General features: G+C 55.5%; 3 protein-coding genes and 1 pseudogene across 3 annotated transcripts; 1 reads left to right on the top strand and 3 right to left on the bottom strand.

Annotated features, from left to right (window-relative positions):
• Positions 1 to 274: 274 nt before the first annotated feature.
• LOC149521073 (olfactory receptor 10A4-like) lies at positions 275 to 1237 on the bottom strand. The gene has a single exon (XM_089774206.1). It carries the CDS (start codon positions 1235 to 1237, stop codon positions 275 to 277), a length of 963 nt encoding a protein of 320 aa, XP_089630332.1.
• A 13527-nt stretch (positions 1238 to 14764) lies between these two features.
• Positions 14765 to 28545, top strand: LOC149521072 (olfactory receptor 10A7-like). Its single transcript, XM_089774205.1, has 5 exons — positions 14765 to 15577; positions 18846 to 18854; positions 19314 to 19404; positions 25979 to 26260; positions 28373 to 28545. The coding sequence occupies exons 1-5, from the start codon at positions 14765 to 14767 to the stop codon at positions 28543 to 28545; spliced, it is 1368 nt and encodes a 455-aa protein (XP_089630331.1).
• Positions 28546 to 29055: 510 nt separating this feature from the next.
• On the bottom strand, positions 29056 to 29988 carry LOC149521071 (olfactory receptor 10D3-like). Its single transcript, XM_089774117.1, has one exon. The coding sequence runs from the start codon at positions 29986 to 29988 to the stop codon at positions 29056 to 29058; it is 933 nt and encodes a 310-aa protein (XP_089630243.1).
• A 20936-nt stretch (positions 29989 to 50924) lies between these two features.
• On the bottom strand, positions 50925 to 51445 carry LOC149521070 (thyroxine 5-deiodinase-like; annotated as a pseudogene).
• Positions 51446 to 69665: the final 18220 nt, after the last annotated feature.

Here is a 69665-nt window from a genome sequence, read left to right as displayed (position 1 = left end):
GAGCTCAATCTTTCCAGATCTTTTCATTTTGTGTAGCCACCACTTCATGCCCCTGCAGCCTGTTGGTACGTCCCTGGGGCCATCAGCCACTGGTCCTAAATATCACGGAGCGAGGGTTTTGAAAAGGTCCCTGCACCCCCATTGCTCCCAGGGCTGTGACTCTGCAAGCACAGGGCAGGAAGGTCAGAGACACAAGTGGAAATAGAACCTTCTATTTTGTAGGCTTTGACTCTAGCCCTACCCTGGCCCATGCTGCAGCTATTCCATTGTCACCTTAGTAAGCCAAAGAGTATCTTTGAACTCTTAATTTCCTGCACATTTTGCACAGGGCGTCCTGAACCTCCCTGTTTCTCAGGGCGTAGATGAGTGGATTGACCAGGGGTGTCAGGACGGTGTAGGAGACAGAGAGAACTTTCTTGAAGTCGCTCAGGAGGTCGGTGGTCGGGAACATGTAGGCAGCCAGGAGAGTTCCATAGTAAATGCTCACCACAATGAGGTGGGAGGAGCAGGTGGAAAAGGCCTTTTGCCTCCCGGTGCTGGAAGGGATTCTGAGGATGGTGCTGATGATGCAGATGTAGGACGCCAAGATGAGCAGGAAGGGGACCAGTATTAAAATCAAGCAGGCTGCAAATGCCAACGTGTCCATCAGCAGAGGGTCATTGCAGGAGAGTTTTACAAGGGGAATAAAGTCACAAAAGAAATGGTCGATACCATTGGGGCCACAGAAGGTTAACTGGGATATTGACACTGTGGTTATACCAGAAGCAATGAAGCCACTTAGCCAAGATGCCCCAGCAAGCTGGAGGCAAGACCTGCCACTCATCCGGGCTGCATAGTGCAGTGGGTTGCATATGGCAAGATACCGGTCATAGCACATCACTGATAGAAGAAGGCATTCTGTGGCTGCCAGAGCAGCCAAGAAATAATATTGTGAAAGACACCCGGTGAAGGAAATTGTCCAATCTCTAGCCAGGAGCCCGGCCAGCAGCCGGGGTAGGAGGGTGGAGCTGTAGCAGATCTCCAAGCAGGACAAGTTGCCCAGGAAGAAGTACATGGGGGTGTGAAGGTGTTGATCAGCCACAACCAGCACCAAGATAAGGCTATTCCCAGCTATGGTCACCAGGTAGATCATGAGGAATAAGAGGAAGAGAGGAAGCTGCAGGCCAGGAAGATCCCCAAATCCCAGAAGGACAAATTCTGTAACAGATGTTTGGTTTCCTTGTTCCTGGTTTTCCATGGGGTGTGTCTGTGAGACAGAAACAGGGTCACTGCGAGCAACATTCATTACAATATGGCAGCCTTGTCTTCATCGCCTGCCTCTGCCAGCCCCGGCATGGTAGCGGAGTGAGGAATGTAGGGCAGGGAAGGGAATCACCGTCTGTGGGCCCCAGGGACAGGTTGAGTATCTGAGAGAGGGCGGGTGAAACAGACAGTGTCTCTCCACCCCGGGAATGTCTCAAGAGATAGCACTGAGCACTCAAACCCTGCAGAGCTGGGCTTGAATAGGGGGTACAGACACTGGTTCAGACAGTCACTGCCTGGTGGGTAAAAGCCAAGTGAGGGAGGGGCCATTTCACTGGGGAGCTGGGCCAGGAGGGGATATTTGACAGTGGGCTCCAGCAGAGAAACCAACCAAGCAAATGGGCCTGGGACCTGTAAGGGCCGGTGTGAGGGGTTTCTCCTTGGCCTGGCCCCTGGTTCTGCTCCTTTAGGCAGAAAGCAGCAGGGCACAGTCTGAAGAGCAGACACTGAGACTTGTATTGGGCCTTCGTCCAAGCAGGTGGGTTCCCAAGCCCTGTGCACCAGTCAGGCACATTTCTGTGGGCCGATAGAGTTTTCCTCTCCCCCGGCTACCGCGATTCACCCAATAGACCCCTTCCTGTAACCCCCAGCCGCAGACACTGATGGGCTCCCCCGTCCCTCTGCTATGTTTCAAACTCCCATGCTGCAGAGCCCTGCCTGGGTCCCTCTTCCTCATTTCCCTATTCCTGGTGCCCCACCCCCCATTCCCAACCCCTTTCCCACTCCTTCTTCTCCTTATTCACAGGCCCAGAAACACCCACCGTGCACCCCCCAGTCACACCTGCTAGTCGCCATGTTCCATTCGGAGGGGCCATGAGTTAGGATCTGCATCCCACCGTGGGAAGGAGAAGGAGGGAGGCTGAGTGGGTCAGCATTTCTCTGGTCACTGAGTCTTTGAGCTCCCCGCCAACCTTGCCCCTCCCATGTGGCTGCAGGGCCTGAATCTGAGACACAGACGTGGGGCAGTCGGGCAGGGCCATCCCACCGGTCCCTGTCACACTGTGAGCTCTGTCCCAGGTCTGCCTCGTGGGCCCACAGGTTCTGCCTGGTGGTGGGAACGTGGCACCACATCACTTTTCCCTTTGTCCTGCACACGTCTGGGGGGAGGGGGGGATGCGAGTGTCTCAAAAGTTAAACCCCCAAGAATCTCTCAGACTCACAAACTGGCTCAGATGCTAATGGGGGGGGGGGGAGAAACCCCTCCTTGAACTAGGCAGCAAACAGCAACTCCCAGTCCTCCCGCCCTTTGACATTTACAGTCTGTTCTAGGGTGCCGGGTATTGAAGACAGTCTAGTGGAGGACAACCAGAATGATTGAGGGGCTGCAGCTGCCTCCTTCTCCTCCTAGCCCTGGCTCTGGATGGACCCTGCCTTGAGCTAGAGCAGCTTCCATCCCTGCACCTAGCCCACGCTGTTGTACTGCTGTATCTCTGCTTTCACAGGTGGGGTCTCCTCACAGCCCCGTGTTGGCACTGACCTGCCCATCCCCTACCCCCTGTGTCGGCTGGTTCCCCACAAAGGTAAACAATTAAACTGGTTACAAATGGGGAAAAGACATAAAATCAAAGATTAGTCCATAAGATTGCAGGAAATCCTTTCCGCCAGGCTGGCCCCAGCCAACGTCTCCTCCCTGGCCTGAGACAGCAGCGATTCTCAGCTCTGCATTCCCTGCCTCATCCCGCCCCCTCTTCATGGCCCTGCGAGGGCCACCAGGCAGGGAAGGACTGTCACTGTGCCGCAGGGAGGGGAGTGGAAAGCAGGCCCAGTGTTTGCAAGGATGCTTTGCGCGCAGGATATCAGCTGGGAAACTAATACAGGGGGGCACTGACTAGCCAATACGCTCGTGTACTGCACTGAAGACAGCTTTTTATTTCAGAAGGTTGAAAATGCTACTGGGGAAGCTGCTCTAGATTTGATTTTAACAAATAGGGGGGAACTGGTTGAGAATCTGAAAGTGGCTTTGGTAAAAGTGATCATGAAATCATAGAACTCATGAATCTCAGGAATGGTAGAAGGGAAAACAGCAAAATAGGGACAATGAATTTCAGGAGAGCAGATTTTGGTAAGTTCAGAGTAGATAATGTCCCATGGGAAGCAAGACTGAGGTGAAAAACAACTGAAGAGAGTTGGCAGTTTTTCAAATGGACATTATTAACTGCCCAAAAGAAAGCTATTCCACTGCATAAGAAAGATAGAAATTACAGAAGAAGACCACCTTGGCTTAACCAGGAGATCTTCCATGATCTAAAAATTAAAAAGGAGTCACATAAAAAGTGGAATAGAGGAAAAATCAAAGGATGAATATGAGGAAGCAATAGAGCTATGCGGGGGCAAGATTAGAAAGACAAAGGCACAAAATGAGCTCAAATTAGCAACAGACATAAAGGCTACGTCTACACTGGCATGATTTTCCGAAAATGCTTTTAACGGAAAACTTTTCCGTTAAAAGCATTTTCGGAAAAGCACGTCTAGATTGGCAGGATGCTTTTCTGCACAAGCACTTTTTGCGGAAAAGCGCCCGTGGCCAATCTAGACGTGGTTTTCTGCAAAAAAGCCCCGATTGCCATTTTTGTGATCAGGGCTTTTTTGCGGAAAACAGTACTGTGCTGTCTACACTGGCCCTTTTAAGCAAAAAGTCTTTCATAAAAAGACGTTTGCCTGAACAGGAGCAGCATAGTATTTCCTGAAAAGCACTGACGATCTTACATCAGTGTTTTTCCGGAAATTCAAGTGGCCAGTGTAGACAGCTGGCAAGTTTTTCCGCAAAATCGGATGATTTTGTGGAAAAACTTGCCAGTCTAGACACAGCCAAAGGGAAATAAGAAGACTTTCTATAAATATATAAGAACCAAGAAGAAGACCAAGAACAGGGACGGCCCATTGTTCAGTGAGGAGGGAGAAACAGTAACAAGAAACTTAGAAATGGCAGAGGTGCTTAATGACTTCTTTGTTTTAGTCTTCACAATGACGGAATGCCTGACATAGTGAATATTAGTGGGAATGGGTAGGTTTAGAATAGTGTTTCACAACCAGTGGTATAAGTACCCTCAGGAGTACTTGAGAGAAGTCTGGGGTGTACATCAACACAACTGAAATCTGGAGAAAACCAAATACAAATTAGATGGGGCTACTCTAAGGTGGGTGCATAACTGTCTGGAAAACTGTTCTCAGAGAGTAGTTATTAATGGTTTACAATCCTGCTGGAAGGGTATAACAAGGAGGGGGGGGTCTGTTTTGGGACTGGTTCTGTTCAATATCTTCATCAACAATTTAGATACTGACATAGAGAGTATGATTATTAAGTTTGCAGATGATACGAAGCTGGGAGGCGTGGCAAGTGCTTTCGAGGATAGGGTCATAATGCTAAATTATCTGCACAACCTGGAGAAATGGTCTGAGGTAAATAGGACAAATGCAAAGTCCTCCTGTGAAGAAGGAACAATCCATTGCACACACACAGAATGGGAAGCGACTGTCCAGGAAGGACTCCTGCAGAAATAGATCTAGGGGTCATAGTGGACCACAAGCCAGTGTTGTCTTCAAATCGTTATTCTCAAGTCCACGTCGAGTCTCAAGTCACAAACAATGAACCCGAGTCGAGTTTCAAGTTGAGTCACCGAGGCAGTTTAAGTCAGACTTGAGTCAACAACTCTGCCACGAGCTAAATATGAGTCAACACTATGACAGTGCTGCAAAAAAAGCAAACATGATTCTGGGTTCATTAACAGGAGTATTGTGAGCAAGATAGGAGAAGTAATTCTTCCACTCTACTCTGTGGTGATTATGCAGTTCTGGGCACCACAGTTCAAGAAAGATGTGGAGAAACTGGAGAAGATCCAGAGAAGAGCAGCAAGAATGATTAAAGGCCTAGAGAACATGACCTATGAGGGAAGACTGAAATAACTGGGCTTGTTTAGTTTGGAAAGGAGAAGACTGAGAGGAGACATGATAGTGGTTTTGAGGTATCTAAATGGGTGTCACAAGGAAGAGGGAAATATTGTTCTCCTTTGCCTTTGAGGATAGGCCAAGAAGCAATGGGCTTAAACTGTCAGGGTGGTTAAACACTGGAATAAATTGCCTAGGGAGGTTGTGGAATCTCCGTATCTGGAGATATTTAAGAGCAGGTTACATAGACATCTATCAGGGATGGTCTAGACAGTACTGGGTCCTGTTGCGAGGGCAGGGGACTGGATTCAATGACCTCTTGAGGCCCCTTCCAGTTCTAGTGTTCTATGATTCAATGATTCCCATCCTGGCTTTGCCCCTAGCTCTCTCTGGGACTCATTGGCCCATTAGAAAGGCTCTGCCACTGCCGGAGAATGGGCTTGTTGGCAGTGTGGGATACTACAGCGTTAGCTGCCCAGACACCTCCAGAGATCAGTCCCTCTGTGTGCGGTACACCCTGCTGCCAAGCTGGGCTGGTGGCAATGCACTGGGGCGGCGGAGGAAAGACACGTTCCAGAGAGTGCGGTGCCCAGATACCAGAGTGACAGAAGCAAGGGAAGTTGTGAGCTGAAAGCTCTTGGCTGATCTGAAATCCTCTCCTTTTGGGTGGGAGGGTTGCTAGAAACCAGCGCCCAGTGCCCCATGAAAACCCCCTCCCCCACTAGTGTCCTACCAAACCCACGTTGCTTCCCAACCCTGAAGCGCCAGGGAGCGGGGAGGAAACGGCTGATTTACCTCCAAGGCAGGTCAGGCAGCAACGGGATCCCGGCTCCCACCTCCGCACGCAGCGTCTCAGGGCCAGAGGCAGGTTCCTCCGCCCATCTCTGCCCGGCGCGTTCCCCTGCGCCCCGGGCCGGGTCACTGGAACGTCAGAGCCCAGAGCAGCGACCGAGGCTCCTTCGCCCTGTCTGGATGACGCGCCCCACGCCTCACCCCTGCGCCAACTGTGGAAAATCTTCTCGGTGCGCTGTATAGCCTGGTGCGGGCAGGGGCCGCCTCCCCAGGTGCCAGTCCCACAGGGAACGTCACCGGCGAGGAAAGTTGGTGTTTGGTCTGTTTCTAGATGACATCAGCAGATGCAAACTTCTAGTCTCAGAGGCAAAATCCCAGAGAGGGGAGAAACTTTGAGCGCTAAAGCAAATCCCTCTGTGGCGGGCAAAGTCTGCGCTGGCTCTCAAGAAATAACACACGGATCCCAGGAACACGCTGTGTGGCTGAGTTTGTCAGAGCTGCCTGAGTGGTTTAGGCACAAAGTTCTCATCCAATTCCCGTAAGCAGGTTTGACAATCTCAGCATTGTTGGCTGAGCTTGCTCCTTCTGGAAACAAACCTCCTGCTGCCCTTGGAAAGGAACAGCCAGGTCCCTGTCCTGTCAGCGTCCGTAACAGGTCAGTTCAGGTGTCATTATAATGAACATCTAAGTGACTGGGGAGCCTGGATCCCATTTTCAAAGGAGCTTCATCGCCAGGGCTGAGCAGTCTCTGCCTCGCTGAAATTCAACCAACTCCTTTCAAGATTCACTGAAGTGTGTGTGAAAATGTCCCCACAGACGCTGATACTGAGCTGGGAAGGGTCAGGAAACTTCGAGGCTACATCACCCGCATTCAGCCACTAAAGGCAGATTAGAACGGGGTATAAATGGTCATTAGAGCCCGTCACCAGAGGTGGCGAATGGAGCCATGTCCGACACAGCAGCGCTTTGACAGGCCGGCTGGTTGCTCGCTAGTGACTGTGCTGCTCTGGGGTCCCTGCACCTCACTGGAGGTCAGTGCTGTGCCCAGGCGGTTTCTGTCCCTGCTCTATGCTCTTGGTTCCAAGACCCCAAGGGGCTGTGACCGGGCAGGACTTGGCTGTGACAGTGTCAGTGTCCATGAGTCACTTTGAAGTCAAGTGGCGACTCGGCAGCTGAATGGTCAATTGTCCCGGGCTGAGGAATGAAACTCGCTTCCCATGATCTGTAGGAAAGGGGAGTTTTTCCTGCCACACCTCAGCACAGCGCCCGAGCGGGGCCTGAGCTCAGGAGCCTGCCTGAGAAGTGAGAAAAGAAACCTGTGGACCTGGCCCTGTTCGCCCAGCTCTGTCAAAGTTTCTTGCGGGGTAGTTGGATCTGCTAGACCGAGTCTGCAGCTCCTGTTCTGTCACCCTGGTATTGGCCACTGGGCTGTACACCGGGGAACTAACTCCCAAAGAACTTTTTGCACTTGAACTAGGGGCCGTCAAATGACATTAATAGGCAGCAGGTTTAAAACAAGCAAAGAGAAGTTTTTCTGCATGCAAGGCACAGTCAACCTGTGGAACTCCTTGCCAGAGGATGGTGTGAAGTTCAGGACTTTAACAGGGTTGAAAAAAAGAGCTACATAAATACATGGAGGATTGGTCCATGATTGGCTCTTATACAGAATAGGCAGGGATGGTGTCTCTAGCCTCTATTGTCAGGGGTTAGACATGGATGACCTCATTCCACGAAGTGTAACAGTTAACTTGAACTAAGTTAATGTTTCACTGCCGTGTGTAATCGTGGGTAGTTAATTCGGACTAGGGGGATTGAAAAATGACGGCCAGACGGGAAGATTCAAACCAAGCCTGGGATATTTAAATTCCGGGCTTCATTTGCAACTTTGAATGCCTACATTAGACTCCCTGTGACGTAGTGGGGGTACTTGCTGGGCTGTGGTGACTTCTGCTGTCTGGAGCAAGACCCAGCAGGGAAAACCTCACTATGCAAAGGTGATGCCAAACTGGTTGAACCAGACACCCCCCATGGAGAGGAACAAAGGAAGGGGGAATGCTGCCCTGGCTGGGGGGGCAGGGCAGGAAGAGAGTTAGTTAGTGGCTGTCTGGAAGCATGGAGGAGACAGCCTAGGGAAAGGGGCTGGAGTTTAGGGGCCCAGTCTCCCCCCATCTCAAGGGGGCCTGAGGCATCCTAGCCCAGCTCTGTGACCAGATTACATCTGTGCTGTGCTGTATCCTGGAGAGGGAATAAACTTCCTCTATTTCACCGGCTGGTGTAGTCTGTTTGTGCCATTTCGGGCTGCAGGAGACGGGGGACCCCCAACGCGCCGTCACACTCCCTAATTCGAACTAGGAGGCTAGTGTAGACATACCCTTGCAGAAGAAAGCTCTGAAAGGCCATTATAGCCATAGGGCTTTCTTGTGCAAGAAAACCCCTGCTGTGCAACCACACTGCCTTCTTGCACAAGAAAACTTACACTTGTAAGAAAAGAGCATAGCTCTTGTGCAAGAGGTCATCTTTTCCTAAGCCGTAGTGTAAATCTTCTTGCACAACAGTGGGTGGGCAGTGTGGACACTCTGCAGAAGAACGGCTCTTCTTTTGAAAGAACCCACCAGTTTAGACATAGCTTAAAGTGTGGGGAGAGAGGGCTTCTTGCGCAAGAGCTACATTCTGTTCTAACAAGTGTAGGAGCTCTTGTACAAGAGGGCTGTGTGGATGCGTGGCAGGGGTTTCTTGCGTGAGAAATCCCTATGGCTAAAATGGCCACGAGAGTTTTCTTGCACAAGTGAGCATCCACACTGCCATGGATGTTCTTCCTCAAAAGCACATGGCAGTGTGGACGTGTTCTTGTGCAAGAACCCACCAGTGTAGACATAGCCTGGGAATGGCTGGGGACAGCTGGCCCAGGGATGGAGCAGCAGAGCCATGGTAGACTCACGCCTGCCCTGGTCCCACAGCCCTCCTCACAGCAGCCGGCAATTACAGCAGTGGCTCCATGGTTTGAGGTGCTGCCCCTGGGCTACAGACACTGATGCCACAGCTCCCTGATATTGATCAATGGGAGCTGCAGGAGCGGAGTCTGCAGGCAAGGACAGCGTGTGGCGACTCCCTGCTCTGCCTCTCAGGGGCTGCAGGGACTTGCCAGCCACGTCCAGGAGCAGCAGTTACTTTTGGTCACGTGCCCATCTTGCCCCCAGAGTGTTGCCTGTAGAGGCTAATGGGGGCCAGGGGCGTGGTTAACAGGGGTCAGGGGCCTGGCTAATGGGGGTCAAAGAGAACATGTAAAACATTCTCTGGGTGCACAGCCTAATGAGATGTGCTGCGCATGCCTGTGACGGGAAGCAGTGGGGCATGTAACAGCAGGGCTGGGTCCTAGAGAGAGCCGAATGCTCTGCCTGCAGCACAGTCTGAGGGAAGGGGGTGGAAGAGCAAGTCAGGCCTAGGGGCACCAGTTTAACAATCCCACCTAGGGCACCATGGATCCTAAGGACGCCCTGAGAGCACACACACGCCATGGATGCTCTTGCACAAAAGCACCTGGCAGTGAGGGTGTGTTTGGAGCAAGTGTAGACACAGCCTGGGAGTGGCTGGGGGGCCCTCACCAGCTGGCCCCTGCTCTAGGAGGCAGGATAAGGGACCCCCTGACGTTATGGAGGGGTGCTGGGCTGTGCAAGGGCTGGAGCATTCACACAGAGAGCACAGGGCCTGGCACTTGATCTTCACCCACGCTGGCCCCACAGTGCTCCTGAGAGCAGCTGCTACGTACTGCAGTGGCCTCACGGTTTGATGTGCTGCCCCTCATCTACAGACAGTTCCCTGGTATTGGTCAGTGGGAGGGGCAGGTGCGGTGTCTGCAGGCAAGGGCGGCATGTGGACACCCCCTGCTCTGCCTCGCAGGGGCTGCAGGGACATGCCAGCCACACCCAGGAGCAGCAGTTACCACGGGGATAATGACTCCCGACATGGCAGGTTCGGCATTTTAGAACTCACTGCTCCAAGAATCACATTTAAACAACCCAGAGAAATGAAAGTGATGTCTGCACAGCCCAGTCAAACCCAAACTAACCCACCTTGCAAGCAGTGAAAGTGGTAACCTCCCCTCCCCCCTCCCCCCAATACATGATGGGACCAGAGACGAGAGGGAAGGGCAGTGTCTGTGTCTGTGTGTGTGTGAGAGAGAGAGAAATGACAGACACACACAGACTGTGAGCGTGGCAGAGATTTGCATTGCCAAGCTCCCTCCATCCCCTTCTCCTGACCCCACACAGAGAGGGGGGAGGAGGGACACCCTGACATCAGCTCCTTTCCTCTTCCCCCTCCCACACCCTGCCCAGCAAGCAGGAGGCTCCCAAGGGAGCGCTCCAAGGCAGAGGGCAGGAGCAGCACGACAGTGGGTGGAAGAGCAATGTTAGTGCCAGCACTTGACAGCTTCCTGGCCAAACCAGTCGGGATCCCCTGCCAGAGGCTCCAGGATCTACTGGTAGATCCCGATGGACTGGTTGGTCAGCACTGATTTAAGGGAACTGTGTTTCTGGCTCCTGGGTACCAGCAAAGTCCTGCAGAAGCTTTTCACTCCCCCGTTTGGACAATCTAAATATCAGACTGACAGTTTGGGGGACTGTCTGCCCCCTTCTTTGCCATTTGCCCCAGCAGAGCAATCCCAGCCTGGCCCACTGGGACCCCACTCAGCGTGTCCTGAAGTCTGTATCCTCTGATGTCTTCACACTTTTCATGACTGCCCAGTGCCAGCTTTTCCCCCGCTGACTGGTTTTGTCTCCAGAGCTTTGGAGCTAACAATGCCCAGTGGGACTTGCACAGAGGCACTTGCCTTCCATGTGCCTTGGCTAATTGTCTCTTTCCCTTCCCCTGATGCAGAAAAATAGTTCAGTTCCTAATTAAACATCGGTTTACATGTTGGGAGAGTCTTGTCCCAGGCTGCTCCATTGTCCTCTCACCAACCCCTTCTTTATAGAACTCTAGCACTGGAAGGGATCTCGAGAGGTCATCTGAGTCCAGTCCCCTGCCCTCACAGCAGGACCCAGTACATTCTAGACAGTCCCTGACACGTGTCTATCTAACCTGCTCTTAAATATCTCCAGAGATGGGGATTCCACAGCCTCCCTAGGCAACTTATTCCAGTGTTTAACCAACCTGACAATTAAGACATTTTTACTAATGTCCAACCTAAACCTTCCTTGGTGCAGTTTAAGCTTATTGCTTCTTCTCCTATCATCACAGGCCAAGGAGAACAGTTTGTCTCAGTGCAGTGTAGAGCGGAAGAATGACTTCTTGTGTCTTGCTCACAACACTCATGTTCATGCATCCCAGAATCATGTTTGCCATGTAACACTGCTGGCTCATATTTGGCTCGTGGTCCATTACTTTTGGGTCATTTCCTGTTCAATATGTGTGAAACTGATTGTTGTTTCTCAAAACAGTAAAATTTGAAGCAATGCATTTCAGGGGTGAAACTGATCTAAGAAGAGTTTTGGAAGGTTTTTTTTTTTTTTTTACTTTTGCTTTCACAAAGGTAATTTTTTTTCAACCTCACGTATGTTTTTCACTTTTAAGGTCACTGAACACCTTCATTCACAACAGGTACCCTGACACACACTCATTTGCTACAACTCCTATAGTTTGTGTGTTTAAGAATGCAATCCATAGAAGTTCTTGCAAAATGGATAACGAATTGGTGACTGTTGAAGGGAAATATTTTCCAGTGTGTTTTCAGAACATCCTTCCAAACTTTGATGGGGGGAAAATAATGAAAAAAAAATCAAAAAGTGAGAAATTTAAAAAATGAATTAATCACTGACGTCTGTTTTAAAATTACAGAGTGGGATTTCCAAAGATTCCTATGGGATTTGAGCATCTGAATTCCATGGGAGGTTTGTACATAATTTCTTTTATTTTTTTTGAAAATGTGATCCTTAAAGAAGATGACCATTTTTCTGTTCAATTTGTTTACATAGCTCAACAAGTCCTAGGAAACTTTCTCCATTTGTAATTTCCCACTGGTATTGGCAGAGCCCAGATGAAACCATCCCACTTTAAAAAACGTATTTATAGAATGGATGCAGGCAAAGTTTATTTCCCATATGGGCAGAGGCAACATAATAGGCAGAGCAACGAAGACTGACAGAGAGTAATTTGGAAAATAAGAGAGGCATTTACTTAATTTGTGATTACAGCATCTGAATCACAGCCAGTCTGAAAAGGTGAGATCTGTATAACTATGCAGACCTATTCCTAGCTTTGATGTTCCATGGCTCACAATTTCATGGACAAGAAGGGACCGTTTTGATCTCTAGGCTGAAATCCTGTGTAACACTTCACTGGAAAAAAAACTCCTACAGCAGAACTTTTAGAAAAAAATCCACTTTTAATTTAAAAGCAGTCTGTTATGAGGAATCTATCACAATCCTCTGTAAAGTGTTAATTATCTTCAATGTTAAAACGTGCATCTTATGTCTAGTGTGAATTTGTCTTGTTTCAACCACCATTCAGTGGGACATTTTTGAATGTCTCTGTTAGAAGAGCCAATTTACTCCTGATGTAGGTGCTACGTACAAGCAACCAAGACATTTCGGAATGGATTGAGTTCCTTGAGTCTGTCACTACAAGGCACACGTAAGTGGCACTTCGGCTGCTGTGTTGATGTTGTTGCTCAATTAAAGAGATATAGAAAAAGAATCTAGCAAGGAATACAGAAAGGCGGAGGAAAAAATGTAGCAGTGAAGTTCAATCCAAACAGATTATTTAAGAACAGGCGGAGAGAAGACTTTGCGGGGAACAGATTTCTGAGAGTTCAAAACTGCTTCATCTAGCAGAAAAAAAATCCCCTGGCTGGAAACTGAAGTTAGACACATTGAAACAAGAGGTAAGGTGCATGTTTTAAAGAGTGAGAGTTGTTAACAATTGAGTTAGGGTTAGGGTTGGATGAGAGAGGTGGTAAATATGCCGTCACATGAACTCTTTACATTGAGTCTGGATGTCTTTCCTGAAGATATCCTCTATTTAAAATCCAAGTTGTGGATTGAGTTGTGAGTGGTATGGTTTATGTGATGCTGAGAGAAGATTCGATCTTTATTTGGCAACTAATTTGGGGGCAGAAAAAATGAAAGGCAATCCGAGAGGGGTAGCTGTAGGGCACTGATATTTTTACACATTGTGTTTTCCTGATACAATGAAAGTACATCTTTTAGAATAAATTTGGAATCATTAAAAGCTTCAGAGTCTCTGAGGTCACACATAGTGGTTGTATTGAACAGGTTTCTTTTTGTCACTGATAAAATATTTTATTCTTTACATCTACCATGGTGGGATTCTCAATATATTTTCATGGAAAGGTTTGCCAGCCTTGAAATGCTGAAAAATATTGTTCCGTGTTGATAGTGAGGGGAGTGAACCATCTGAATAACCCGCCCAGTCCTGTGGGGGATTCTCCTTCTCTGCTGAGATTTAAATCAAGGCTGGACGTGTTTCTGGGACAGAGGTGGGCAAATACTGGCCTGTGGCTGGGTTCGGTCTCTGGGGGATAATCCTTATAGGCTCCGGCCCCACCATATCTACCTGCACCACCTCAGGTACGGGGAGCACAGCATCCCTTGGCCACGGATCGCCGTTTCTGGCCATTGGGAGCTACAATCTGCAGTACCAGGGGCGGTGCAGGTAAATATGGCGGCGGCAGCCCAGCAGGGGCTGACCCTGGTGAAATGGCCCAGTTTTAGTGCCCACCCCTGCAGGAGATGATCATTCATGATTTCACAGACCATCCAGAACTGCACAATTTCGATGTTTTTCTTCTCCCCGCTTTTGAAACTGTTTCCAAGCCCCTCGTGTTTTATTGCCCCCTCGGCACCTTTTCCATACTTAGTGTAGATTTTTTGGGATAGGACAACCACACCCGCTTGCACATTCAAGGTGGAGATGAACATACAATAATTAAGCCTAGTTTGGTTGTACTTCAGCCGTATGCTACCTACAGTACCAGGCAGGAGGTAGGGGTTCCTTTGAATGCTGGGTATGGGGAAGGGCTCCAGTATTTCTAGTTACAGCAAAAGCAAAACCTGTGGGTCATTCCTGCTTCTTCCCTCCCATCATTCTCCTTACTAAACCCAATTTATAGCAAAGCGAGACTTGGTGATTCTAGTCATATCTACCAATCAACTGCATATCGTGTACGATACCTATTATGTCAATATTTAGGATACATTTTGCTGGGCCAAAATATTGCAAAAGTGCTTAATTAATAGTTTTCCGGATGTCTCTGGAATTTTTCTTATAAAAATGGGATGCACTAGGACCAGGTTGTTTCTGGTCCAATTGCCCTGGTCTCGCTGTCCTGTACAAGTTATGCAAGATTGGGCAGCACTCCTGACTCTTCCCCACCCTCTTTGGCCTTATTTTCATGTGTCCATGAGTCCCCCAGAGCTGAGTCACACCTAGGCTTTGCGAGAGATCCAAGGACCGGATGAGGAGGAGAACCGGGGGCCAGGCCAAAGGGAAGCTCCTCACCCGGCTCTTACAAGTCCCAGGCCTGTTTGCTTGGTTGGTTTCTCTGCTGGAGCTCCCTGTCAAATATTCCCTCCTGGCCCAGCTCCCCCTCTCTCCTTCAGCTTTTAGCCACCAGGCAGTGACCGGAGTGACTGTCTGAACCAGCGTCTGTCACATCTGTCAGGGAGTCTGTACCCCCTGTCCAAGTCCAGTGCCACAGGCTGCCATATTGCAATGAATGTTAGTTATTGCTCCCAGTGACCCTGTTTCTGTCCCACAGACACATCCCATGGCAAGGCAGGAACAAGGAAACCAAACGTCTGTCACAGAATTTATCCTCCTGGGATTTGGGGATCTTCCTGGCCTGCAGGTTCCTCTCTTCTTGCTCTTTCTCGTGATCTACCTGGTGACCATGGCTGGAAACATCGTTGTCATAGTGTTGGTTGTGGCCGATCGACACCTCCAAACCCCCATGTACTTCTTCCTGGGCAACTTGTCCTGCTTGGAGATCTGCTACAGCTCCACCCTCCTGCCCCAGCTGCTGGCCGGGCTCCTGGCAGGGGACTGGACAATTTCCTTCACTGGGTGTCTCACACAACTTTACTTCTTTGGTGCTCTGGCAGGCTCAGAATGCCTCCTCCTATCAGTGATGTCCTACGACCGGTATCTAGCAATATGCAACCCCCTGCACTACGCAGCTCGGATGAGTGGCAGGTTTTGCCTCCAGTTTGCCGTGGGATCTTGGATAGGCGGCTTGCTTTCTAGTTGTATAACCACAGTGTCAATAACCCAGTTAACCTTCTGTGGCCCCAACGGTATTGACCATTTCTTTTGTGACTTTATTCCCCTTGTAAAATGCTCCTGCAATGACCCTCTGCTGATGGACACGTTGGCATTCACAGTCTCCTTGATTTTCTTACTAGTCCCCTTCGTACTCACCTTGGGGTCCTACATCTGCATCCTCAGAACCATCCTCAGAATCCGCGCTACGATTGGGAGGCAAAAGGCCTTTTCCACCTGCTCCTCCCACCTCATCGTGGTCAGCATTTACTATGGAGCTCTCATGATTGTCTACATGTTCCCAACCACCGACTGTGACGTAGTGGGGGTACCTGGCTGGTTTCTATGCTGCTGGCTCTGGGGGAACCCCCACTGGCTGCCGTGGGTACCACGACCCAGCAAAACAGGATGAGTCACTATGCAAACCAGTGGCCAGACACCCCCCATGGAGAGGAACAAAGGAAGGTGGAATGCTGCCTTGGCTGGGGGGCAGGGCTGGAAGTTAGTGAGTTGGTTGGTGGCTGTCTGTGAGGATGGATGAGACAGCCTAGGGAGAGGAGCTGGAGTTTTAGGGGCCCAGTCTCCCCCATCTCAAGGGGGCCTGAGGCCTCCTAGCCCAGTTCCTGTAACCAGATTACATCTGTGCTGCGCTGTGCTGGAGGAGCAATAAACCACCCTCAATTCCACTGGCTGGTACAGTCTGTTTGTGCCATTTCGGGGTGCAGGAGACGGGGAACCCCCAACGCGCCGTCACACTGGTGTCAGAAGTGGGATGCACTGCACCCCGTGGATGAAGCTTCCAGCGGCAAGCGACAAGGCGCAGTAGAAGCAAGAGCCCTGGAGCCAGGCGTGCTGGAGACAGAGCGAAGCGGTGCTTGGGAATCGTGGGGCGCTGCAGCACTAGACTGGTGAGTCTGCACCGAGGGGACCAGCGGGCAAATGGCCTACGCCCGACTCTTGAAGGCAGAGCTGGTGGGGCTGTGCAGAGAGAGGGGCTTGCCTGTGCGGAAAGCAACCAAGGCCCAGCTGATTACCCAGCTGGAAGATAATGACCAGCCACAGGGCCAGGATCTTGTCCCCAGGGGAAGCAGCCAGACCCCCCCTGAGAGTGTGTCAGGCTCAGAGAGGGGGAGGAGCGCTGGAACCCACCGGAGAGATGAGACAGCGTCTCCCGGGAGGCCTGCAAGCCATAGCCCATCTAGGGCAGGGGCCAGCCCAGCGGAGCTGCGGCGGCTGGAGATCCAGCTGCGGATCAAGGAATTGGAAGTAGAGGACCGAGAGAAGGACCGCCAGGACCGAGAGAGGGAGCGCCAAGACCGAGAGAAGGAGCGCCAAGATCGAGAGAGGCAGCGGCAGCATGAGCTGGCCATGGCAGAGCGGAGAACCGGCGGGGCACCGGCTGCGCCAAGTGCGGATCGGCCCCAGGGTCCCAGGACTGCCAGATGCTTGGAGAGGCCCGTGGTGGCCCAATTGAAGGACATGGGTGACATAGACGGGTTCCTCAGTGCCTTTGAGAGGGCCTGTGGACTGCAACGGGTTCCCCCAGCTGACTGGCTGCAGGAGCTCATCCCCGCACTGAGCCAGGAGGCGGCCGGAGTGCTCAGTCAGCTGGAGGACCTACAGCCCGGGGATTACAACCGAGTCAAGGAGGCCCTGCTGCACAAGTTCGGGCTGACCCCCGAGATGTACAGGAAGAAGTTCCGGGGGGTACAGAAAGGGCCACGGGAAACCTATGTGGATCTGGTCTCCCGCCTGGCGCAATACTGCCGCAAGTGGGTGTCTGGAGTCGGAGCCCAGACCGCAGAGGAGCTGCTCAAGCTGGTCATGATGGAGCAGTTCTATGAAGTGTGCCCACCCAAACTGAGGCTGTGGCTCAAGGATCGGAGACCAGAGAACCCCCAGGAGGCCGGGAGACTGGCGGATGAGTTCACGGAGAGCCGGTCCGGGTGTGAACGGGAGTCCCGGAGAGAAAGGGAATCGCGCAGAGACCGGATCTCGGCTGAGCGACGGAGGGAGTCAACTACGGGGCGAGACCAAGGAACAGGTCGTCTGCGCCCCAGAGAACCAGCCAGGGCCTGGACAGAGACAGCCCAAAGCCTAACTTGCCATCGCTGTGGGCAAAAAGGCCACAAGAGGGCTCAGTGCACCAGGTCCCAGGACCGGGGACTTTCCAGGGTTAACTGGCTGGGGCGGGAGGAAGGGCAGGCTGCCCCAGAGGCAGGGGCTGGCAGGCAAACCTCAGCTCAGAGAGAGGGGAAGGATGCTCAGTGCACCTCCCCTGGGAGGTCTGATTCTCAGGAGGCGGATTTCTCCGTGTACCGGGTGGGGGCAGGACGGCCCCTGCGGAGCGAGTGCCTCATACCCCTGGAGGTGGATGGTAGGAAGGTGACGGGCTTCTGGGACACGGGGGCAGAGGTGACTCTGGCCCGATCCGACATAGTGGCCCCGGAGCGGATACTACCCCACGCGCAGCTGACCCTGAAGGGCATAGACGGGTCCCCGTTTAAGGTGCCTGTAGCCAGGGTGCATCTGAAATGGGGGGCGAAGGAAGGCCTCAAGGAAGTGGGGGTGCACCCGCACTTGCCCACCGAGGTGCTGATGGGGAATGACCTAGAGGAGTGGCCCCATGAATCCCAGCGGGCTCTAGTCACTACCCGGAGCCAGAGCCAGCGGGGGGCTGACAACGTGGGTCCAGGGAAGGACTCCTGGCAGCGTCCTCAGGGTCCCATCCCAGTGGACACGGGGTCCAGCCAGGCTGGGACTCCGGACCTAGGCAGAGGTGGGGGACAGGTCCCGATCCCTGCCTCAGCAGCTGAATTCCAGGCTGAGGTGCAGGCAGACCCCTCCTTGCAGAGGCTGAGGGACCAGGCTGGCCTCCGTGCAGCTCAGCCCCGGGGGAGAGGTGGCCAGGAGAGATTCCTGCGGGAGCGTGGGCTCCTGTTCCGTGAGTGGCTCCCCCCCAGGAAGGCGAGGGCATGGAGGGTAGAGCGGCAGCTGGTCGTCCCCCGAAAGTATCACCTCAAGCTGCTGTATTTGGCCCACGATGTCCCCGTTGGGGGCCACCGGGGGATCCGGAGCACCCGGCTGAGGCTGCTCCAGCACTTCTATTGGCCGGGAATCTTGACAGCCGTGCAGCGGTACTGCCGGTCCTGTGACTCCTGCCAGAGGGGCGGGAAGGCCCAAGACAGGAGGAAAGCGGCTTGGGGGTCTCTACCCCAGATAGACCCTCTGGGCTTGCTGAGAGAGTTATGGGAGGGGAAGTCCTCCCTGGAGGGAGCATCGGGGGTGGAAGCCGCCCTGGCTGTCCAGAGAAGGCTCACTGGGCTCATGGCCCCGGCCCGAGAGACCCTGGCCAGAGATCAAGGCCAGTGGAAGGGTGGGTGTGACCCCCGAGGACAGGCCTGTGCCAGTCGCCCTGGAGCGGGGCGGCGAGTGGACAGAGGGAAGCCAATTCATGTGGGGCCTCGCCACGGCCGGCCCGAGTCAAGGGGAGCACCCATGTCCCCAGGGCGGGTTCCCACGCAGAGGACCCGAACTTCCCTAGGTCACGAGCGGAGTGACCCTGCTCAGTTCGCTCTCGGAGGGGGGAGAACTGTGACGTAGTGGGGGTACCTGGCTGGTTTCTATGCTGCTGGCTCTGGGGGAACCCCCACTGGCTGCCGTGGGTACCACGACCCAGCAAAACAGGATGAGTCACTATGCAAACCAGTGGCCAGACACCCCCCATGGAGAGGAACAAAGGAAGGTGGAATGCTGCCTTGGCTGGGGGGCAGGGCTGGAAGTTAGTGAGTTGGTTGGTGGCTGTCTGTGAGGATGGATGAGACAGCCTAGGGAGAGGAGCTGGAGTTTTAGGGGCCCAGTCTCCCCCATCTCAAGGGGGCCTGAGGCCTCCTAGCCCAGTTCCTGTAACCAGATTACATCTGTGCTGCGCTGTGCTGGAGGAGCAATAAACCACCCTCAATTCCACTGGCTGGTACAGTCTGTTTGTGCCATTTCGGGGTGCAGGAGACGGGGAACCCCCAACGTGCCGTCACACCGACGTCCTGAGCGACTTCAAGAAAGTTCTCTCTGTCTCCTACACCGTCCTGACGCCCCTGGTCAATCCACTCATCTATGCCCTGAGAAACAGAGAGGTCCAAGAGACCCTGTGCAAAGCTTGCAGAGAATTAAGAACATAAGAGCACACAATTTGGATCCGACCTAATGTCCATCTAGCCAGCCCAGTATCTTGTCTGCAAAAAGTGGCCAGCGCCAGGTGCCCCAGAGGGAGAGTACACAAGATGTAATCATCACTGATCTCTCCCTTCTCACCCATTTCCAGACAAAGAGAGGCTAGGGACACCATTCCTACCCATTCTAGCTAATAGACATTCATGGACCTAACCTCCATGAATCTCGCTAGCTCTTTTTGGAACCCGATTAAAGTCCTAGCCTTCATCACATCCTCTAGCAAGGAGTTCCAGAGCTTGACTGTGTGCTGAAGGAAGAAAAATTTCCTTTTCCTTGTTTTAATCTGCTGCCTATTGATTTCATTTGGTGACCCCTAATTCTTGGGAATAAGTAAATAACTTTTCTTTATTCGCTTTTTCCACAGCAGTCATTATTTTATAGACCTCTATCATATCTCCCCTTAGTCTCCTCTTTTCTAAACTGAAAAATCCAAGTCTTTTTAATCTCTCCTCACATGCGACCCATTCCAAACCCCTCCTCAGTTGTGTTGCCCTTTTCTTTACCTTTCCTAATGCCAATAGATCTTTTTTTAGATGAGGCAACTACATCTGTGCCCAGTACTCAGTTAAGGGTTCTAAGATTCTGGCCCATCGGATTGCGTAGGTGAAAATGGAACAGCTGCAGAACGGGTTGCGTAAGGGAAAGCGGAGGACACCGCCCGCTATTACTGTTCCGCACACAGAGCGACACAGAACCTAGTAGAGATTCTACAAGAACACAGCCTGCACCTCCGCCTTGCGCCGCCTGGGGGCAGCAGTGACCGTGCGGCAGTGTCCTTGCAGCTGAGCGGTTTGCAGCCCGCAGACACCGCCCTGTATCGCTGCGCCGGATACACACAGTGAGAGGGAGCCTAGGAAAGGCTGGACTGAAACTAACCGCGTGGAGAACCGGTCTGGCGTTACCAGCCCCAGGGAGGAGCAGCCGCCAGTCCGGCGTCCCTCTGCCGCAGGAGGTGTTCGCCTCGCCAGGTTGGAGCGGGACCCATAGACTCGAACACTGGAACTGGAAGGGCCCTGCAAAGATCCTCAAGCCCAGTCCTCTGCCCTCACGGCAGGACCAAGCACCGTCTAGATCCGCGGTGTCCAGCGAATTCTGAACTTGCGACCTAGCCACACTCAAGCAGCCAAAGAGAGATTAGTGATGAGCGTGTTGCACACTACGGATCTAGGTAAACTTAAAAGTAGACGCTGTCCCCGAGGCTTTAAACTCACAACTCTCGGCCTATAAGGCCGATACACTGGCCCCTGAGCTGTTGATGTATCTAGGAGTTCCTTTATCATTTCTCCGACAAGTGAGTGGAACGCCATCCCCTGCCCAGAGCTGCAACCATAGGAGTGGCCACGATGGGTCAGACCCGAGGTCCTTCTAGCCCACAGTCCTGTTTGCCGGCAGCGGCCAATGGCAGGTGCTTCGGGAGGAATGAACCCAACAGGGAAGTAGCAAGTGGCCCGCCCCGCTTGCCGGATACTTTGCAATCGCCGGGCAGGGGCACGTCTCTGTGTCCGGGTCGGTGCCCGGGGAACGTTTCCTGCCAAATGTCGGTTCCAGGTGCGCTCGGGCGCCTGCAGAATTCCGGGGGAGCCGAGCCGGGCAGGGAACGGGGGAGGCTCCGTCCCATATCGGGCCTGGCTCCGGGATTGATTCCGCCCCTTGGTCTCTAGGGGGTCAGGGAGGCGGAGAACGCTGGATTTCCCCGAGTGAATTAGGTCTGGAATCTCAAAGGTGCCCGAGGGAGCCAGGCGCTGCCCCGCTGCCCCGTCCCACCACGTCCCCCGCGGAGATTCCAGTCCCAAGGGAGGAGGAACTAGTGATTTCAGGAGCAGAAATGCCACATGGGTTGGAAAACGCTTCTGGCAGCAAAGCGCCGTCAGACACCGCCCTTCCCCCGGCTGATACCGCCCGGCGTGTGAGCCGGGGCCATTGCCCCCAGGGCCTGGCTGAGCAGACACTGACTGGGGGTCGAAGGGGGGGGGGGATCAGGGACAGTCCCAGACTCGCTGACCCCTCACTCCTGAAGACTGATCGCTGATTCCTACCTGCGCCCGGACAAAAACCCGCCTGAGGCTGCGGGGGAGAAATTCTCTGGCAGGGGGCGCTGGTGAGTCGCGGTCCGCACGGGGCAGGCGTTGGGAGCGTCGCAGAGAAGGGGCCGGGGTAGAAATGTGGGTTCCCCAGTGAGGGGGAGTGTGACGGGGACAAAGCAGGTGCCTCGCTGCCGCTGCGCATCCCAGTCCGGGTGAGCGGCCAGAAATGGGCCAGCGGCTTGGGCCACTCACCGCGTCGAACTCACCGAGCGCAGCGGGAAGCGATCGGGGGGGAGTTACAGACACGGTGCGAACTGGGGCTCGCGTGTCCCAAGCGGCGTAAAGGGGGAAGAATCGCACTAAACCGCCCTGAGCCCCCAGGCCTGGAGCTGCAAATCCCGCCGAACCTGACCCGAGAGGGGAAATGTTCGCACCTCCGGGCTCCCAACAAACACGGATCCTCCCCCCCCTCCCCCAATGAGCCGAAACCCACTAACGCCTGGGAAAATATTTCCCTTCCCCACAGCCGATCCCCAGGAACCCCTCGACATTCATGACGAGCTAAGTGACGTCATTTCTCGGTGTCTCCCCAGAGCTGTGAGAGCCCATCGGGACCCCCCGCGCTGTGCCAGGCGCTGCACAAACACACCGGCAGGGGGACGGAGACTCCTGCCGGAGAGTCCATGGCAGTGACTCGGCTCGTTCAGGGAAGGCGTTTGTGTCTCTGATAAGGCGGGGAATATGCAAATAGCGGTGACAGACGCCTGCTTAAAATGGTCTCTCTCTGCCTAGGCTGCACCCGGAGAGACACCCCGCAGCCCCCGGTGTCTGTGCAGTTACCTGCCAGCTCTGCCCCTCAGCAACTGGGAACATGAAATTTTGGGTCTATTTAGTGTTCGTGGTGGCAGCTTTGCCAGGTATTTTCTAGCTAAATACGCTGGAGAGAGGGACGGAGATTTTGTTTTGCATGTTTGATATTAATGCTTCTGTCGCGCCTTTGTTCCCAGGTGCCCGGTCCCAGGTGCAGCTGGTGGAGTCCGGAGGGGATGTGAAGAAGCCCGGAGACTCTCTGCGCCTCTCCTGCAAAGCCTCCGGCTTCACCTTCAGCAGCACCTGGATGAGCTGGATCCGGCAGGCTCCGGGGAAGGGGCCGGAGTGGCTCGCTGATATCAGTGGCAGCGGGGGTACTATAAACTACCTTGATGCCGTGAAAGGCCGATTCACCATCTCCAGGGACAATCCCAACAACCTGCTGCACCTGCAAATGACCGGCCTGAAGCCCGAGGACACCGCCCGCTATTACTGTGCTAGATACACAGCGACACGAAACCTATTGACGCTCCTACAAAAACCCAGGCTGCAGAACCCGCAGCCGCCTCGCAGGGAATTGACTGTAACTTGTCGGGGCTCGGCTGCTGGGTGAAGCAGGCAGTGGGCGTGACAAGGGGAGCTGCTGTGCGCTGGGACATGGCTGAGCTTGTGTAGGTCTGGCCCCACTGTGGGGAGTGCAGCCTGCGGGACCTGACTCCGAGCCGTTCGGGGTACGCGGTTCTAAAGGGGGATCGGTCGCTCCGGGTCTTTTTACCCTTCTAATCCGGCCCTGGCTGTCGGACCCGGTAGGGAAAGTTCCACGCTACGTGCCTGTTCTCATGTCCTTATGTCATACGGTGTGTGACAGACAGACACAGACAGACCCCGCCCTTCAGCGATTTCCCAGCTGCCCATTGGCCGGCGGGCAGAGCAAACAGCAGCGGGACATTTCGTGTCCAGCCGGCCTCGAACTCCCCTGCCAGGAGACAGAACAGCGCAACTCTGCGTCACACCCGGCCTGGATATCCCCGTTCTGTTGGCCTCGCCCCCGGCCCATTGCCTTGCAGCTCATCACAGACCACCTCACTGCTGCACGGCAGGTGACTGTGTGTCCATTGGCTGCGCCCTGCAATGGCTGGGAGGGGATCGAAGGGAAAGACCCCCCCCTCCGCCTCCCCGAGCAAGTGCACTCCCCTCTCCCCCTGAGGCAGGCATTCTCAGCATCAGGAGCCCCGCTCTATCAAATCTCCCCCCTGCAGAGCCAGGCAGGGAGGAAGAATCTTACTTTTAAAAGGGGCTGCTCCTGCCGCCCAGACCAACTGCCTCATCTCGCAGCTGGTAGGGGAGGCATCAGGCTGCCAGCTGTCAGTCTCTGCTGGTCAGGTGGGCCAGAGCAGCACGTGCTCCGCTCCCACCCAGCCCAGCACCCCCCTAGCATGGAGCCCGGTAACGGCCCCCTCCTGCCCCCCCTTCACTAGACTCTGCGGCGCTCCTCAATCCCCTGCCCCCGCCAGACACGGCAGGGAAAAATTGACCCGATGGAGCCCGCAAACACTGAACTGTCTGGAGATGCCAGGGAGACACAAATGCAAGAAAAAAATGGATCCAGCTGTGACCCCCCTGTAAGTTGCTTGCAACCGTGACTCTCAGTTTGGGAAACACTGCCTCAGGGTCTGGCTACACTACAGTGTTATTTCGAAATATTTTATTTCAAAATAGTTAATTTGAAATAAGTTATTTCAAAATAACATGTCTACACACAAAATGCATTTCGAAATAGCACGGCCACACTGAGTGGATGCTGAATTGCATTTAAGGCCAGCCAGAGCCAGGTCCAGCAGGGCATCAGGTCAGGACTTACTTTGTGTGGCTGCCACCTGAGGCTATCTGAGGCCTGTGCTTAAAGGGACCCCCCCCCCCCCGGACAGGCAATTCTCAGGCTTCCCTGCTTGCTTGCCTACCTCAGTGAGGGACAGCAAAGCATTTTGTCTCTTCGTGCTCTGGTTGCCCTCACTCAGGACACCACAGTCTGCAACATGGAGCCAGAACTGCCCCTGGGCTCTCTGATGCTACTCATGGACTTGCTGCTGTGAGCCTGGCTGCACTTTCTGCAGGCTGCCATCTGGGAGGTCCATTGGGAGTCTGTCAGTATCCAGAAAGCCCTGCAGGAGAGCTTCCACCCTGAGGAGCCTCCCTGGTCTGCCCCACTGAGTGCTTGTGCCTCATTCCTCCCTCACGCCCCCTTTCCTGATGTCAAATAAAGTACACATATTTTCATGAACACAAACTCTCTTTATTTAACAAAACTGGGGGGGAGGTGAAATCTGGTGAGACTGGGGTAAGGGGGCAGGAAAGGAGAGAGGGTGGGAGAGGGGAGGGGTAAACCTGGGACAGGGCCAGCTTTAGGAAGTGCAGGGGCCCAATTTGAACAGTTTTGATGGGGCGCTGGCAGACAGGATTTTTTGTTGAGGGAAAAAAAAACACCAAAACACCTCACAGCCCCTTTGAAGCCCACACAAAAAGTCAGAGCCCCTTTGAATCCCCAGCTACAGGGCAGAGTCATTTCCTGCCTTCCTGCCCCCCACCCAGCTCCACCAGGCACCCAAGTGCTGCTATTTTCTCTGAGCTTTGCACAGGTCATGTAAGGAACGGGCAGAACCCCTCCCCCATAAGGGCCAATGAGACTAAATGTCTGAGCTAATAAACAACTGCGCCCCAGCTATACAAAGCTACACACATTGGGCTTTAGGATGTGAGGGTTCAGGAATTTGGGTTGGGGTATGTGAGGGGCTCAGGGCAGGGGGTTCCAGTGTATGATAGGCTCAGATGTAGGTTCTGGGGGAAAGGGGAGAGCAGGAGTGTTAGGATGCTGTGGCCAGATGGGGGCTTGGCCCCAATTAGGGGTTTGTTGTCCAGGCTTCATTTTTAAATAAAATACTATGTCAAACACAAAAAGTTTTCGCATTGTCTTTATTTCTGAGAAGGGCAGGGAACCTGTTTTGAGTCAGGGGTCACTGACCCACAGAAAAGTAATTTGGGGCCACACAAGAGAGATGCCAAAAAAAACCCTCCTCCAACCTCATCCCCCTAAGCTTCACTAACGTGGCCCCAACCTTGTTGGTGGGAGCAGGGGACATGGTACTGGGGAAGAGTGCTAGGGGGTGCTTCGGCAGGGGACAAGGTACCAGTGGGGACAGAGTTCTGTGGCTGGGGACAGGGGCGTGGGAACAGGGTGTCAGGAGGGCAGGGGACAGGGTGTCAGTGGGGACAGGTTTCTGAGGCTGGGGAGTGACGAGAAGGAACTGAGGAATGGGGAGAGGGAACAGGGGGCTGGCAGGGGAGCGGAAACAGGGGGCCACTGGGGGCAGAGAGTCCCCTGCACCCGTCTCCTCCCAGGATTCTCTCCCCTCACCCCCTCACCCCCGCCCCGAGGGAAGCTGGCTCGTGCCTCTTCCACAGCCAAACCCTCCGTACGTGCCTGTCCCGGGGCCAAACCGCCCTCCCGCGGCGCAGCCAAACCCCCGCGTGCGCCTGCCCAGGCAGTGTCAGCGGAAGGCGAGGGGACTGGGAATGCCTGGACGCAGGGACAGAAGTCTCGAGGGGCTGCAAAGCCTCCGGCCTCTCCTTCAGCAGCTACTGCGTGAGCTGTTTTCGCCAAGCTGCGAGGAAGGGGCTGGAGCGGATCCGGGAAACAAACCCAACTTCGGCTTCTGCCAGCTACGCCGAGGCCTTCAAGGGCCGATTCACCATCCCCAGGGAGAACCCCAGCAACCTGCTCTACCTGCAACCGACCGGCCTGCAGCCCGAGGACACCGCCCGCTGTTACTGCGCCGGGCACAGCGAGCAGAAAGCCCGAACACAAACCGAGCTGCAGCGAGAGCCGCTCTGCCAGCGCCCGGCAGGGGGCAGCAGCGACTCGCAGTTCCAGGCTGTTCTGTCCGGTCAGCGCAGGGATCCGTGTGAAAGGGCAGGTCGGTGCCAGAGCAGCGGGTGAATATTTCGGGAACTCTCTGTGTTCTAGGGACTCGAGACAAATATTCCCGCAGGTTTCCCGCAGCCAGTGACACCGCTGAGAGCAGAGTGCAACGTGCAGCCAGAGACTGAGAACTGGGCTGAAAATGTCCCGCTCAGAGCCCGGTTTCGGCAAATTCGTCGATGCTTCCCTGAATAAAAGCCTGAGCCACTGCAGTAGGGGCCCCTGAAATCCTTTGCGTCCTGGAAAATCGGCCCTGACCTGCTACCTCCCCTGAACGATGCGGAATATCCCGGCCCCGGCCTGCTGGGGGGTTTCACAGCATCTCTGAGACAGCTCGTCCGCCCTGAGTATCACTGAGCGCTGGGTCTGAGCGCGCTGCCCCGCCCGTCGGTGAGCTGGGCACATAGGGAAATAGAGGTTTAATCACAGACATTAAGTCCATTGTACAGACTCCTTCTAGCTACACATCCCCGGCCTTAAGACACTGTCCTGACCCGTCAAATCCCCTCCAAAAATCTCCCCAAACACACCCAGCCTGGGCTGTTCGCTGTCTGTGCAGCATCCTATCTGAGAGGCCACGTTGCTCCCTGGGGGTGACCTTTCCACTCACCAGTAGCGTTCCCGGGGGCACATTCACACCCCGAGCCCAGATGCTGTTGGCGCTTAGAATTAATTCAGGGCCAATCGCCTAGGCTCACACCCCTACAGTGGGGCTGGAAGCGGAGCGGGAACGGGTCTAAGAATGCCCATGTGGACAGGAACCGGACGAGGATCCGGAGCGAGAGGAGGGCGGGGTTTGGCAGGGGAGCGGTGCAGGCGTGCGCTGGTGACAAGGGCCCTGGGATGGCAGAAGGGCACGTGAGTGCGAACGGGAACCTCGGCGCGTGTGACAATGAGCCCGGGGACAGGACACAGACCCTGCGCCAGCCTGGAGATGGGGCAGTGTGACGTATTGGGGGTACCTGGCTGGTTTCTATGCTGCTGGCTCTGGGGTAACCCCCATTGGCTGCCACCACGACCCAGCAAAACAGGATGAGTCACTATGCAAACCAGTGGCCAGACACCCCCCATGGAGAGGAACAAAGGAAGGTGGAATGCTGCCCTGGCTGGGGGGCAGGGCTGGAAGAGGGTGAGGGAGTTGGTTGCTGGCTGTCTGGGAGCATGGAGGAGAGCCTAGGGAGAGGAGCTGGAGTTTAGGGGCCCAGTCTCCCCCATCTCAAGGGGGCCTGAGGCATCCTAGCCCAGCTCTGGGACCAGACTACATCTGTGCTGCGCTGTATCCTGGAGAGGCAATAAACTTCCTCTATTCCACCGGCTGGTGCAGTCTGTTTGTGCCATTTCGGGGTGCAGGAGACAGGGGACCCCCAACGCGCCGTCACAGGCTGGAACGCGGGTGTCCGGTGAATTCTCTTGGGGTGGGCGTGTCCGTGGGGACGGAAATATTGTTCCTGTTAGTTTCCATGGTTACTAGGCGGGGGGGGGGGCATTACGTCCTAAAGCCTCACGCCTCCAATCTCAGCCCCCGACCCTAGCCCCGTGCAACCCTGTGACCCACCTCTTCCCCAGGCACTAACCCGATTTCCGCACGGGCAGGGATTCGCTGACAACTCCCCCACGACGGGATAAGTTGGTGACAATCGAGCCCTAAATTCGCAACCGGGGAACTGGGTTCAAACCCCGACAGCTGCGTCTCGCCCCTTTAATCCTGCGCCCCAACTCTGGGATCTGACCCAGCCCTGTCCGAGCCAGAAATTTGCAGGCTGAGGTGTAGGCGCTGGGGTCTGTTACAAGCAGCCGGCGATGCAAATCAGGGTGAGAGTTTCCTGTTAATACCTGTCCCTCCCTGTGCCCAGACTGGGCCCGCAGAGAATCCGCAGCCCCCTGGGTCTCTGCAGTGACCCAGTCCCCGGAGAAATTTCCATGCCATCACCAGGGGCAATGAGACTTTGGGTCACAGCGGGTTTCATTGTAGCGGTTTTGGAAGGTATTTTGAGTCCCTGAAAAAATGGCACAGCCAGTAGAGCAGACAATGATGGCTGGCTTTGTACCGGTTCTTCTAACATCCCTTTATTCGCAGGCGCCCGATCCCGGGTGCAGCTGGTGGAGTCCGAAGGGGATGTGAAGAAACCCGGAGACTCTTTGCGCTTCTCCTGCAAAGCCTCCGGCTTCACCTTCAGTAGCTACCCCATGACCTGGGTCTTCCAGGCTTCCTTGAAAGGGCTGGGGTGGGAAGCTGGCAGGACTCGATGACATCCCAAGGTCTCTTCCAACCCTAGGATTCTATGACTGGGCACAATGAAAGGGATCTCGTGGTTGTGGTGGAGAATTCACTGAACGTGAGCTCCCAGTGGGACGCTGTCGCCAGAGCAGCTAATATGGCCATGGAACGCACAAAGGAAGTTTTTTGACAAGCAGAGAGGTGGTTTCACTTTGCTGTTTGGCACTGCTGCGAGCACTGGTTGAATACTCTGCCCAAGTCTCGTGTGCACAACTCAAGCCAGGGGCTGATTGCTTGGAGTGGATTCGCACAGCAGCCATGAGAAATCTTGCCGTGGAAATCCTGCCTTATAATGATGGACAGAAAGAGTTTGAGCCCTGTAGACCTGTCTTATTAGGCAGAGATTTTCTACAAGACCCAAGTCTGAGTCTCTGATTCCCATAAATTCTGATGCACCACAAAAGCCGCCAAGGGCCCATGCCGATGTACTTGTAGGTGAGTTTCCAAACAGACTCACATGATACTCCTGCATCTGCTGCACATCAGCGTGGGGGCATCTGACCCCCTCTCAGTTTTCTCAGAGCCGCTTTCACCTCCTTGTTGCGCAGCGTGTAGATGGCCGGGTTCACCATGGGCGTGACCAGGTTGCCAAAAATGTCCACCGGGGTCACCAGCACTTTGCTCAGCTGTGGCTGAGTGTAGATCAAAGCGCAGGGCCCGAAGAACATGGTCACCACCACCAGATGGGAGGCACAAGTGGAGGCCGCTTTGCGCCGCCCTTCACCTGAGTTCATTTTCAGGATACAAGACACAATCCTGACATAGGAGGCGAGGATGAGGGCGAAGCAGCTCATGGGCACCACCCCAATGTTGGTGAAGGTCACCATCTCCAAGATGGACGTGTCCGCGCAGGCCAGCTTGGCTACTGGGAAGATGTCGCAGAAGAAATAGTCCACCACGTTGGACCCGCAGTAGGGCAGCGTGAAGGTCAGGCTGGTGACGATGGTGGCGTGAAAGGAGCTGGCGATCCAGCTGCTGGCGGCCAGGAGGGCGCACACCCTGCGGTTCATGATGAGCAGGTAGCGCAGCGGGTGGCAGATGGCCACGTACCGGTCAAAGGCCATGACAGTGCAGAGCAGGCACTCCGTGCTACCCAAGAAGTGGAAGAAGAAGATCTGGGCCATGCACCCGCCCAGTGAGATTGTTTTACTCTTGGCCCAGAGGTTGTCCAGCAATTTGGGGATGCTGATGGAAGAGATGCCAATGTCCAGCACGGCGAGGTTACAGAGGAAGAAGTACATGGGGGTGTGCAGGTGGCGGTCAGCGAGGACGGCTGAGAAGATGAGCAGGTTGCCCACCAGGGTGCAGAGATAGAAGGCTAAGAAGGTGAAGAAGAGGATGGTCTGGAGGCCATCGGTGTTGGGGATCCCTAAGAGGATGAAATGAGTCACCTCGGTGCGGTTCACCAGCCCCATTTGGGTCTCATTCCTGAGGCAAAGGGAGAGAAATACAGCTAGTCATTTACAGGGGGAAAAAAACTGTCATCCTCTGGCTACAATGCTCCCCTTCCATCCACTGTCCCCATGAATCACTTTCCTTGTCCTTGTAATGCCTATTGGGGGCAGGGCCTCACTGCACTGGCTCTGAGCACGGTGAGAGAACATGCCTGTCATGGATATTGGGAAGTCAACACAGTCCGGACAAACTGGATCTTCCAATTCTATTAGAATCTCTTCTGGTCTGCTCTGTGCAAATTTCTTCTCTTCTCTCCTTGTGCAATTACAATTTCTTCAGTCATGTTCTCTCTAAGCCTGTTCACCACAGTATCTTGCAGCCTTCTGTTTGTGGTGAACCTTTGGGGAGCAGTTTTCTCTCTCCCCCAGTTGCTTATCATAGAATCATAGAGCTGGAAGAGACCTCAGGAGGTCACCGAGTCCAGCCCCCTGCCCAAAGCAGGACCAATCCCAATTAGAAGCCCAAGGCACTTTGAAGTGCATCTTCAGACACCCTAAACTCAAAATAAGATATGCAAATAGCTTATTTTGAAATGTGGTGCAACTAGGGAGGCCCAAATTTTGAAATAATGCCCTATTTTGATACATCCCTTAACCCTTGTGGAATTAGGGTTACAGGGAAGGTAAAATAACGTGCCTGTTATTTTGAAAAATATTTCAAAGTAAAAGGGCTCTTGTTAAGACATTGGGTAGCTATTTAGGGATACCTGTGGTTTGGGGGTAAAACTCAACTTTGTCAAATGCATGAAGTACAGTACTAATAAATGATGGTCACATAATCACCAACCTATACCAGAAAACTACTGACCACTTTTCTTATCTACATGTTTGTGGCTTCCAGCTAGGACACATCCCATGATCCATTATCTACAGCCAAGCCCTAAAGTACAACCGCATCTTCTCCAATGCAATCCCTTTAACAGAGATAAACACCCATAGGGGCTCCATGCATTCAATGAAGAGGTTTTTGCCCACAAAAGCTTATTCCCAAATAAATTGGACAGTCTTTCCGGGGCCCCAGGACTCCTCATTTCTGCAGACACAGACCAACAGAGCTGCCCCAGAGGGCTGGCCCTGGTGCACAGCGGACGGTTTGTCTAGGGCAAGGTTCTGTGGGTAGAAGCACACACGCTGTGAGGAGTCGGTGCTAAGGAGGAGGGCTGGCCTTACCGTGAGGTGAACTGAGGCGGCTTCCTTAGGTGCCAGACTGGGGGAGGGCACCATTAGGACCCAGAGTGTAAAACATTGTGTCTATGTATTCTCTCTGCCCTAGAGGCACAGAGAGGGTGCAGTGCTGTGCTGGAGGAAGGAGGGCACAAGAAACACAACATGCAGGCAGGAGAAAAGGGGACATGGGGGCGTCATTTGAGCTCCCTGCCTCAGGTGCCCAAATGATGTGGGCTGGCCCTGCTAAGGATGAGGGGGAGGAGGAGGCAACATGCAAACCGATGAATGTGGGGAACAATTGCCCCAGGGTGGGGGAAGATACGAGTCTTGGCGGCTATTCTGAGGTTAGAGAGAGAAGGAAAAGGGGGCAGCCCCAGCGAGAGGGGCTGGATCCAGGGCTGCTGAGAGAGACGCTAACTTGATGCGGTTCCCATCAAACGCAACGTTCACAGTTTGGTTCAGCATGTCTCAGCCGCGCCCCCTCCCCTCCAACAACCCTCCCCTGCTCCGGCCGCGGCTCCTCATCTGCTCCGCTGTGGTCAGATGGGCAGTGCTGGGCTGTGCAGCTGTCACCCTAGATGGGACTTTTACAGTGAGATTTGAGGGGCGATGGTGAAGTGTCTGGGGGCGTTTGGCGGGGACATTCCCCATGCGGGAGAGCAGGGCTGCAGGGCGGGGTTCTGACATGGCGAGAGATCAGAGACACAGAGACGCAGCCCAGAGGCAGGCGCTGCACAGACGGGCCAGAGGGCTGGGCGGATCGTTCTCTACAGAACACCCCCGGCTGACAGGCTCTGGGGGCGGCGGGGCCAGGCCAGAGACAGGCAGAGACCGAGGGCAGCGCGAGAGGGTCGGTACCAAAGCAGGCGCCTTACACTGGCTGCAGGGGCAGAGGCGGCTCCAGCTGACTGGGATTCTTCCCTTCTGCCCCGGCCGGGACTACCCTGGCCCCATCCTGCGTGCTCCCCGGCCCGGCCCAGCCCAGCCCAGCGCCCGGAAAAGGGGCCCAGCCGGGGAAAGTAGGACACACCTGGCCATCCTAAACCGCTGCCAAGCTGGCCAGAGCTGCCCCTGCATCGCGCCCCGCGCTGCTGCCAAGCTCACAGTTTCCCACCACTTCCCGCAGCCTCCCGGCTCCGCCTGGGCCTTAAATCCCCTCTGGGGCCCCTGGGACCAACCCTGAATCCCCGCCGGGCTCCAGGCTCAGCCCTCGGCAGAGTCACCAATTAACGGAGATTCGGCCTCATTTTGGAGACGCCCAGAGACCCCCGGGGCCAGGCTCTCAGACCGGTAATTACCGGCAGGGCCATGGAGCCGGCAGGGCCCGATCCCCAGCTCCACCGGGCCCGGATTCTGCTCTCGCCCCCCTGGCCTGACACCGAGAGGCTCCGCTGGGTTCACCGGGGCTGTTTTCCCCAGCGCTGCACACGGGGGTGAGGCAGGAGAAACGCCATCGGGACCGAAGGAGCCGGGCAGGTTTCCACCTGAAATCGAAGCCAGGAGATGCCTGTTCCACGGCCTGCGCTGTAAGGGGGGTTGGGACGTTGATGCTCGTCTGGGCTCTGCTGCCCCGTGGCACAAGCCAGAGAATCCCCCCGCGGGGTGAAATAGCAGAGGATGGGGCAGAGGTTGGGCTGGAGGCCTCTGAGTCCAGAACAGCTTTCTCCTGGGTCTGTGTCCCGCTGTTCCCCGGCCCCCCTTTCTGAGCGCACAGGGAGGTGTTCGTGCAGCGGGGTGGGGACGGGTGGGGGGATATTCCCGCTGTGCAGACGGAGGCACCATCCGTCCCGCGCACCACGGCGCAGCCCTTGTGTCAGGACAGCAGAGATCCAACTTAGAGAACTGACTTTGGGCAGGACAGCCCCTCCCCCAACCTCTCCCCAGACCCGGACACTCTTGTTCTGAGCAGACACCGAGCGAGCCAGACCGGCCTTGCAGGGCTTGTGTCTGAGTGGCCCCTCCCGGAGAAGGGTTCTCCGCTCACTGGGAGGGACGTCGCTCTGCATCTTCCTGGGCCTTGGGCGGGTTCTGTTCCCCTCCCCTTTGCACCGCCAGGATCCAGGAGCAAGGGCCCTTAGCAAGGGCTAATTAGACTCAGCCAAAGCTGCTGCCTCCCTAGCCAGAGCAGTGGGACGGGCACAGGCCTCGCCAGACCCCTGAGCCCTGGGGTTGGGGGGGGGTTGGTTCCATGGGGGGATGCCCCGTAATGGAGATAAAACCACAGACGCCACACAGAGGGAGGGGAGCGGGACAGGCTCCTTCATTGGGGGGGGGAGGTTCCAGCAGTGAGCTCATCCATCCATTTGCTGGTGTCCCAGCCCTGCAGGTCTGTGACGTAGCGGGGGTAGTTGCTGGGCTGTGGTGACCCCTGCTGTCTGGAGCAAGACCCAGCAGGGAAAACCTCGCTAGGCAGAGGTAATGCCAAACTTGTTGAACCAGTGGCCAGACACCCCCCATGGAGAGGAACAAAGGAAGGTGGATGCTGCCCTGGCTGGGGGGCAGGGCTGGAAGAGGGTTAGTTAGTTGCTGGCTGTGAGCATGGAGGACACAGCCTAGGGACAGGGGCTGGAGTTTAGGGGCCCAGTCTCCCCCATCTCAAGGGGGCCTGAGGCATCCTAGCCCAGCTCTGTGACCAGACTACATCTGTGCTGTGCTGTATCCTGGAGAGGCAATAAACTTCCTCTAGTCCACCGGCTGGTGCAGTCTGTTTGTGCCATTTCAGGGTGCAGGAGACGGGGAACCCCCAACGCGCCGTCACAAGGTCTAATGAGGCCCCCAAGGATTTCTCTAATTAGTCGTATTTTTTTCCCTTCCCTGGTGGGCACCTCGTTTGGGAGCCAGGATGCGGGGGCAGACGTGATGAATAATCTCTGTCGATGTGTTATCCGCTCAGCACCCCATAGGGTGGAAGGGGCCTTGGGATTAATTAAAATATTGGCATTGCTAACGGTTCCGGGGCTGGAGCCTACTGCGCTGGGTGCCAGGCTCAGACGTGACTGGCAGTTGGCACCAGCTGAGTTTTGTGCGCCATTGCCATGAATGTCAGAGCCAGATTAAACTGGATAATTTGCTTCATTAATGGTTTAGAGACTGGCAGAGAGAGGGCGCTGATAAAGTGCGAGGGCAAGATTAGAAGGGAGTCGCGAGTGCTTTAGCGGAGAGGACTGTACTTCAGCGTGAACAGTGGTCTGAAATACAGAGGATGAAAATCAATAAGGACAAAGGAACGTGCGGCCCTTAGGAGGGAACCGTCCAGCGCACAGAGAAATGTCCCGGGGTTCCCCGTCTCCTGCACCCCGAAATGGCACAAACAGACTGCACCAGCCGGTGGAATAGAGGAAGTTTATTGCCTCTCCAGGATACAGCATAGCACAGATGTAGTCTAGTCACAGAGCTGGGCTAGGATGCCTCAGGCCCCCTTGAGTTGGGGGGAGACTGGGCCCCTAAACTCCAGCTCCTCTCCCTAGGCTGTCTCCTCCATCCTCACAGACAGCCAGCAACCAACTAACTCCCTTCCAGCCCTGCCCCCCCCCAGCCAGGGCAGCATTCACCTTCCTTTGTTCCTCTCCATGGGGGGTGTCTGGCCACTGGTTCAACAAGTTTGGCATTACCTTGGCCTAGTGAGGTTTTCCCTGCTGGGTCTTGCTCCAGACAGCAGAGGTCACCACAGCCCAGCAAGTACCCTCACTACGTCACAGGCCCCTAGTGACTCTTCACTCAAACAGAAGCCAATAGCTTGTCACTGTTACCAACAAAACAAACCTGACTCTGGGCTGCATCGCAGGAGTGTTGCGAGCAAGACAGGAGCAGTCAGTCATTATTCCGCTCTACTCTGCGCTGACCAGCCCTCCCCTGGAGTGTCGTGTCCAGTTCTGGGCACTACGTGTCAGGAACGCTGTGGACAAATAGAAAAAAGTCCAGAAAGAGCAACACGGATTTCTAAAAGTCTAGAAAACAGGACCTATGACACCGCCTGTTCGCACAAGCCCCGGAACTTGCTTCTTCGCCTCATGCCCAGCTGCTCTCTTTTCACCAAGGCAGGGCCAGGCTCTGGTGCCTAACACCAGCCTTCCCCACCCCACGGTCCCAGGAGAGTCTCCGTGGGAGCGACCCCGAATCCGGATTCTGGATTTTAGTTTCTTTGCCCAGTAGATTCTGTAGCTGCCCCCGCTCCAGGGGCGGGTAGGTCCCGTGTTTCAATGGGGTTGGATCCCACCCTGCGGTATGAAGGGACGTGTCTCTCTGCCACCTAACCGGTAGCCTTCCTGGCTAGGGGGATCCCTCCGGTCCCATCCCTACCCCAGCCCAGTGCCCTGTGCTCGGCGCCTGTCCCCTCCCCTCAGCCACCTCGTGTCATTACAGCTGAGCTGAGCTAAGTGTCCGGCCTCTCTGCGGTATAAAGGGAGCAACTGCCCCCAGGGGACATCGCCACGTGCTGAGCGTTCACCCTTATACCCGGCTTGTGGAACCCGAATGCAAATCCCTGCCCGGGGATGCCGGGTGAAATACCAGCCCCTGGTTCTAGGAGCCTCAGTCTCTGCCCAGAAACAGCCCTGCCCGGCCCTGCCCGCTGGGGAGTTTCCCTCAGTGCCTGGGAACGAGAATGGAACTTCTGCGGCTTTTCCTGGCCCTGCTCGCCGCCCCCCGCTGTGAGTGTCCGCTGTAGAGCGGTGGAACTGGGGACGGGTGCAGCGACTCATGCTCTGGCTCATTTCTTCAATTTTCTGGTTTCTCTTCCCCCAGGTGTCCTCTCTCAGGTGCAGCTGGTTGAGTCCGGTCCGGGGGCTGTGAAACCCGGAGATACCCTCACACTGAGCTGCACCATCAGCGGTGACTCTGTCACCAGTAAATGGTGGGAGTGGGTCCGGCAGGCTCCCGGGGAAGGGCTAGAATGGGTGGGACAGATTTACTGGAGCAGTTCCAGCTGGCGCACCTACTACAGCCCGGCTTTCCAGAGCCGCGGAAAGCTCAGCGCGGACTCCGCCAAGAACCAGTTCTCGCTGCAGCTCCGCTCGCTGACAGCTGCGGACACCGCCACCTATTACTGCTCCGGGAGACACAGTGACACAGAGCAACGCAGGGCCCGGCACAAACAGGGGAAGCGGCTTCCGAGCAGCGAGTTCCCATTCGGCCGTGCGCGCTGTACAAATCAATGCGAATCCAAAGCCGAAAACAAGGGCAGGAGAGAAGCTGGATTGACAGACCCAAGCCAAGCGGAGTGCTGTCTGGACAGAGCGCTGCACGGGGCATCAGGCACCTGCGTCCTTTCCTGCCATGACCTGTGGGGAACTGTGGAAAGTCATTTCCGTTCTCTCTCCCCTCCGTCTGTCCAGACTGGGACCTGTGGCTCTGTCTGTACGGGCGGGACGTGTAGACACCACTGTACGGCCAGTCACAGCACCCGGAACACGTGTGGTAAAGTGCCAGGCTAGTGCCAGTGCAAAGTTTCTTTCCTTGCTGAAAACAGTCCCTGTCAAAGGGGAAGGGTCTGGACTCGCTCTCCCGTCGCATCTGTCCCCGGCTGCTGGATCTTGTATGATACAGAGGCGGGTCAGCCACTCAGCGAGTCAAGGGCCCGGCTCATGTCTGAAGGGGGAGGGACTGGGGTGAGGACGGAGAATAAGCAACCTCCCGATCCGCTCTGCCGGGGGGTTCTGCCAGGGAGGGGGAAGCCCCTGCGCCCTAATCGCGCTCTCTGACAGGTGGGGGGAAGCAGGCAGCAGGGATGGGGAGAGGCTGCACTTGCTCGAACCCCTTATTGGAACGCCGGGCTCCCAATGGGACTTACAGCCCCGAATTCACCGCCCGGTCTCTCTCCCCTCCCCAGCCAGAGACGGGGCCGCAGGGGGATCTTGTGCATCCCAGGCGGGTGCCCAGCCCGGGGCTGGGGGAGGGGGGAGGGGTTTCCGGGACAGTCACCTCCATAGACCAAGTCTTGAAGTTGATCCACTATTTTACAGGAAGCAGAAAGAGTCCGGGTGCCTGAGACACGGCCCCTCCCCACGGTCCGTGCGGGGCCAAGTGATCCCCGCCCCAGATCTCCTGACAACACCCAGCCCCTCAGGCCCTGCGTAGGAAACACAGTGACTGCAGGGAGCTGCTTCTTCCTCCAAGCGGCCTAGAGGTGTGAGAGTCCCGGCGCTGCACAGACAACCAGGCCCGGACAGTCCGACTCCTGCACCTGGAGCCCTGGGGCGAGTCAGTCAGATCCCTGGCAAGAGCAGCGTGTGTCTCTTATCAGGCGAGGTATGCAAATGAGGAAGCCAGTGTCCTGCTTAAATCTGTCCCTCCCTCTGCCCAGGCTGCACCCGGAAACGCAATCGGCAGCCCCCGGCTCTGTGCAGTCACCAGCCAGTCCCCTGAGAACTTTCTCCTCCGGCACCAGGAGAATGAGATTCTTACTCCTTGCCAGTTTCGCTCTAGCAGCTTTGGACGGTATTTTTTCTATGAAAATTCACAGAGTTAGAAGGATATTGTGTGATCGCTGCATCTATACGGTATTTATAACCTGACTTTATCCCCAGGTGCCCGGTCCCAGGTGCAGATGGTGTACTCCGGAGGCGATGTGAAGAAGCCCGGAGACTCGTTGCGCCTCTCCTGTAAAGCCTCCGGTTTCACCTTCAGCGATCACTGGATGCACTGGTTCCGGCAGGCACCCGGGAAGGGGCTGGAGTGGGCGGCCGGTATCAGCAGCGGTGCTGGGAGCAGCACGTACTACGCTGATGCGGTCAGAGGCCGATTCACCATCTCCAGGGATAATCCCAACAACCTGCTGCACCTGCAAATGACCGGCCTGAAGCCCGAGGACACCGCCCGCTATTACTGTGCCAGACACACAGTGACACGAACCCTGCGGCTGCTCGTACACAAACCAGAGCTGCGGAACGTCCCGCGTCTGCCGCACGGGGGCAGCAGAGACACGCGCCAAACAGCCCTGCCGGGGGCGCAGGAGAGCACAAGCCGGTCGGGATGGAACACGGCTCCTCTCAGTAAAGCTGAAGATCCCAGGGATTGAGGCCCGGAGCGACTGGCCCCATCTCCCCCTGGCTCAGTCTGGGGCCCCACGCAGGACCCTGATCTTGGTGCCCCAGGGCGGGGCGATGCTTGAGGGATGAGATTGGACAATCTCCAGCCACCCCCTCCCCTCCAGTGAAATGTCTGTAAATCAGGGGCCATCCTCTGGCCCTGCAGACTGGCCTGTTCTGTGCGGGTCTGGCAGGAACGAGTCGCGTGTATCAGTGAACCCAGTCAGGACACTGTGTACCTGGGCCCGGCACGTGCCTTCCGTACTGGCCCTTCCCGCGGAGCTGTTCGGGCCAGTCGCTGCTGCTCCTTCGGGGATGCGCCTTGGGCCGGGCAAGGAGGCGCTGCCCCAAAGTGACAGTCTACTGACCCGCTTCAGCAGCTCCCCAGCCCCTGCCTTCCACTCGCCCGCGCTGCCGCTTGGGCCCTGCTCGCTGGGGTTTGTGTCCAGGCGCTTCCCGCTGGGGAACTTTGGTGGGCTAAGGGCGGGGTTAGTGGCGGGGATAGGGCTAAGGGCGGGGTTAGTGGCCGGGGTGGGGCTAAGGGCGGGGTTAGTGGCCGGGGTGGGGCTAAGGGCGGGGTTAGTGGCAGGCGCAAGGACACGTGTGGGGGGGGGGAGGGGGTTGGGCAGCAGATGGAAACCGGCTCCTGTTTGGATTGGGGAAAGTCGGCAAGATGGAGCCAAAACTGCCGGATGCAGCCCGGGCTTCCCCGGGGAGACCGCCCCAGGGAGCTGTCTGAGGCGGAATCATAAATCCAGGCGCCCATCGCCACGTGGAGTGAAGCGAGTCTCAGAACTGGGGTGTCAGCGCGGAGAGGGAGCAGAGTAACGTGACGTGATTTCACTAGAGAACCCGCATCTGCAGCCCTGCCCCCTGCTCCCAATGTCCCATCTCTAAGTGAGACAGAGAGAGAGAGAGCCGCGCTCAAAGCCTAAACTGGTCCGTTCCCCTGTGGGGATCTGTCCCTGCATCACAGCCCTTGTTCTGACTCAGCCCAGACAACACTGAACAGTCTCGATAAAACTCAGCCCCGCCAGCAGCGCCGGGCACTGGATTAAATGGCGCCTCCAGGCCCCTCCAGTCCTACAATTTTCTGCTTCTTCACTTCACCCCCCATAAAGCCTCGGACAGTCTGCGGGGCGGAAACCAGCATCTCTCACTGCAGCTGCGGTTCCTGCCCCATTTGCCCCTCCCGGGAGAGACTTCCCCTCTGGGCCTCTCCTGGGCACATTCTAGAGGAGCCCGCGGGCCAAGGGTTTCCCGGGGATTTCACCCTCGCACATGGGAGATGTTTGAGTCTCCAGCCCTCCGCCAGCAGCGGGTCCTTCCCCAGGTAGTTCACCTCCGCTGGGTCACACCCCCAGGCAAATCCCGGGCACAGCGGGGTCTCCTGGGTCTTAATGTAGGGCCCGGCCCTTTGCATCCTCCCATCGGCCCTCCCCCAACCCCCTCCTGCCACGTTGCGGGCGCTGACCTGAGCGCAGTGTCTCCCTGGTGTAATGGGGAGACCTGTCCCCGAGGGGATATCGCCACGTGCTGAACGTTCACCCCCTGGCGTCCCTTATACCTGGCCGGGGGAACCCGCATGCAAATCTCTGCTCGGCGGTTCTTGTTGAATACCAGCCCCTGGTTCTAGGAACCTCTGTCTCTGTTCAGACACAGCCCTGCCCGGCCCTGCCCGATCCGGAGTTTCCCTCAGTGCCTGGGAACGAGAATGGAACCTCTGCTGCTTTTCCTTTGCCTGCTCGCCGCTCCCGGCTGAGAGTGTCTGTGTGACACGTCGGGGAATTAGGGAGCCGCACACACATTCAGCGGCTAATTCCTTCCTGGATTTGTTTCCTTTTCCCAGGTGTCCTCGCTCAGGTGCAGCTGGTCCAGTCGGGCACGGGAGCGGTGAAGCCCGGAGAGACCCTCACGCTGAGCTGCGCTGTCTCCGGATTCTCCATCACTACTCAGCACTACAGCTGGAACTGGATCCGGCAGCCCCCGGGGAAAGGGCTGGAGTGGGTTGGGTCTGTGTACCCATATAACAGCGGAGAGACAGGCTATGCTCCGTCTTTCCAAAGCCGAGTCACCATCTCTGGGGACACCGCCAAGAACCAGGTCTCGCTGCAGCTCCGCGCACTGTCAGCTGCAGACACCGCCACCTATTACTGCGCCCGCTACACAGTGACACGGAGCAACGCAGGGCTTGGCACAAAAAGAGGAAGAGGTTTCTAGCTCGCACCGGGAGGCTCCAGCGATAGGTGGGTCCCTCCAGAGAAAGAGACACAGACGCATTGAATTAACTACGAACAAAACACCCGCACGCACATCGGGGGCTTTAAGAAAATCCCAGGCAAAATTTATTGACACGCCCCCCCTTCAGCTGCCACAGAAGTGTCAAGCTCACTGAAAGAACGGAGTCATTTCCTGCCTTCGAATGGCTGTCGGGCGGGGAATTGAGAGCTACAAACAATCGCTCGGGGATTGTTCCTGTGTCTGTCGCAGGAGCGTTATGGGCACTGGGAAGGTCACTCTGCCTTCAGAAGAGAGCGAAGGGCACAGACACACACGGAGCAAGTCCCATTCTCCCCAGTAGGGGACAGCGGCCCTTCACAGACACACTCAGAGCAAATCCCATTTTTTCTGGTAACTGGAGCACGTGCCCCTCCCCCAGCAGGCCCAGCCGGCTTTGTTCTCCCAGCGCCACAAGTCGCCCCGCCCGCCCTGACCAGCTCTCTGCCCTGCACTGAGGCTGCTTCTCACTCTCCGGGGCCGGGAAACCGCCTCTGGCTCCCCGCAGCTGCGGCTCCCTCCCCACCAGACCCTCCCGGGAGAGTCTCGATTCTCCAGACAGCGCCCCCTGGTGTCTGTATTTCCCAGCCGGGCACAGAGCACTGGGCTGGATTAAAAAACCCAGCGAGGGCACGGAGCGATCCTCGGAACATCGATTCCCATTAAAGTGTTGCATCCCACGTGAAGTGACTCTGGGCCACAGGCTGAGACACGCAGAGGGTGTGTTACTCCGAAGCCGACCAGACATCGCTCCGTCCCTTCATATCTCCCGGGGAACCCGCATGCAAACCCCTGCCCCAGGGCTACCTGTTTAAATACAGACCCCTGGTTCTAGGAGACGCAGTCTCTGCCCAGACACAGACCTGCCCGGCCCTGCCCGCGGGGGAGTTTCCCTCAGTGCCTGAGAACGAAAATGGAACCTCTGCTGCTTTTCCTTGCCCTGCTCGCCCCCCCGAAGCCCTGTGTCCCAGCTATCCACAGTCCAGCTCTTCCCCCCAGCGGCCCTGTGCCCACCTTGGTTTTTTCCACTTCCCCACACACCCTCAGACAGCTCTGCCCCATAGCGGTGTGAGCCCCCCTCCTTTCCCTCAGTCATCCCTGCTAATCTCTGTCCCCCACTCCGCTCATTGCCCAGTTCCTTCCCCTCGGGCCCAGCTCCCCGCAGTCCCATGCCTGGCCCAGAACTCGGCCCCCTCCTCCTCTTCCCATCCGGCTTCCCTCATCCCCCTCACTCCCATGGTTACAATGGTGCAGCAAGCTCTGCTGAAGCCTTGGCCTCCTCCCCGCATCTCATTTCTGTGATCACAGCCTCATTGGACACATGGCCCAGCTGAGTGTTCTGTTTATACCGGGTTGCCTCCCCATGGCGAAGGCTGTTTGATACACAGAGGTCTAAAATCAGCCTTCCTGACACTGAAGTTAGGGCTCTTTCCCTACCTGGAAACCTGTGGAACTCCTCGCCAGTGGATGTTGTGAAATCCAACACTATATCAGAGTTAAAAAAGAGAACATGTGGTTGTTGGCTAGGATGGGCAGAGGTGGTGTCCCATGCTGGGAATGGGCGACAGAGGAGGGATCACTTGAGGAGTCCCTTGTGACGTAGTGGGGGGTACTTGCTGGGCTGTGGTGACCCCTGCTGTCTGGAGCAAGACCCAGCAGGGAAAACCTCACTATGCAAAGGTAATGCCAAACCTGTTGAACTAGACACCCCCCATGGAGAGGAACAAAGGAAGGTGGATGCTGCCCTGGCTGGGGGGCAGGGAAGAAGGAGCTGGGGAGGGGGGCTGGGACTCCCCTATCTCAAGGGGGGCACTGAGGCCTCTTAGCCCCAGTTCCTGTAACCAGATTACATCTGTGCTGCGCTGTGCTGGAGGAACAATAAACCACCCTCAATTCCACTGGCTGGTGAAGTCTGTTTGTGCCATTTCGGGGTGCAGGAGACGGGGGACCCCCAACGCGCCGTCACATTCCTGTTCTGTTCCTTCCCTCTGGGACACTTGGCATTGGCCACTGTCAGAAGACTTTTAGTCTTTTACTGTCTGGCGATTCTTACAGTCCTGTAAAATCAAGGAGTAGTCCTGGAGCACCCCCGAGACTCACACACATGCAGAGAATCTTGCGTTTACGTGGGTAAGACCCACTGCACCAGATGAGTTGTTTGCAAAGTCACAGACTGACAAAGCCACAGGTTGCCCCTCCGAGACTTCTGTCCTGCGTCCAGGCATGCTCAGGCGCAGCCCATTTCTATTGACAGTGCCTGGGCAGTGCTTGGATTTGGCGCCATTATTTGCCCGGCTCATTTTGTGGCAGCCCCTGCTCCAAGGCACAGACAACACTGACTGCGCTGGCGTTTGGAACCTCCCATAAGACAGATAAGAGCAGGGGTGGGCAATGACTCAGCAGCGGCTCATCACGGTTAAATCCTGATGGGCCGCTGCCGTTCTATTTACCTGAACCTCCGCAGGCGATCCTTGGCCAGTGGGAGCTGTGGTCCCCTGTGCCTGTGAGTTGGGTCTGTTTAGTCTGCAGAAGCGAAGAGTGAGGGGGGATTTGATAGCAGCCTTCAACTTCCTGAAGGGAGGTTCCAAAGGGGATGGAGAGAGGCTGTTCTCAGTAGTGACAGATGGCAGAATAAGGAGCAATGGTCTCAAGTTGTGGTGGGAGAGGTCCAGGTTGGATATTAGGAAAAACTATTTCACTAGGAGAGTGGGGAAGCGCTGGAATGGGTTACCTAGGGAAGTAGTGGAGTCTCCATCCCTAGCGGTGGGCTTGACAAAGCCCTGGCTGGGTTGATTTAGTTGGGATTGGTCCTGACTAGGGCAGGGGGCTGGACTTGATGACCTTCTGAGGTCTCTTCCAGCTCTATGGTTCTATGATTCTATGAATCTCAGTCAGGCCCTGTGCTCACAGCATCCTGTCCCCTCACAAAACCATCTCCCGTCATTCCATGTGCTCTGAACAGCAAGGGAATACCTGCCCCCGAGGGCACATCGCCCTGTACTGAGCGCTCAGCCCCTGGCCTCCCTTATACCCACTTGGGAACCTGCATGAAAATCCCTGCTCGGGGCTGCAGAGTTAAAAACCAGCCCCTGGTTCCAGGAGCCTCAGTCTCTGACCAGACACAGCCCTGTCCGGCCCTGCCCGCTGGGGAGTTTCCCTCAGTGCCTGGGAACAAGAATGGAACCTCTGCTGCTTTTCCTTTGCCTGCTCATCGCCCCCAGCTGTGAGTGTCTGTGGGGCAGAGGGAGAATTAGGGGGACTCACTCTCTCTCTCTGGCTAATTACTTTCTTGGTTTGTTTCTTGCAGCTGTTCTCTCTCAGGTGCGGCTGGACGAGTTCGGCCCGACAGCGGTGAAGCCGGGAGACACCCTCACCCTGAGATGCGCTGTCTACGGGGTCTCCATCACTGACAGAAGCTACGCCTGGGACTGGCTCCGGCAGCCTCTCGGCAAAGGGCTGGAGTGGAGGGGAAATATTTATTCGAACGGCGAGAGCACGAGCTACGCTCCGCCTTTCCAGGGCCGGGTCACCATCTCTGCAGACACCGACAAGAACCAGTTCTCGCTGCAGCTCCGCTCGCTGAAAGCTTCACACAGCGGCACCTATTACTGCGCCAGACCCACAGTGACACAGAACGCAGCATTGAACAGCACAAGAAGGGGAAAAGGTACTCAGAGGCCTTGGAAAACCAGAGCAGCTGGACACTGGATCTATTTATGGGAGCAGGCGGGGAATTGAATCCAGTTTTGTCCCTGTGCCTTACAGAACACGAGCCATTGTCCGCAGCTGGGACAGGATACACGCACGCACACACACACACACACACACACACACACAAATTCTTTAGACTCGGCCAAAGTGACCCCAATACGAAAAAAAAGCTAAACTAAAGAGACTTCGGGCCATTTCTCTGTAGCACGTGCCCTGTGTGGGACACACTCTCCCTAGTGCCCCACAATGGGGTGTCCCAAAAATCTGTGTGAACTCAAATTCAGTCTCAACGTGGGTCTGCCCCCTCCGACCTGCCACGGGGGTTGTGTCAAACCGACATAAAAGAAGGAAACGGGCAGCTGTGGGCAGAGGCCCTGGGCAGAGAGAGCGAGGAAAAGCCCACACGAGTTGGAAGGCTGCGGTCTCGGGATGCGGAGGTGAGCACAGACACGTAGGGGAACACTCGCTGCAGCTCCAGTAGGGGGCGGCGCAGGGAGAGGAGCGAGCACGTGACACAAGGTCGCAGTAACCTGAGCCCTCCCCATTCATCAGGGCCCGTCACTGACAAGCACAAGCCCCGCCTACACATCTGTGTGGGCACGAGCAATTATCACCTCCTGGGGTTGGTCAGGCGGTACCTGGGAACACTCCGTGCTGGCGCGTTGCCCAGCGATCCCTGCGCTGCAGGGGCTCGGGTCAGGCGGTCCCAGATTTGCCGTCGGGGCTAAATAGCCATGAGGTGATTAACTTGCCACTGATACAAACCACAAGCTGCTGCTCCCCCTGCCTGTTAACTCTGGGATCCCCCGAGCGCAGTCAAAGCTCTTCATGGCACGAACCCCAAAGCTGCATCGTCCCTTCCGGTCTCCGTTCCCTCCTGCCTCACGGCAGCTGTTTGTCTGTATCCCCTGCCCAATGCCCGGGGTCTCTCCACAACTTTCCCTATTGACTCTGTCCGCGGGACAAGATATTAATTAATTAGTGTTACAGAAAGGCATCACCTTCCCCTTTAATCGTTCCCATGGCAGCTCATTTCCACCGGCTGTGTCTGTGCTCTGGTTTAATCTGTGCCATCTCTATTCTCAGGAGCCGGAGCTGGAGGGCACCAGACCCCGCTAAACCCTGTGTCCCAAGGCCCATGACACTCAGAGGAAAGGCTTTTCCTACAGTCCTGTGACCTCCCCATCCAAGCCCGTAAGTGATGACGAGTTGCAGGTGGCTCCGCCAGACAGCGCTCCCCCCCTTAGACGTCTCTTTGTCATCTTATATCCGCTGGGTGCAACCCGCATGCAAATCCCGGCCCAGGCCTTGTTACTTAAATACTACCCCCCCGGATCTAGGAGCCTCAGTCTCTGCCCAGACACGAGAATGGAACCTCTGCTACTTTTCCTTGCCCTGCTCGCCGCCCCCATCTGTGAGTGTGGATGAGACTGAGGCAGGGGGAGAAATCAGAGACAGATCCGTAGGCGGGTTCTGTGGCTAATTCTTTTTCTCCTTTGTTTCCCTTTTCTCAGGTGTTCGCTCCCAGGTGCAGCTGGTCCAGTCGGGCCCAGGGACAGTGAAGCCCGGAGAGACCCTCACCCTGAGCTGCGCTGTCTCGGGTGTGTCCATCACTGACGGCAGCTATACATGGAACTGGATCCGGCAGCCCCCTGGGAAAGGGCTGGAATGGATCGGGTACGTGTATCCGTACAACGGGGGCACAAGCTACTCCCCGTCTCTCCAAAGCCGAGTCACGATCTCTGGGGACACCGCCAAGAACCAGTTCTCGCTGCAGCTCCGCTCGCTGACAGCTGCAGACACCGCCACCTATTACTGCGCCAGAGACACAGTGACACAGAGCGCAGCGGGCCCTGCACAAAAAGGGGAAGCGGTTTCTAAGCAGCCTGGCGAGGCCAGAGGAGCAGGGCGAGCGGGGCCGCTCATAGACAATCAGGACACAGGGGGATGGATGCGAACAGCCCACACGCTCCTGTCGGGCAGTGACCGGGGCGGGGCGATTGTCTGTCTGACCAGAACACAGAGCGCAGGGACAGTCTGAGTCCCGGGTCTTTCTTCCCACGGGATATAAGAGGTCTGGGAAGCGCCATCGCCGCCCCCCCCCCCCCCCCGCTACTCAAGAAAAGCCAGGCCCGGACAGAGCGGACCTGGGCCCGGCACGTGACTGCCACACGGGTCATTGGCCCAGACAGGCTGCGAGCGTGCGGCGCTGGGACGAGTCGCTGTTGCTCCTTCCCAGATGAGCCTGGGCCGGGGAAAGAGGCGCTGCCCGAAAGTGTCACTCTACTGACCCGCTTCAGCAGCTCCCCCAGCCCCTGCCAGCCTTTTGCCTCGCCCGCCCGCTTGGTCCCTTGGTGTCCAGGAGCTTCCCGCTGAGGGGATCCCTGGACCCAGGGCCGGCTCTAGGTTTTTTGTCACCCCAGGCAAAAAAAATTGTGGCTGCCCCCCCTTTTTTGTTGGCTTTTACACATATTTGCACTTTGCAATTTTGCTTGTTTGTTTTTTACTGTTTAAAATAAAAAAAATGAAAACAGAAAATGTGTAGTTAGTGAAATAAAGCCATTTCCTACTAGTGTCCTCATTTAATTTTAACAACATCACAATTACAAACTATTTGGGTTCAACTCAGGGCCGGCTCTAGGTTTTTTGCCGCCTGAAGCAATAAAATTTTTGGTCGCCCTTTGGCCCGCTGCTGGACAGGCACTGGGGAGGTAAGCGCCGCTTTCACCTTGCAACCTTGTGGCTCTTTGACTCCCACTGCGCCCTCCGGCCAAACCCAGCCTACGTTCTGTCTCCCCTCCACACACATCCGCGTCCACGCACTTCCCGAACCCCGCCCCATTCACCAAACCCGGTTTCTACCTTCTCTCCCCTCCCAGGCAAACCCGACCCCCTCAGTTACCGGACCCAGTCCGCCCCCCTTCTCTCCCCCACCTAATCCACCCTGCGCCCTCTCTTCCCTCCCAGCCAAACCCGATCCCCCTCTCTCCCGACCGGACCCAGTCTGCTTCCCTCTCCCACCTCCCTCCACTGACCGAACTCTGTCTCCTTTCTCTCTCCCCGCCAAACCCTCGGGTCTCCTCCCCACAACACGTGCGGAAACATCCGAGCGCCCTGGGGGAGGGGTGAAAGTGGCCCGGGTCCCACGACGTCCCTTTCTCTGTAGTTGTAAACACCATTCCCCGGTGTGAAGCGGGGCACCGCGGGCTCCCTTCCACTGCAAGAGGAGAGAGAGGAGCCACCAGGCCAGGGCTCGCCAGCAGCCGCCGCGAGGGACTCTGCGGCCAGCGGCTCCTGGGGACGCTGCTGAAGAGTTGAGGGCCCGGCGCGGTAGGGCAGCTGACTGGCTGCCCCGGGCAAACACCTGGGAGCAGGAGAGAGGCAGAGCGCTGGGTGGGGCGCTGGCTGCGCGCCAGGGTCCAAGCTCCGCGCCGAGCAGAAGGAGGGTCTCCCGAGCTCTCCCGGCGCTGATTAGACAAGAGGCCGAAGGAAGGGAAGTAGGTGGCGGAGGTGGGGGTGTGACGACGCGTGGGGGTCCCCCGCCTCCTGCACCCCCGTAATGGCACTAACAGACTCCACCAGCCAGTAGAACAGAGGGAGTTTATTGCTTCTCCAGGACACAGCACAGCACAGATGTAATCTGGTTACAGGAACTGGGGCTAGGAGGCCACAGCGCCCCCCCCTCCCCCGCCAGATGGGGGGTGGCTGGGCCCTACAATCCCAGCCACCTCCCTAGCTCCTTCTCCCTTGCTTCCCAGACAGAGACTAAAACTCTCTTCCAGCCCTGCCCCCAGCCAGGGGCGGCATTCAACCTTCCTTTGTTTCTCTCCCTGGGGGGTAGCTGGTCGGACAGGTTGAGAGACCCTTGCCTAGTGACTCATCATTTGCCCTACTGGGCCCACAGCAGCCAGTAGGGGTCACCCACAGCCCCAGCATAGCAACTGGCAAGGTACCCCCCACTGTGTCACAGGGGGTGAAATCAACAACAACAAAGAAAGCGGGGAGGCTGCAGGCGGCTGGGACCGTGGAGGGCAGCAGGAACCGGTGGAAGCCTGGCTGGACGATCACTGGACTTCACCCTCTCTTATTTTCTTTGGGAAGCCTCCCCTCCCTTCCTACAGATGATCCCCAGGAGCTGCTTCCCCTTGACACTCCCCTCCCCACAACATTTCCCCTCCCAACAGCTGTCAAAAATGCAAGGTCATCCCCGTCCCCTGGCGTGCCCCCGGACATGCGGCCCCGCCCCCGGGGCCCCCAGCACGTGAGTGGCCCCACCCCCAGGCGTCCAGGAGCCTCTAAAGGTTGGGGACCACTGGGCTGAACAAAGGACCAGCGTTGGGGGAAGAGTCAGTTTTTGACTGGGAAAACATGAAGGGAACAGACTAAGCAGAGTGCTGGGAGTTTAGGCACCCAGGCACCCCACCCCAGGGGGTCTACTGCTGCCTGGCCCTCCCTCCTTATGCCCACATGTAACGTAGTGGGGGGTACCTTGCTGGTTGCTATGTTGGGCAGTGGGTTGTGGGTGACCTGCACTGGCTGCTGTCTGCAGCACAGCCCATCAGGGCAGGGGATGAGTCATTATGCAAAGGGGGCTTCAAACCTGTCTGACCAGTTATCTCACAGGGAGCGGAACAATGAGAAAAAGGGAAGTGGAGCCCTGGCTGGAAGTGAGTTAGTTTGGTTTCTGGCTGGTATCATGGAGGAAGGAGCTGTGATGATGCGTCGGGATTTTCTCGTCTCCTGCACCCCCGAAATGGCATGAACAGACTCCACCAGCCAGTAGAATGGAGGTTGTTTATTGGTCCTCTAGCATAGCATAGCACAGCACAGATGTAATCTGGTTACAGGAACTGGGGCTAAGAGGCCCCAGTGCCCCCCTTGAGATAGGGGAGTCCCAGCCCCCCTACCCAGCTCCTTCTCCCCTGCTTTCCAGACAGGAACTAACTAACTCTCCTCCAGCCCTGCCCCCCAGCCAGTGCAGCATCCACCTTCCTTTGTTTCTCTCCATGGGGGGTGGCTGGTCAGCCCGGTTTGGAGCCCCCTTTGCATAATGACCAGACAGCAGAAGTTGCCACAGGCCTGGCAAGGCACCCCCACTACGTCACAGCATCCTAGGCAACGGGCTGGGATTTAGGGGCCCAGACTCCCCCATCTTAATGGGGGCTGGGGCTTCCTAGGCCTGCCCTGTAACTAGATTACATCTGTGCTGTGCTGTATCCTGGAGAAGCAACAAACCCTCTCTATTCTACTGGCTGGCGGAGTCTCAAAGTGTTACAGACGGGTACAGGATCTGGGGGATCCCCAACACGCCATCACAGCACCTCAACCCTGTGCCTCCTCCTGATGAAAGTCACTGAAGAGGAGCAAGAGAGGGAAGATGGAGTGAGCATGCGGCAGGGAGGTGAAGAAGGTAAGGTTCTGCCATGGGGCTCAATCGGGCCCCAGCGTAGATTTTATCCAGGGGCTCTACCCCCGCGACACACTGGGGTCGGTGGGGCACTGGTTGATAGCTCTGCAAAGGGGGGCCCTGCAAAAACGCGCAGGCTGGGCGAACCTGACTCCCCCCTCTCGACTCTACTGCGAGTAAGAAAACGCTCCAGACTTTGTGTCTTTCATAACGCGGGAGATATGCAAATGAGAGCGAGAGTTCCCTGTTTAAATCTGTCCCTCCCTTTGCCCAGGCTGCACCCAGGCAATCTGCAGCCCCTGGGTCTGGGCAGTGACTAGCCAGTTCCCGGAGAACTTTCCCCGCCAGCACCAGGGACAATGAGGCTTTGGCTCCATCTCCTTTTCCTTGCAGCGGCCGTGGCAGGTATTTTCTCCCCTTTCCTGTTCTGGAGAGGCCGGGGGACATTGCAGGGCAGCAGCTGACACAAGAGTCATTTGTAACCGGTCTCTGTTCCCAGGTGCCCGGTCCCAGGTGCAGCTGGTGGAGTCCGGAGGGGATGTGAAGAAGCCCGGAGACTCTCTGCGCCTCTCCTGCAAAGCCTCCGGCTTCAATTTCAGCGACTACGGGATGCACTGGCTCCGGCAGGCTCCCGGGAAGGGGCTGGAGTGGGTGGCTCGGGTCAGTAAACCAAGCGGATCCAAGCAGGATTATTCCCCGGCTGTTCAAGGCCGATTCACCGTCTCCCGAGACAACTCTGTGAATTCGGCTTATCTGCAAATGACCGGCCTGAAGCCCGAGGACACCGCCCGCTATTACTGCAGCAGACGCCAGACGCACAGTGACACTGAACCTAGAAGTGCTGATGCCAGAACCAAGGCTGCACCGTCCCCCGTGCGCCGCTTGGGGGCAGCAGTGACCATGCAGCTCTGGGCACTGGCGAGAGAAAATGCTCCGTGTCAATCAAAACTCCGCCCTGGGCTTTTAACCCGCAATTCCCTGGCAACTTCATCGCGGGCTGGACACCGCAGAGACGGCTCCGTTCCCCAGCGAACCGCAGCGTGGGAGTCACCAGGGTGGATTCTTTCTCTCTCACCGCAGAGCAATGACAAACTCCGAGGTGGGAAGGCTTATACCTGGCTGGGAACAGGGCCGGCTCTAGGCACCAGCAAATCAAGCAGGCGCTTGGGGCAGCACATTTCCAGGGGCAGCATTTCCAGTTAAGCAGCCGCCCCCGGCAATGCCCGGCCCCGCCCCGCCGATTTTCCTGGGACTGAATTTCCAACTTTTCCCCATCAACGCGTCCATGTAAAACTCCATATTTTGGTGCTTTAGAGGCATCCCAATGGGCTGACAGAGAAAAGTTTGTTGGTTTTGTTGCCTCGGGCATAATCAAGGATCCGGAGTCGCTTTTGCCCGTCCAGATGGATGACTTCGGGGTTGGGGGCGGAGGAGCCCACGTGCGCCGACTTGAAGGAGTCCAGCTTCTGCACGGGCCACAGGGCTCTCAGGGACTCCAGGGGGAACATGCGGTTGGAGTCGCACACGCAGACCGGGGGTCGTCAGGGGGTGGCTCCTGGCCGGGGCTGTCTGCCTCCGCCGCCCTGCCCATCAGCAGCACCTTCCTCCGGGTGCACAGAGAATCCAGGAGCCAGAGCATCAGCGCGGGGAGCAGGAATCTAGGCAGCAGGAAGAAGCAGGCAGCGGCCTGGGTGAGCAGCTGCAAGGCGCGAACCCCGAGGGAGTGGAGCATCGTGAGGGATGCTGGGCTCCGGCTCTCGCCCCTCCCACACACGCCCGCCTACCGGGCTCCTTGCAGCTCAGCTGAGCTCCCGCTTCCCTTTAGGCCCATTTTATTGTCAGGGATTTCAATGAAAAGTGACTCAAGCTCCGGCCGGACCCGTCCCCTTGGCACTGGAGCCTGGGGGTTACCTGCCCCTCTGCGACAGTGAGCTAACAATGCACAGCGAGGCTGGAGCCCCGCTTCGAGCTGCAAGGGACGCGCCACGGCGCAGGGGGCCAGGACGCAACCGGGCTCCAGGGGCAGAGAGCAGGCCCCACATCCGGCCCGGGACAAGGCAGGGCAGCAGGGGAGGGGACGCAGCGCACGTGTGGGGGCAGCGGGAGTGGTTGCCAGAGGCGCTGCCGGGAGACACGACCTCGCTGCCCGGAGGCAGGGCCAGTAGCTCCCGGCCACTGAGCGCGGGTGTTAAAGCGTTTTCTCTACCCTGTCCCCTCCCCATTTCGGGACCCAGAAGCTGCAGCCGGGCCTCCCAGCGGAGACGCGGGGCAATGGCCGCCCCTTTGCAGGTCAGGGGATGACACACGGGGCTCTGCCTTGTCCGAGCTAGAGGCCTGGCCCTGGAAGGGGCCGTCGCCGGCAGGCGCGTTTGGTTCCAGGGCGTTTAGCTCTTGCTTCGTCTTCGCTGAGCCGCGAACCGGCGCCCTGGCTGGGGAGCGATTGCAAACGGCCTTGCTGGGCTGCAGCCGCCGGGGGGTCTGTCCCGGGGAAAGGGCCCGGGGCGCTGCCAGGTTAGTGACCGCTGCTGCCTCTCGCTCCCAGACCTGCTGACAGCGTGAAATCAGCGAGAGGGGAGCGAGACAGGGAACCGATTCCTCGCCCCTAGGGGTCGCTGTTGTCCGAAGGCGGAAAGGTCCCCGCTCTGCTGCGGGGCGAAGGGAGCGACCTTCCCTCCCTCTTCTCGGAGCCGAGGCCGCCTCTCCGATTGGAACCTCACAGAACCCCCGTCGGCTCCTCAGTCCGCCGCAGGGAGCAGGAGCCTCGAGTTCACCTGGACCAAGTGTCGGTTCACACTGACAAGCAGGGGCCAGACTGGAGGTGAACTTGTGACCTGTTTGCTCTTCATTCTGCCCACTCAGATCCCTGGGGGAATGTCCGGTCTTTGAACATCGCCCTCATTTCGGGCTGCAACTGAGATCAGGACCCTGCTGTACTAACCATGGTGCAAGTATACACGTAGAGCTAACACTTTGCCTCCCCCCGCCCACCATCCAAATCCTCTAAGGTAATATAACACCATAATAATGGCTATACTGGGTCAAATCAAATGTCCATCTAGCCCAGTATCCTGTCTTCTGACGGGACAATCCCAGGTGCTCCAGAGGGAATAGATAGAACAGCTAATCATGAAGTGAACGGCCTGTCACCCATTCCCGGCTTCTGACAAACAAGAGGCTAGTGGCACCATTCCTATCCAAGATCCATAGCCATTGATGGACCTTTCCTTTATGAACTTATCTAACTCTATTTTGAACACTGTTAAAGTCCTAGTCTTCACAACATCCTCTGGCTAGTAGTTCCACCAGCTGACTGTGCATTGAGGGAAGTAATACCTTGTTGATTTTAAACCTGCTACCTATTCATTTTATTTGGCGACCCCTAGCTCTTGTGTTGTGGGAACAAGTAAATAACTTTTCTTTATTTACTTTCTCCACACCAGTCTTGATTTTATAGACCTCGATCATTTCCCCCTCTTAGTTGTTCTTTGTTGATGATGAAAAGTCCCAGTCTTATTAATCTTTCCTCATATTGCAGCCATTCCATACCACTGATGATTTTTGTTAATTCCTAACTGCCACTGAAATGGGTCTGAGCCCCCTTCATGAAGAAAGATTTGATCAGTTACACGGTCTTTGTGAAACTTTTGAATTTTTATAGGATATTGGAAATACTAAACTTCAGTTTTCTAAAGAAGATCTCATGAAGCACTTCCAGGACCTATATTTAGCGATCAGTACTGACAACGCTGCTGACATTAATGGAGCAGAATTGTATTATAATTTAATAGCTTTATCTGAGCTAATAAGTTCTAAAACTTCTCCTCTAAAAGTATTAGAATTTATAGCAAGAAATGATTTTTTTCACTCCAAACACTGCTATAGCATTCCACATTTTTTTAACATTACCAGTATCAGTGGCTTCTGGTGAGCGCAGTTTCTCAAAACTGAAATTAATAAGAAATTATTTCAGATCCACCATGTCTCAAAATTGTTTGTCAGAACTCACATTAATTTCAATTGAAAGTACTATTGCAAAAAAATTAGATTTTACTGAATTATTAAAAGGCTATGCAAGTATAAAAACCAGAAAAATTCAGTTCACATAAATTCTTTTAATTTAGGAGAAACTGGGCACACCAGAATACACTATGGCTACGTCAACACTGGCATGATTTTCCTAAAATGCTTTTAATGGAAAAGTTTTCCGTTAAAAGCATTTTTGGAAAAATCGCATCTAGATTGGCAGGATGCTTTTTTTGTGGAAAAGCGTCCATGGCCAATCTAGACGCGGGTTTCTGAAAAAAAGCCACGATCATCATTTTCGTGATTGGGGCTTTTTTGCGGAAAACAGTACTATGCTGTCTACACTGGGCCTTTTACGCAAAAGTCTTTCGGAAAAAGACTTTTGCCTGAACGGGAGCAGCATAGTATTTCCAGAAAAGCACTGATGATTTTACATGAGATCGTCAGTGCTTTTCCGGAAATTCAAGCGACCAGTGTAGACAGCTGGCAAGTTTTTCCCCAAAATCAGATGATTTTGCAGAAAAACTTGCCAGTGTAGACACAGCCTATGGTTATGTCTAGATTTCCGTTAGAAGCTTTAAAAGTTATTCCGTTAAAAGTTTGCCATTAAAAGCATTTTCATAACAGAGCGTCTAGATTGGCACGGACGCTTTTCCGCAAAAGCACTTTTTGCCTGAACCGGAGCAGAATAGTATTTCCGCAAGAAGCACTGATTTCTTACAGTAGGAAGTCAGTGCTTTTGCATAAATTCAAGCAGCCAGTGTAGACAGCTTGCAAGTTTTTTCCGGAAAAGTGGCTGATTTTCTGTAAAAACTGGCCAGTCTAGACACAGCCTAATGGTTTTCATTACAGAAAAAAAAAACAGCAAGCAAATGGTCTGATAGCCCTTTATAGACTAACAGAACATGTAGATGGTATCATGAGCTTTCCTGGGCACAGCCCACTTCTTCAGATGACTGGAGTTACGATTAGAGGATAAGGAAACTCGAAAGAAATAGGAGAAGGGAAGGGGCGGGGGAAGAAAGATGTTCTGTCACCCACCACCCTACCTCTGTGCATAAAGTATACTTACAGTGTATAGTTGAACCCAAACAGTCTGTAATTGTGATTTTGTTAAAATTAAATGTGTACACTAGTAGGAAATTGTTTTATTTCGCTAACTACAAATGTTGTTTTCATTTTTTAACAATTTTAATCAGTCAAAAACAAACAAACAAACAAACGAAATTTCAAAGTGCAAATATGTGTAAAAGCCAACATAAAAGGGGTGGGGCTGCCGAAACCTAGAGCCGGCCCTGCACCTTGCAAGTATGGAGAATAATCGCCACTGAAAGTCAAAGGAATTTATCAGAAACTATTCAAGTTCTTCAGAAAATCCATCATGGAGACCTTATATTCTGTGTAGAAGTGCTGGTCACCCACAGAAAGCAAGGGGAGCTGCAGGTACTTAGTGCATCCGAGGACACATTTTAAAGTATTTAGGTGCAGAGTGGGGTTTTCAAAATGCAAAGAGAGGCCTTTTCCCCATTGAAATCAAGGCGTGTTGGGCCCCGTGGTGATTTTGAAGATAACCTGCAGGCACATAAGGACCTTTAGAATTGTACCTTGAATCCAATGTTTCAAAATTGACTTTGCAAAACAGAATTTTCTCCATGTTTTTTAAGTAAAAACGAATGAAGAGAGTAACTTAATGCTAGATTTAAATATATTCCCTTCTCTTTGTAAAAGAATCACTATAGTCACTCAGCGGAAAAGAGAAGAGAAGAAACGTCTGGACAGGTATAAATCAACTGAATTCAGACAATGCAATCTATCGCCACAGGAATTCCTCTACAACACTTTTCATCGTTTCTTAGGGTAGCAAAGTGCTTTGCAAAGGAAGTAATTCTAGAGATGGGAAAATTGAGGGCCAGAAGCTGTGACTTGCCCAAGGTCACCAGCAGTAGAGCGAACACGGCTGCAAGTCATTGGAGTGTCAGTCCAGTGGCTTTCTCCACTAGACCATACTGCCTCCTTTGTGGCTTGCATAGTCCATCCTCGGGTTTCTGGACAAGGCCTTCGTTAATTCAGGCTGAGCCTCCTGGACAGTACATCTCCGCAAAACTTTGCTGTGTGGTGTAGTCATTCCCCGGGGGAGATCCCCGGACACAGAAACAGCTCTCTGCCTTCTCAAATATTCCCCGGTGAAACCGGCATGCAAATCGCTGCCGTGGAAGGGGGGTTCCAGCCTGTTTAAATACAAAGCTCTGGTTCTCTGCCAGAAGGCGATAGCTGACAGCGCCGCCCCGACACACCATGGGGTCTCGGCTGCTTTTCTGTTTGCTCTTATGTGCCGTGACCTGTGAGTATTTCTGCGGACCGCAGGGAGCGTTCACACCCTAAGTTGAGGAGTAAAAGAGGGGTAAGAATAATAAGATCCGTCACCATCTTCCCTCTTCCCAGGTGTCCACTCCCAAGTCCAGCTGGTCCCGTCCGGCCCGGGAACGGTGAAGCCCGGAGAGACCCTCACCCTGAGCTGCGCCGTGTCCGGAGACTCCAGCGGGATCATCTCGAGTGGCTGTTGCTACTGGAGCTGGATCCGGCAGAGCCCCGGGAAAGGCTTGGAATGGATGGGATACATAACTCGAGATGGAAGCACAAACTACGCCCCATCCCTCCAAAGCAGGATCGCCATCACGGTAGATTCCTCCAGGAACCAGTTCTCGCTGCAGCTCCGCTCGCTGACAGCTGCAGACACCGCCACCTATTACTGCGCCAGAGACACAGTGACACAGAGCAACGCAGGGCCCGTACGAAAAGGGGAAGAGACATTCTCAATAGACCTTTACAGCATTTATGAAAGAGAAAGAGAGAAAAAGGAAAGGAAAGGGACAGGGAAAGGGAAAGAAAGAGTCGGTCGAAGTGTTTTGGTGCCTTAGGTGAACTTTAGCGCCCCTGCGCACTACCCATCTCGCTTCCCAGACCAATCACTTAACAGAGCCATTTCCACGCGCCCTTGGCTCTCAGGCAGAGCGAGGGTTTCATTCCGGTTTTCAAAGCGCCCGTGTGGCCCTGAGCCAGGCAGGGCACATTGCTACCGACACCCGCCTCTCAGCCCCGGGCCTGCATTCAAATCACCGGCTGATTTTAACCCTTTCGCATCCCAGCGCCGGGCCCTGTGGAGATGCGCTTTATCCCCAGTGAACACGGCGCTACTCTCTTGTGACCTGCCTCAGGGTGAGCCGGGCGAGTGAAACCAACCTGGTTCCCTGCCTACAAGACTGTGCGTGAGCCCTCCCTGAGCTCAGTTCTTTATACCCACGATGCCTTCCAGTTCCGTCTGAGGCACCGCAAACCAGGCAAATCCAGGCCTTGTGTTTAAAGCCCAGGCGCCGAGCGACAGTTTCCAATCTACCCCCATTTCTGCAACCCCTGGGCCTAGTTCTCCTCGTTCACTCCCTTTATCATGCTGTCCGGGCGGAGATATCTCCTCTTGCTAACAGGTCTCTCCGGTGCGTTCTTGTGCCCGAGAATTACACCCGTTTGCAGTTCTGTGTGCGCCCTGGGGGCCTCCCTGGTTTGTTCGCAGGTGCCCGGTGCGATGGGGAGCTGGTGGAGTCTGAGGGAGGACTGAGAAAACCAGGCGAGTCCCTCACACTCTCCTGCAAAGCCTCTGGATTCACTTTCTCCAGCTACTTGATGGAGTTACTTGGGTGCTCCAGGCTCCTGGGAACGGGCTGCAGCTGGCGGCCCGGACCAGGCACAACGCAGAGACAATCCACTACACAGACTTGGTGAAAGGGCGCTTCACAGTCTGCAGGGACAATCCCAGCAACCTGCTGGACCTGCAAATAACCGGTCTTCGCCCGCTCTTACTGTGCGAGAGACTCACAGCGAGAGGAAACCCGCTCCCAGCCCTGCAAAAAGCCTCTGCCTTGCAAAGCGGAGAATCTTCCTCCGAACCGCTCTCAGTGACGTCACACCCACCCTCCCCGCAGCAGCGAGCTGCCGGAGAAGGGGGGCGGGGCACTTGGAAGAGATTTCTTGTGCCGACCAAGCCAGATGGACATTGGGCCGGTCAGTGACTGTCCCTAGACACAGCGATAAACCGAAGCAGCCTGCGAAGCAAAACCCCGCCCCCTTCTCCAGGCCCTGCAGGGACACAAGTGACCAAGTGACACGAAGCCAAAAGGACGAAGAGGGGGAATCGCTTCTGTGGTTACTGAAGGGACAGATCCGCACGGGGGCAGCAAAGTGTCACGTTCACGAGTGCCCAGCGCCCCTGGGAAGTTCGGAGATCACCGCTCCCAGGGAGATTTCCCCACTGGAGAGTGCCCGTGTTCACACATCCCTGGATCCTGTGTTATGCCAGTTTCACACCCATTTGCTGTCACATTGTCATAGCCCGACACTGGGCACCTTGACATTCACCAATTGTCCTTCACTCAGACGGACGCCCCGCCGACGTCACAGTAGCTTTCGTTTTGTCCTAGATCGGGGCCCAAATTCCATAGATCTGCTCTTGCCACCTCCATGGCTGTGACCCTCCAGATTCTGAGGCCATTTATGTGTACAGGCGGGCAAAGCCGAGGTTTTGTCATACCATGTAGCCACGCCCACATGCAAATGAGGCAGGAAATGTGCCTGATAAAGTACAGCCAGGGGGGCTCGCCAACAGGCGGCGGGTTTCCTGCTTTGCAGCACACAAGGTGGGAGAGGAGAATGACAATGATCGGTCTGGGGTTCTGTTTCCTTCTGGCGGCTGTCTCAGGTAAGGGGGGTGGATGCTGAGCACATCTGGGCTGGGGAGCAAAGATGGTTTGAAGGTGAAGACGTAGGAGGTGGGTCAGGAACTCTGGATTCTAAACCCTAGCTCTGAGCACATCGCACACGGTGGAATTTTAAACCCAAATAGGGTATTTTGATGCCCAGTTTTCATTACTCTGTAGTAGGAATGCCGTACGCAGCTCTGAAAAACCTCCAGCCCAGTTATACCTCAGTTTCCCCTCTGCAACAGGGATAACTGTACTCCCCCTTAACAGGAATATGCCGTGGACAAATTCTTTCTTATTGAAAGGCAGATCAGACCCTGTGATAAGGCGGGGACCGGGACTTGGATAAGGCTGGGCATAGGAGGAATAGAATGGAATTAACGGTATTTTTTTATTGACAGGTGCCAGCTCCCAGATCCAGCTGACTCAGTCTGGGGCAGAAATCAAAAAGCCTGGAGAGTCCGTGAAGCTGACATGTAAAACCTCCGGCTACACATTTACCAGCAATTACCTTAGCTGGGTCCGGCAGGCTCCCGAGAAAGGCCTGGAGTGGGTGGGATACATTGATCCCAGCGATGGTGAAACAGGCTACGCCCAAAATTTCCAGGGGCGATTCACCATCACCACGGACAACTCCATAAGTACGACCTGGCTGCAGCTGGGCAGCCTGCGAGCCGATGACACCGCAACGTATTACTGCGCTCGGCACACAGTGACACAAACCGCAGCTACCGCCGTTCAAAAACCTCCAGTGAGAGAACCCAGGTGTCTTGCCAACACTGGAGCCTTTAGCCTCCTCCGAGAGCATTTTCCCAGGTCAACAGTCCGGGGAAATATTTCTCCAAATGTCATAGACTCCACCCCACCCCCTCAACTCACTTCGGCCTCAGGTAGAATTTTCTGGCTGCAGCGCTAAATTACTTTTCAAAACATGAATTAGACGCCTCTGACAGCGACATAAAAGCCCTGAGCAAATCCCCTTCATACCAGACAATGGAGGATTTGGGGGAGGAGGTCTTTTAATATCTCTTCTTGAAGCCGTTCAGCAGTGAATAAATTAATTACCCTAAAGAGGAGGGGCTGACTGCGCCCGCATGTCACCCTCCCTTTGACAGTGGAGGAATGGGTCTCAAATCCTTGCTCCCATACTAGGCTGAGAAGGGATGATCCTCGCTGTAGCGTTTCCTAGGAAAGTGCTCTAACCACTAGGCAATAGGAACACCACCAACTCCTTCTCTGGCATAAGGTGGTTGGGGGTATTATTAAGTATCAGTTGAGGCACCTACCTCCAGGACAGGGCTGTGACTTCCACCTGGAATTCGGTACTTAACTCCCTTTCGTAGGTGAGACCCGACCCCTCTTCAGCATCTGTTAGAACTAGAACCTGTACAAGGCATCCCCCACCCACTGGGCTGGCTTTTGTAGGCCCCCAACCAATCCCGTAGCTCTCCACATAGCCAACAGGAGCTGTGATCCCCGTACCTGTGGAGGCGCAGGTAACTGCAGTGTGTGGGGGCCGGCCAGGGGCTAACTCTGGCTAATCGAATCCGGCCCTCGGGCCAGTATTTGCCCACATCTCGTCTACAGTAAGTTACTGTGACGTAGTGGGGGTACTTGCTGGGCTGTGGTGACCTCTGCTGTCTGGAGCAAGACCCAGCAGGGAAAACCGTATTATGCAAAGGTACCATACCGGTTGAACCAGCCTACTCCCCATGGGGAGAAACAAAGGGAGGTGGAATGCTGCCTTGGCTGGGGGCAGGGCTTGGAGAGGGGGAGTTAGTTCCTGTCGGGAAAGCAGGGAACAAGGAACTGGGGAGGGGGCTGGGATCCCCCCATCTCAAGGGGGCACTGAGGCCTCTTAGCCCCCAGTTCCTGTAACCAGATTACATTTGTGTTATGCTGTATCGTGGAGAAGCAATAAACCACCCTCAGTTCTACTGGCTGGTGGAGTCTGTTTGTGCCATTTTGGGGTGCAGGAGACGGGGGACCCCCAACGCATTGTCACAGTTACAAGAGACAGGAAGCTACAAGGTGTATTTACCTTTCCCGTGTGTTCATGGACAAACACCAGAATCGTGTCTGTTCCTGACAGTCCCTGGTATTTGTTCCTCATCAAATTTGGATGCTCCACCTAAGGAGAGGTCACAGATGGGGGAAATGAAGTTCAGGGAGCCAAAGGGACCTGCCCGCTGTCACCGGGCAGGCCAGGCATAAAACCAGGAGCCTCATCTGCATCTCCTGAGCCCCAGCCTGGTGCTTGGCCATCAGGGCCGGCCCACAACATTTTGGCACATGAGGCAGGGAGCTCAAATGATACCCCCTGTTCCCCTAGCTTGGGCCAAAACTTTGAAAGGTCTCGATTTTGCCTTCTTCCTGTTCTTTGTTCCCTCCTTCCTCCAGCATCTCTGTGCCTCTAGAGCAGAGAGAATAGCAGCAGCAGATACAATTTTCTACACTCTGGGTCCTAGTGGTGCCCTCCCCCCCACAGTCTGGCACCTGAGGCTACCGCCTCAGTTCGCCTCATGGCAAGGCCAGCCCTGTTTGCCATCACGGACTAGCCAGCTCTGGACCCAGCAGTGCCAGCGGGAGTCGTGTGGGGCTGCAGGCCAGACTAGAGGATCTTAGCAGAGATCTTTTGTATCTGGAACTAAAGGGAGGGTGGGAACCCAAGCGGGCATCAGACCCATACAAAGTATTTCTGCAGGGGAAGGGGGAGTGTCCCATTTTTGTAAATGGGGACCACAACAGTGCAACCTCCCCCCCTCCCCATGGTTTCCCCAGTAAGCATGCTCCGGCTGGCCGGAGGATGGCTGAGGCTGAATCCCCCTCCAGCTCCTGTGGAGGACAAGAGGAGGAGAACGCAGGCGCTCCTGAATAACAGCAAACACTTAAGTGTAAATATTTTCAATGTTTTACCTATGGTTAGTTACTAGGGGATTTACCCACTTGGGGGTGCAGGGCAGGGGATTCGGGGGGGAGGGTGTGATCACGCGTTGGGGGTCCCCGTCTCCTGCACCCCGAAATGGCACAAACAGACTGCACCAGCCGGTGGAATAGAGGAAGTTTATTGCCTCTCCAGGATACAGCACAGCACAGATGGAATCTGGTCACAGAGCTGGGCTAGGATGCCTCAGGCCCCCTTGAGATGGGGGAGACTGGGCCCCTAAACTCCAGCCCCTTTCCCTAGGCTGTCTCCTCCATGCTCCCAGACAGCCACTAACCAACACTCTTCCAGCCCTGCCCCCCAGCCAGGGCAGCATTCCCCCTTCCTTTGTTCCTCTCCATGGGGGGTGTCTGGCCATACTGGTTGAGAGATCCCTTTGCATAGTGACTCATCCTGTTTTGCTGGGCCGTGGTACCCACGGCAGCCAGTGGGGGTTACCCCAGAGCCAGCAGCATAGAAACCAGCCAGGTAACCCCACTACGTCACAGAGGGCACAAGGTTTGTGGGGGGAGGGGCTGGGCCAAGGATAGGTGTGCAAGAATCAAGCAAGGGGTAGGTATGGGCGGCAGGGCCGAAGGTGGCACTGCTCCAGATGTGGCTCTTCCCTGAATCTGGTGGCCTTGCAGAGGGCTGGTACTGCACTCACAGCCCACAACAGGCAGCTCCACAACAACCCCAACCCCCTCCAGCACTAGGGAAAATGAGAATTTGGGTCGCAGCTGTTTTCCTTGCAAGAGCATTGGAAGGTATTTTTGTCCCTGATCAAATAACAGAGTCAGAAGCTCAGACAATTATCGGCTGTTGTTTTTTTACCGCTTCTTATCCCTTTATTCGCAGGTGCCCGGTGCCAGGTGCTGCTGGTGGAGTCCGGAGGGGATGTGAAGAAGCCCGGAGACTCTCTGCGCCTCTCCTGCAAAGCCTCCGGCTTCACCTTCGGCAGCTACTACATGAGCTGGTTCCGGCAGGCTCCCGGGAAAGGGCTGGAGTGGGTGGCTGCGACTAACGAAGCTGGATGAAGCCAGTGGTATTCCCCGGCTGTTCAAGGCCGAGTCACCATCTCCAGGGACAATCCCAACAACCTGCTGCACCTGCAAATGACCGGCCTGAAGCCCGAGGACACCGCCCGCTATTACTGTGCCGCACACAGTGATACGAACCCTGCGGCTGCTCGAACACAAACCAGAGCCCGCCGTCTCCTCCTCAAGCCCTTACCCCACCGCATATCCCATACCCCCACAGCTCCACCCTCTCCTCCAGCCCCCACCCCAGCCCATACTCCCTACCCCGCCTCCATACCCCACAGCCTCACCCCTCCTCCAATTCCCACACCCTGCCCCCACCTGCAGCCCATACCCCCCATATCCCATTCCCCCAATCCCTATGCCCCTCTCCCCGCAGCTGACGGCCTTGCTAAGCATGAGACCTAGCGACACCCCCACCGCGGTTCCAGGTTTCAGTGGGGCGGGGGGTGGAGAAGGGGAGCGGGAAGGAGCCTGCCTGCTTCTGTTTAGTAGCTTCCTGAGAGCACAGAATTAAATTCGGGCAGTCAGGCTGGGAGGCAGTTAAAGCCAAGAGCCCCGTTCCATTGTGTCAGCCTCTGGCCAGGGAGTGTCAAATCTAGTCTTTCGGTTTCTGGCCTAAAAATACTACCGGCTTCAGCGACCTATTCCTGCAATAATCGCATTCGCCTGCCAGCCACCGGCAGGAGACACCAGCTGACCAGCAGGGGAGCCCACGAGCTGCAATTACTGGACAATTCGCCAGTCTAGACATCTTCTGGGGACTTAACTACAGGACTCTCCCGTTAAAAACGGGCGGGTGGTCACCCAGTTTACAGGACATTTATTATCAGAGGGAAAGGGGGGGATAAATTCAGGTGCATGCCGCAGGCGGTGCCAGCAGGGGGCGCTCTCAGGCAGGGTGCAGCGGCAGAACCACAGGCAGCCAGTAAGGGACCAGCAGCCTGTGTGTGATAGAAGGTGTGGGGGTGAGTCACAGGTTTGTGTCCTCTCTCCCCATGGGCACCCTAAAGACGGTTCCTCAAGGGGGGGCGATGCTGAAGACCCAAATCCCGGCACCTGCTGCGGGGCTGAAATGTTGATCCCTGGCAGCCCCTTCCATGCTGAATTCCCAGCAACCCCCAGGCTGAAATGTTGGAACCCGGTGCAACCTCCTGATTTCCCAGCACCTCTCCAGGCTGTAGCCGTAACCCGCAGTGCCCCCGGAAGTCCCAGCACCACCCCCGACTGAAGCCCTTATCTGTGCTGGCCTCCAGAATCGCCAGCACAAACACCCTGCTGACGGACCAGTCCCTGCCCCCTCCCACTTCCCAAGCCATGAAAGCTGCGGCCCAAACGGTGAGTGGCAGGGCTGAGTCCTGCAGGCCCAGTGCACCCTGTAGGGGAGAAGCCTCTAGAGCCCATGGGCAGAGTTGCGGGGCTCTCTAGCAAGTGCAGCGCAGTCCCGGGAGAGCCCCACAGCTCTTTGACTTCCTGCCCCCGGCCAGGTCAGAGGCAGGAGCACAAGCCACGGGAATCGCTCCCCTGTATCTAGTAAAATCTCCTGTAGTGAAAGTGCCGCGTGTTTATCAGCAGGTGGCGCTGTTGGCCCAAAGGGACGGACCAGCCCAGAGACGAACCCTCTGCTCGCACAGAGATCGATGCGCACCCAAATAGGCCATTGGCTCCCATAACACCTGGCACCAGCCAGTCTCTCAATTCCGACGTAAGGAAACACAGTCACTGCCGGCTTCATTCCCGCTGGGCACCGAAAGTGCCAGGAGGGTCCCAGCGGCCTGTGCCCGGCGCTGCACAGACACTCAGGCGGGGCCAGTCTGACTCCTGCATTCGGAGCCCCAGGGCGAGTCAAACACATCGCTGGCAGGACCAGGGCGGGGTTCTTATGAGCAACGCGTTATGCAAATGAGGAAGTCAACGTGCTGTTTAAATCTGCCCCTCGCTCTGCCCAGGCTGCACCCGCAGGGACAATCCGCAGCCCCCGGAGAACTTTCCCCGCCAGCGCCGGGAAACATGCAATTTTTGCTCCTTCTGTGTGTCGCTGTAGCGGCTTGGGAAGGTATTTTCTTCCTCTGAGTAACGGCGGAGGAGAGTTAAATCCCCCCCGCGTGGATAACAATATTGATAACTTATCTGTGTCCCCAGGTGCCCGGTCCCAGATCACCTTGGTGGAGTCCGGAGGGGATGTGAAGAAGCCCGGAGAGTCCCTGCGCCTCTCCTGCAAAGCCTCCGGCTTCACCTTCACCAGCTACTGGATGGGCTGGGTCCGGCAGGCTCCGGGGAAGGGGCTGGAGTGGCTCGCCCATATTCACGGCTCGAGCATATACTACAGCGACTCGGTCAAAGGGCGATTCACCGTCTCCAGAGATGACCCCAGCAGCCTCCTGCACCTGCAAATGACCGGCCTGAAGCCCGAGGACACCGCCCGCTATTTCTGTGCGAGAGACACAGCGAGGGGAATCCCGACAGGCTGATACAAAAACTCCAGCGGCAGAATCGCTCCCCTGCGCCGCGCGGGGGCAGCACTTCCACAGGGAATCCCGCGCCAGGCCCAGCAACAAAGTTATCGGGTTCCAGCTCCCTGTGTCTGTGTGTGATCAGGTCTGAACTAACAATTGCTCGGCGCGCAGATCTCTGCTGTTTCCCAGAGGGCCAGAAGGAAAGATGAGGAGAGAAGAGCAAAGGCCGCTACAAGAGAAGCGTGGAACCTTTCTTGGGGTCGGGGACAGCTGACACACAAAAAAATCTGGGGGGGGGGGGGGGGAGAAACAGAAAAAAATATCAAATCCTCCGTGATGTGGCTCCTGACTGAGAAGGAAAAAGACTCCTCTGCACACTACCGCCTTGGGGTGCAGTCTGGTAGATTTTTTTACCCATCGTGGGGCAGGGCCCTAGGGCCAGCTGGGGCCCCCTTAGATTCCCCACTCCTGCCCTGCAACAAGGGACCAGTGAGAATCAAATCCGGACTGTCTTGTTTATTAGCCAGGCGCTTTAGCAAACTAAGCCACTGAGCACCGTGCAAAAGCGCTTTAAAATCATCCATGGCTGTGGGTGGGGGAGTCAGGGCAGGGGACTGGGGAGTGTAGGGGTGAGCGAGGCGGGGCGCTATTGGGGGGATGCAGCTGCGCTCACGTGGCCCTTGACTGTGTGTTTCCCTGTTCGCTCTGACAAGGGAGCGAGGGCAAAGCGCAGAGACTGCTGCGTCCCGCTCGCTCCCGGCCCCCACAGCGATGGGAAAGGGCAGCTGCAGCCCCTCCACCGCTGAAATGGCTTCATACGGGATGGAAATAAACAGTTTCCCTTGCGAAACGCCCTTCCTAGCCCCTCCCAGCAAGCACAGAGCGCACGGCTCTCATCGAGCTTCCCTGGCCTGGGAGCGGGAGAACGGTCCAATGGTTAGTGCATGAAATAGGCGCTCGCGCTGGATTCTTTGTTCTTCCTCGGAATTCCCCTGTGACCGACAGGAAGTCGTTCCGTCTGCCGCAGCCTCAGTGTTCACCCGCGGAATGGGCGTAACTGAGCTGCTGCCGCAGGGGCGCAGTGAGACTGACGCGTTACAGAGTGTGAGGGGTGCGGATCCCGTAGGGATGGGGAACCGATAAGCACCCGAGGACAAAACTTCCGAGTGGCGACCGTGGATTGTGAATTCCCTGCAAATCTTTGGATGCAGAAATGGAGACATTTGGGCTCTGCTGGTGACCAGGAATTTTTATAAAACAAAAACCAGGCTGAAAGTTAGAGTCCCGGATCCTACTGAACTTCGATGCCATTTGGGTTCTTAAGTTCCGCGGGCTCTTTGGAAATCCCCGCCAAAGCCGCAGGAGAAGGGGTGTAATTTCTCTTGCACAATGTCCTTCGTGCATAAGGCGGTGAGTTTGTGCCAAGTGAGTTTGTGCGTCCAAATTCTTCAGGAGGTTTCACCCTTCGCTGAGCTGAACTCACTGGCTGGGAGGTCGGGTCCCAGGGAGGGTTCCCTGCGTGTAGACTCTGCTCACGCCCTGTCCCCTTTTATATTCATGCCGCACAGCCCGCGTGCAAGTCCCGCCCCGGGGGGAGTTCCGCTTCAAATACCCTGGTGCTAGGAGCCTCAGTATCCACCCAGACACACACCTGCCCGGGCCTGGCTGCTCCGCACAGCCTGCAACTTCATTGAAGATGAACCGGCTGCTGATTTTCCTCTTCCTGCTGGAGGCTTCTTCAGGTAGGTGGCCATTGGGGGTCCGGAGGGAGCCTTGCTGAAGTGGCTGCAGGAAAGAAGTTGTTCAAAGAAGCCAAGGGGAATGAGGTGCCTGGAATCCAAGTCAAGTCAGTAGCACTGGGGTGTCTCACTCCCATAGGCGCAGTCTGGGGGTGTTTGATTTTCACATGTTCCCCGCTCCCAGGGGGCAGGGCCTGGCTCACTCCGTCATTTCCGTGTTTCCCTCCCAGGTGTTCTCTCCCAAGTTACGCTGAAGGAAACGGGCCCGGGAGCGGCGAAGCCCGGGGAGTCCCTGACACTCACTTGCACCATCTCGGGAGACTCGGTTTCCAGCACCAGCGTCACGTGGACCTGGGTCCGGCAGCCCGCGGGGAAGGGGCTGGAATGGGCGGGGCGCATTTACTACAGATCCAGCGGATGGTCCACTAACTACGCCAGCGCCCTGCAGAGCCGAGTGACCATCGCACAAGACACCGCCAAGAACCAGTTTTCCCTGCAGCTCCGCTCGCTGACAGCTGCGGACACCGCCACCTACTACTGCGTCCGAGAGGGGGACACGCGCAGTGACACAGAGCGCAGCGGGGACCGGCACAAAAGGGGAAGCGGCTTTTCGAGAGACGCTGGGCGCTGAGCCACTGGGAAGCCGCTTTGTAAAAACGAGTTTGGCCCGGCCCACTCTGAGCGCCCCAGGATTGAGTGACACAAGTGGAATTTACAACTGTCCCTGCCGGCACCAGTCCCGTCCATCCCCTTCCCCATATGCTGTGGCCCAAGGTCCCCTGCCCTGCAGCTCCCCCACTTCCCCCCTGTGACGGCGCGTTGGGGGTTCCCCGTCTCCTGCACCCCGAAATGGCACAAACAGACTGCACCAGCCGGTGGAATAGAGGAAGTTTATTGCCTCTCCAGGATACAGCACAGCACAGATGTAGTCTGGTCACAGAGCTGGGCTAGGATGCCTCAGGCCCCCTTGAGATGGGGGAGACTGGGCCCCTAAACTCCAGCCTCTTCCCCTAGGCTCTCCCCATCCTCCCAGACAGTAACTAACTAAATTCCCTTCCAGCCCTGCCCCCCAGTCAGGGCAGCATTCCACCTTCCTTTGTTCCTCTCCATGGGGGGTGTCTGGCCACTGGTTCAACAAGTTTGGCATTACCTCTGCCTAGTGAGGTTTTCCCTGCTGGGTCTTGCTCCAGACAGCAGGGGTCACCACAGTCCAGCAAGTACCCCCACTACGTCACACCCCCTTTCCCCCCCCCCCCCCCCGCAGCTCCTGGATGTGGACTGTTTGGGGGTGTTTGCTGGGCTCTTAGCAGCTGAAGTGCCGGGTCTGGCTAGACACAGGAGAGTGTGGAGCGCAGGCAGCCAGGGACTGGTCACATACGGAGGGGAGGAGCCGCGTGAGCACATATGCAGATACACCCGAGCGGAGCATTCTGGGTGTGGGAGCGTGGGCTGCCTTGCAGGGACCGAATTTTGCTTCTGGGGCATTTATTGGCAGTGGGAGGTGATGCGGGCAGGGCTGTCTGAAGGTGGTATCAGGGCCCCACCACGGCTATGTCTACACTGGCGGGTTCTTGCCCAAGAACAGCTGTTCTTCCGCAAGAACCTGCAGCGCCTCCACACTGCCCACCTGCTCTTGTGCAAGAAGATTTACTGTATGGCATGATAAGAGAGGGCTTCTTGCCCAAGAGGGCTTACACCTGTTAAAAAAATCCCTTCTGAGAGTCCACATTGCCCTCTTGCGCAAGAGCTCCTGTGCAAGATGGCTGTGTCTAGACGGGCCAGTTTTTCTGGAAAATCAGCTGCTTTTCCGAAAAAACTTGCCAGCTGTCTACACTAGCCACTTGAATTTCCACAAAAGCACTGACTTCCTACGGTAAGAAGCTTTTTGCAGAAATACTTTGCTGCTCCGTTCAGGCAAAAGTCCCTTTTGCCCAAAACTTTTGCGCAAAAGGGCCAGTGTAGACAGCAGAGTCTACATCTAGACTGGCATGATTTTCCGGAACTGCTTTTAATGGAAAAGTTTCCCTTTAAAAGCATTTTTGGAAAAGCACGTCTAGACTGGCATGGACACTTTTCCGCAAAAGCACTTTTTGCGGAAAAGCGTCCGTGCCAATCTAGATGCACTTTTCCACAAAAAAGCCCTGATCGCCGTTTTTGCGATCAGGGATTTTTTGTAGAAAACAAATCTGAGCTGTCTACACTGGCCTTTTTGCGTAAAAGTTTTGCGCAAAAGGACTTTTGCCTGAAAGGGAGCAGCATAGTATTTCCGCAAGAAGCACTGATTTCTTACAGTAGGAAGTCAGTGCTTTTATGGAAATTCAAGTGGCCAGTGTAGACAGCTGGCAAGTTTTTCCGGAAAAGCGGCTGATTTTAACCAGACACAGCCCTGGTTAAAAAAGAGGCTAACTCTTGTGCAAGGACCATCTTTTACCACACTGCACTTTACATTTCCTTGTGCAAGAGTGGGCGGGCAGTGTAGACACTTTGTGGGGTGTAGATATAGCCTGGATGTGCTGCAGGTATTTCTTGCACAAAAAGCCCTATGGCTAAAATGGCCATCAGAGCTTTCTTGTGCAAGAGAGTGTCCACACTGCAGATGGGTGCTCTTGAGCAAAAGCACATCTCACACATGGCAGTGTGGATGTATGCAAGAAGCCGATAGTGTAGACATAGCCTAGAAGGATCAGGACTAAGAAAGGGGTTTAGGGTGGGCTGGAGGAGCTCAAGTGGCCGGCAGCCAAGCTCCCAAATCAGCATCTGTAACCGGCCCTCCACATGCAGGTTAGTCCCGTCCTGACAGTCCCATGAAAGGAAACAACAATGAGGAAGAAAGCACCGGAGTTAAGGGTTATTCAAGAAATGTGTTGGGACTGGAAGTCAAATGGGCGTTGCAGGAAGGAAAGGGAAAGCAACTTTGTTTTCACTTCGTTTTGCACCAAGACCTTTCACTTGTTAGGCGAACGTGATAATCACTACACCACAGAAATCAGCTGCTAGCAGCGCGCTTTGGGCCCTTTTCTCAAGCTTTCTCAGTAGCCAACGTACCGGTCAGTTTCCCTTTGAAAACCAGAAGGGCGCCTGAGCATTAACAGGAGTTTCTGTGACCCCAATAATCAGAA

Source organism: Pelodiscus sinensis, chromosome 30, assembly GCF_052426305.1.
Source record: "Pelodiscus sinensis isolate ZL-2025 chromosome 30, ASM5242630v1, whole genome shotgun sequence".
NCBI lineage: Eukaryota > Metazoa > Chordata > Testudines > Trionychidae > Pelodiscus > Pelodiscus sinensis.
This window is presented reverse-complemented; position numbering and strand designations above follow the sequence as displayed.

Coding starts and splice junctions, on each gene's coding strand:
- LOC149521071 (XM_089774117.1), bottom strand. CDS start 29,988: ATGGGGCTGGTGAACCGCACCGAGGTGACTCATTTCATCCTCTTAGGG.
- LOC149521073 (XM_089774206.1), bottom strand. CDS start 1,237: ATGGAAAACCAGGAACAAGGAAACCAAACATCTGTTACAGAATTTGTC.
- LOC149521072 (XM_089774205.1), top strand. CDS start 14,765: ATGGCAAGGCAGGAACAAGGAAACCAAACGTCTGTCACAGAATTTATC. Junction 19,405..25,978: donor AGAGGTCCAAGAGACCCTGT/GCAAAGCTTGCA, acceptor GTTTTCGCCAAG/CTGCGAGGAAGGGGCTGGAG. Junction 26,261..28,372: donor GTTCCAGGCTGTTCTGTCCG/GTCAGCGCAGGG, acceptor CTTTATTCGCAG/GCGCCCGATCCCGGGTGCAG.